This window comes from Macaca fascicularis, chromosome 7, assembly GCF_037993035.2.
Source record: "Macaca fascicularis isolate 582-1 chromosome 7, T2T-MFA8v1.1".
Taxonomy (NCBI): Eukaryota; Metazoa; Chordata; class Mammalia; order Primates; family Cercopithecidae; genus Macaca; species Macaca fascicularis.
In genome coordinates, this window is record NC_088381.1 from 117,896,193 (window position 1) to 117,957,140 (window position 60,948).

General features: G+C 45.6%; 1 protein-coding gene, 1 long non-coding RNA gene and 1 pseudogene across 2 annotated transcripts; all 3 read right to left on the reverse strand.

The window, feature by feature from the left end:
- Positions 1-34,333: 34,333 nt before the first annotated feature.
- LOC123574520 (uncharacterized) lies at positions 34,334-41,750 on the reverse strand. The gene is made up of 4 exons (XR_010588469.2): positions 41,536-41,750; positions 35,257-35,620; positions 35,005-35,073; positions 34,334-34,527 (listed from the first exon to the last, which is right to left on the reverse strand). It is a non-coding gene; the product is annotated as an uncharacterized lncRNA (long non-coding RNA).
- A 1,732-nt stretch (positions 41,751-43,482) lies between these two features.
- On the reverse strand, positions 43,483-48,584 carry LOC135971576 (uncharacterized; annotated as a pseudogene).
- LOC102132443 (uncharacterized protein encoded by LINC01588-like) lies at positions 46,042-50,878 on the reverse strand. The gene is given in 4 exon segments (XM_073998452.1): positions 46,042-46,121; positions 46,124-46,355; positions 49,180-49,457; positions 50,728-50,878. Coding segments are annotated over 4 exon segments (741 nt in total).
- Positions 50,879-60,948: the final 10,070 nt, after the last annotated feature.

The following is a 60,948-nucleotide window of genomic DNA, read 5'->3' on the forward strand; positions in this document are numbered from 1 at the left end:
TGAGACACAGTCTTGCTCTGCCGCCCAGGCTGGAGTGCAATGGAGTGATCTCGGCTCACTGCAACTTCCACCTCTTGGTTTCAAGCAATTCTCCTGCCTCGGCCTCCCAACTAGCTGGGATCACAGGCATGCACCACCACACCCGGCGAATTTTTGTATTTTGAGTAGAGATGGGGTTTCACCATGTTGGCTAGGCTGTTCTTGAACTCCTAACCTCAAGTGATCCGCCTGCCTCGGCCTCCTAAAATGCTGGGATTACAGGCATGAGCCACTGCGCCCGGCCGCCCAGTGTTTTCTTTTTAGTGAAACAGTTTTCAGAGATACATACCCTTTGGGAAGAAAACCTAGAAGTTTTAGTTCTGTAAGTGGACAGATCAGCGTAGTAAAGAGAAGGCAGAATGTTCATGGACATAATTATCAGGCCTTTGGTAACAACATGGGAGTTTTTGAAGCACAACGGTTCTGTGATTTATGCCTCCCTGCACCTGGAGCTCGGCTCCACTCCTCCCACACCCTGCTGCGAAATCCTCTTCACCTGTGGCTGTGCCGGCTCCGTGTAGTAACTTCACGCCTGGTTGATTATATTTTCTCCAGCACTGCTTCCGGGAATGACAGGAGGGGATGAATATTTTCTCTCTCCTGTCACTGAACTACTAGAAATGTGGCTTTTTAGGAGAGGAGGATTCATGATGAATGCAGCCATTTCTTTGGGGTGCATTGAGTAAAACACTTTGAGAACCCTCCTCAGAGTGGGAGCCTTTTTTTTTTTTTTTTTTTTTTTTTTTTTTTTTTACTGGAGAGACACAGCCTGCGGTGCAAAATGAAGACACATTCTCTGGGTGGGGTCTTGAAGACAAAGTAAAAGAAATGCATAGCACCAGGAAATATCCATACCTGGTGACTTCTGGAGGGCTCCTCCTGCGACCATTGTCATTGGGTCAGGTCGTGCACCCTTCCTGCCAATCCACTCTTGGGTTAGATTGAAAAATACAGAAATCACTTTGGGTTGTTTGGTTGTATGTTGAAATCCTCTGAGCAGGTTTAGTTTCTTTTGAGTTTTATTTCTTCTTCTTCCTTTTTTTTTTGAGACAGAGTCTCACTCTTTTGCCCAGTGATCTCAGCTCACTGCAACCTCTGCCTCCCCGGTTCAAGTGATTCTCCTGTCTCAGCCTCTTGAATAGCTGGGATTACAGGTGCATACCACCATGCCCAGTTAATTTTTGTAGAGATGGGGTTTCACCATGGACTACAGGCCAGACTCTTAAAAATGAGGTGGCAGAAAATTTAAAGTTTAACCAAGACTGAAGTCCATTTTAATTTCTATTTTAATAATCTGAGCAGAAAAAATAGATTAGTAGGTCATCTGAGATTAGAGTGAACTGGTGAGAGACTCAGTGTCCAAATATATGAAGGAGAGTAGCAAGAATTGGTAGAAAGTGAGAAAAGAAGTTGACAGTGGTAGACAGGGGCCAGGCCCAGTGCCCAGGTCCTGGTGCTGTATGTTCCCTTTCTGTATTTTCAGGGAAGGCAGGGACGTGTTCAACAGCTAGGACTCCGTTTGAGGTAAGCTGGACTCAGATGAGGGTAAAGCAGAAGTAAAAAAATCATCTTTTCTATCCTTCTGTATCAAGACTAAGTATAACAGCAGGGAGCTTGAAATGTAGAGACATGAGAGTTAAAGTTGATACCTAGTCTTAGATTTAGATATCAAAAGGTTAAGACTGTAAAAACTGGGGTGACCTGGAAGGATATGATTCAAAAGTCAAAGCTGAGGGCCCATTGTGGGGCCAGGTGCTGGCCCTGGGTCTGGAGACACAGACATGACTAGACGTAGTTCTGCCCTCCGGGAACTGTGATCTGTCTGGTATCATATATCTCACACTCCAGCCCACTACAGGTTTCCAGGATTAAGTGGTGTTAGATAAATTGCAAGTACACTTTCAGAACTACATGATAATACGTATGGAAATTTTAATTAGAAAGGTGAACAGTGACAGAACTCCCTCCCCCTGACTTTAGTGGGGTGGCCACACTTCAACATACCTTTGTATTACTCATCATCCATGCGGTGTTTCCCCAGTACCTGCCTTGACTTTTCTCTTGCTGAGCTCTATTCTACCACACACTTGCCTCCCCAGATAGCTAATTATAAGCCTCTATTTTAGTGCCTGCTTACAACAAAAGCTGTGTCAAAAGCAGCGCATACCCATATAGAAATTTAAAAGGGTACAATTCCTGAATGGTGATGAAGCAGTGCTCTGAGATGTGCTTCATCATCCAAGCGATGGTTCAGGGAAGTGGAAACAGATCTGGTCAGGTCAGCGCAGGCCAAGCGGGTGCCTAATAAGTGTTTACCAACAGTGACCTAGAATACGTTTATTAGGAACATTTTCTATTTATATAAAGAAGCAGAGACAGCTCCAGTGGTCATCAGGATCAGAGCTTGGGCTACTGCAGCCTTGCACATAAGTTCACAGCTTTGCAGGCCCAGAAGCGTTTTCACTAGCCCTTCTCAATCTTGAGAAATAATGTTTCTGATGTCACAGTGGTGTAGGCTATTTGAGCACTAGGTTTATGTGTAGTAGTTTTAAGTTTTGGATTTTTAGTCACAGGCTTTCTTGCTAATGCAATCATCTCTTTTAGGCCTTTGGTATCTGAGCCAGTTCTGTTTTGCTGGGATGCTATTATTGCCTCTTCTTATCCATTTCAGGAGTAAAGGGTAGAAGGCAGGAAAAAAGTAGAAATAGAAACAGCATGAATGTTTATCTACATCTTGGGTTTTGAAGAGGAAACTCATCATCTCTTCCAAATGGTCATCTATTCAAGGCCTGGAGTGCTAAAGAAATGCCCATCCTCTTAATATAAAACAAACAAAAACTATGTGGTCGGAGCTTCCATGTGCATTTGTGTTTACAGACGAAAATACCTGTGAGACTAAAAATCTTCACGCCTTATTGCAGATCCCTGGTTTCTGTGGGATTATATAAAACCTGTATTTCTGAAACCCCGCCTCCTGTCTTCCTTCCATCTTAAAGCAGGATTGAACCTTGTATTAAATTGACAGCCAGGAAATGTTTTACCTGCTTGACTTGTTCTCACTATTTTATACAGGTTTCAGTCAAATGTTTCTACACCCTGCTGGGTGTGGGAGGCCGTGACTCACCAAGAGAGAAGATATTCGGTTTGCATATCCAGGGTGTTGCAGGATGATTGAGGACTTCGCAATTCAGGCTTGGTGCCATTTTGTCCCTTCCCTTGTTCTCTCTTGGATATTTACTTGGCTACTTGCTCCCAAGGAGAACCAGTCGGCTGAGTATTCAAATATTAAATTAATTCCTCTTTCTACACAAGTGGCCAAGCAAGTTTTTACTAGAAACATAGACTGGTGCCTGAGGAAGACTGGGGGTAGGGAGAAGAGAGGCTGAGTTTATTTATTTATTTATTTTTAATTAAGTTTTTTTTTTTTTTTTTTTTAATAGAGACAGGGTCTTGCTGTGTTGCTCAGGCTGCTCTTGAACTCCTGGCTTCGAGGAATCCTTCTGCCTCGGCCTCCCAAAGTGGTGAGATTACAGGCATGAGCCACCATGCCTAGCTAGAGACTGAGTTTAAAGGGCAAAGGAAACTGGGAAATAGTTTCTCTAAATATAAGTTTCGTGATACTTTTCCATTGTCCAAGATCTTTGTGCCTTTGTGTATGAATAGGCCAAGAAAATGTTTTAGAATAATTTTGAATTAATTAATTTGTGTCAAGAAACCTCCTCTTTCCTGCTGCAGCAGGGTCTGCTGGGCCTGTGAAAGCTCAAGGAGGGGTCTTTTATGACTCAGAGACATTTCCTTAATTTAAAAAAAAAGTGGGGAGGCCGAGGCGGGCGGATCATGAGGTCAAGAGATCGATACCATCTTGGCCAACATGGTGAAACCCCATCTCTACTAAAAATACAAAAATTCGCTGGGCATGGTGGGAGGTGCCTGTAGTCCCAGCTACTTGGGAGGCTGAGGCGGGAAAATTGCTTGAACCTGGGAGGTGGAGGTTGCAGTGAGCCAAGATTGCACCACTGCACTCCAGCCTGGTGACGCAGCGAGACTCTGTCTCAAAAAAAAAAAAAAAAAAAAAAGAGGGAAAGGGGCCTTTGACTCCTGGCCACTCTTGTGAATCACATTTTGCACACAACACTTTCTCCTGTCATCCTCTTTCAGACTAAGGACTTGCCCTGAGCTCTGGTGGTTATAGACCAAGTACTACGGTTGGAGGAGCTAGCCCACCAGAGGCAGCTGCCATCAGGTGAAGGGTGGAAGCAGCACACCAGGGCACCCGTGCTGCTACAAGGCTGTCAACGATCTTCTTCTCAGAGACCCGCTAGCCCCTGTGTCCTTTAATTCCTTCCTGCAGGCACTTCTGGAGCGGGGTAGCTTGCTGACATTTCTTACTCAAAATTTGCTACAAAGCTACAGTAGACCAAGTAGTGTGGTACTAACATAAGAACAGACATACAGATCAGTGGAATAAAATAGAGAGCCTGGAACCAAACCCTTGCCTTCAACAAACAGTGCTGGGAAAACTGGATATCCACTTACAAAAGAATAAAGTTGGACCCTTACCTTATACCGTGTGCAAAAATTAACTCAAGATAGATCAAGGACCTAAACTAAATCTTCATAATATTGGATTTGGCAAGATTTCTTGGATGCAACACTAAAAGCACAGGCAGTCAAAGAAAAAATAGACAAATTTGGCTTCATCAAAATAAAAAACTTCAGTGTATCAAAGGTCACTATGAAGGGAATGAAAAGATAGCCTATGGAATGGGAGAAAATACTTGCAAATCACACATCTGATAAGGGACTACTATCCAGAACATGTTAAAAGCCCCTACAACTCAACTACAACAAACCAAACAACCTAATATTAAAATAGGCAAAGGAATTCAATAGACATTTCTCCAAAGAAGATATACAGATGGCCAATAGGCACAGGAAAAGATGTTTAAAATCATTAATCATTAGGGAAATATAAATCAAAACCACAATGAGATACCACTTCATGTCTATGAGGATGGCTGGTATAAAGACAAAAACAGAAACCAACACATGTTGGTGTGTGGCGAACTTGGGACACTTGCACATTGCTGGAGGGAGTGTAAAATGGTGCAGCCACTGTGGAAAACAGCCTGGTTGTTCCTTGGTAGTAATACAGAATTTCCATATGATCCAGCATATTCCACTCCTAGGTATATACTCAAAGTAATAGAAAGCAGGAACTCAAACAGATGCGTGTACAACAACCTCCATAGCAGCACCATTTATAATAGCCAAAAGGTAGAAACAACAGAACCGTCCACCGCAGATGAATAGATAAACAAAATGTGGCAAATGCATACAACGGAGAAGGATTCAGCCACGAAAAGGAGTGGGATTCTGATACCTGCTATGACACGGATGAGCACCAAAGACATTATGCTAAGTGAAATAACCCAGACGTGAAAGGAAAAATATTGTGTGATTCTACTTCTTTGAGGGACCTAGAATAGGCAAATTAACAGAGACAGAAAGTAGAATAGGGGTTTGGCAGGAGCTGGGGGAAGGGGAAATGCGGAGTGATTGCTCAACAGGTACAGAGTTTCTGTTTGGGATGATGAAAAGTTACATACAACATTGTAAATGTCCCTAATGCCACTGAATTGTATACTTAAAATGGCTAAAGTGGTAAATTTTATATTGTGTATATTTCACCACGGTAAATTTTTAAAAAAGTTCTAAATACACATTCCAGGGCCCCACCCTTAGAAAGCCTCAGAGGCGGCTGGGCACGGTGGCTCATGCCTGTAATCACAGCACTTTGGGAGGCTGAGGCAGGCGGATCACCTGAGGTCAGGTTCAAGACCAGCCTGCCCAACATGGTAAAACCCCTTCTCTACAAAAATACAAAAATTAGCCTGGCATGATGGTAGGTGCCTGTAATCCCAGCTACTCTGGAGGCTGAGGCAGAAGAATTGCTTGAACCTGGGAGGCAGAGGTTGCAGTGAGCTGAGATTGTGCCATTGCACTCCAGCCTGGGCGACAGAGCAAAACTCCATCTCAAGAAATCCTCAGAAGGTGATACAGTAAATATGGATGGGGTGGGAATCCAGAATCTGTATACATGTATTTTTAAATGCCTTCCTATCTTTCTCAGGCATAGCCAGGTTTGGAAACTTATGATTTAGTCTCTGCCAGTTCTTTCCAAGGGGCTGGTGCTTCTGTAAGGAAATGTTCATTAGTCTACATGAAATACGTGTGTATTTTTCATGAATCTGAGTGTGTTAAATTTGAAGTGCTGTTTTAACATCTGACATTGTCACGATTACATTGTTTTGGGGTTAAGGGGTCCAATCATCACCCACCATAAAATGATGGTGATAATAGTTCAGGGTGTTTTTTAAGTGTCTGTGCTTGGCAAAATAAAAGTGAGCAGTCCTATGTTGGTCTCTCAAAAGGTTTTAAAAATTTTAATGGTTTGTTAAATTCCAAAGACTGGGAACCATTGCTCCAGACACCATCCATTTGAAAATATTGAAATAGAAACTGCTTCTGCTATTTATTTTATTTGTGCCGGAAAGAAAAAAAGGAAAGGACCTATGCATTTTTCTGTGGTTCATAGGACCTGGAGCAACAAAGAGCAGTGTTGAAACTGACAGCATTGAGATGTAATTTGTCCTGCTGCCTGTTGGAACGTTCTTTTTCTGATGGGGGAGGAGCATGACAGAGGAGAGGTGGAGGTAGGCAAGAGTAATATAACTTCTCCAGGAGAACATCTGAGAGGGGAAGTTGCTTTCCTGCCCTGGCCCTTTCATCCTCCTGAGTTTGGGGGCTGTGGCGGGGCAGGGATTGACCAACAGCCATTCCTAGGGGATGCCTTTGCATTGCAGAGGGCAGCTGGCTGAAGGGAGTGCTGAGTCTGTGGGAGCCATAGCCCGCCCCACCCTTTAGGCGGATTAGTTAATTATTGAAAAGTGCCTCAGAAGCACAAAGGTCTGGAGAGACTCCATGTGCTATTGCTCAGGCCTGTGTGGGAGCTGGCATTTCTGAGGAGCCACTGAGACTCTTCTAGGAGGCTGTGGAACAAGAAACAGTTCCTTCCCATTGTGGTGCACTCCTTTCAGGTTTGGTGTAGAGATACAGCTCCAGAGAATTCTTGTATAGTGCATAGAAGTTATCTTAGGATTTGTAAAGTATTAAGATAAATGAACCACATCAGATATTTTCCCTTGTTTTAATTTTTTTTCGTGTGGTTTTAATGTTTTAAGGACATTCAGGTGTTTTTTTTTTTTAATGGAGTCTTGCTCTGTCACCCAGGTTGGAGTGCAGTGGTGCAATCTCAGCTCACTGCAACCTCTGCCTCATGGGTTCAAGCAATTATCCTGCCTCAGCCTCCAGAGTAGCTGGGACTACAGGTGTGCACCACCACACTGAGTTAATTTTTGTGTTTTTAGTAGAGACTGGGTTTCACCATTTTGGCCAGGATGGACTTGATCTATTGACCTCGTGATCTGCTCGCCTCGGCCTCCCAAAGTGCTGGGATTACAGGTGTAAGCCACCATGCCCAGCCCACTCAGGTCATTTATACATAAACGATCACACGACATGTTCTGTTCTCTGACTTACTTTTTTCTTTTACTTAATAACATTTCCTGCAGCTCCTTCTGTGTTAGTGTATATAGGCATCCCCCATTTTAACTGCTGCATTCCTTCCAGATGCATCATAGTTTCTTTATCACTATTTTAGCAAAGGATCACATAGGTGGTTTTCCATTTTTCACCATTACATACAATGCCGCAACAAACGTTCTTGTATACAAATGGGTGTGTGTATGTATGAGTGTTTCTGAAGGATATCTTTCTAGAAGTGGAATTTCTGGATAAAAGGGCATGCACATTTAAAATTTTTGTAAATAATAGAGTTTCTCCTCCAAAATTCTGTTCTGGTTTTTATAGCCACCATTATACTCATCAGCCCTGTACATTATCATTTTTTTAAAACTGCCAGCATCATGTCCAGAAAAAACAGTGTCATTTTAAATTGCATTTCTTGGATTTGCCAGTTAGATTGTCCATTTTATCATATGCCTATAGACCATTTCAATTTTTGGAACTTTTAAAAATAAAAATACAGAAAAGGTGTATAGGCTGGGTGTGGTGGCTCACACCTGTAATCCTAGTACTTTGGGAGACCAAGGCGGGTGGATCACCTGAGGTCAGGAGTTTGAGAGCAGTCTGGCCAACATGGCGAAACACTGTCTCTACTAAAAATACAAAAATTAGCTGGGCATGGTGACAGGTGCCTGTAATTCCAGCTGCTTGGGAGGCAGAGGCAAGAGAATCACTGGAACCTGGGAGGCAGAGGTTGCAGTGAGCTGAGATTGTGCCACTATACTCCAGCCTGGGCAAGAGAGCGAGACTCCATCTCAAAAAAAAAAAAAAAAAAAAAAAGAAAGAAAGAAAAAGAAAAGGTGTATAAATTAAAGGTGTACTGATCAATGCATTAACACAAAGTGAACTCTTCCTTATAACCACGTCCCAAGTCAACAAATAGAATATTATAAGACCTTCTCCCGAAAAGAAGACTCTCCCCTGAAAAAGATCAATCTCCTCCAAAGTAATTCCTACCCTAACATCTAAGTCCTATAGATTAGTCGTGCCTGTTTCCTACTGTCATATAAACAGACTCATACAAGCATGCACTCTTCTGCGTTTGGCTTCCTTCATTCAACATTACGTTTATGAGTCTTTCACGTGTAGACTCATGTGTAGCTGTAGTATGCTCATTTACGTTGCTTATTGTATTGCATTATGTGAATATATCACAATTTATCGATTGATGGACCTCTGGGTTATGTCTGTTGCCAACTTTTAGTTATTAATGAATAATGTTGCTGTGAGCATTCTTGTGCATGCTCTTTAGTATACCTGTACATCATTTCTGTTGGGTATATATCTAGGAATGAGATTTTGGGGTCATCAGCATTGTTCTGTTCAACTTGACCAATTGCATTTGTGAATTTCTTATGAATTTTTTTCACACTTATTATTGGGTGGTTTGTGTTTTATTATTGACTTGCATCTGTCCTGTTTACTCTGGATGTTAATTCTGTTGTAAATATTGTCTCTTAGTCTGTATGTAGACCCTTTTATTTTACAAAGTTTAAAGTTCTTACACAGTCAAATCTGTAATTCTTTTTCTTTATGGTTTCTGGTTTTGTATCTTGCTTAGAAAGTCCTTCTCTATCTCAAGATTGTAAAATACTCTCTTATGTCTTGTCTCCTTTTTTTTTTAGACAGGATCTCACTCTGTTTCCAGGCTGGAGTACAGAATGTGATCATGGCTAACTGTAGCCTCAACCTCCTAGGCCCAAGCAATCCTCCCCGCTCAGCCTCCTGAGTAGCTGGGACTACAGGCATGCACCGCCACACCTGGCTAATTTTTTTATTTTTTGTAGAGACAGGGTCTTGCTATGATGCCCTGTGCAAGATGGTCTCGAACTCCTGTGCTCAAGCGATCCTCCCACCTCAGCCGCCCAAAGTGCTGGGATTACAGGTGTGAGCCACTGCACAGGGCCATGTTTCCTTCTAACACTCATTTTGATTTTTTACTTTAGGCTTTTTAGTCAGTATGGAATTTATTTGTGAGGGTTAGAAATAGATGCTAATTTATTATCTAAATTAGGGGATGAGTAAAATGATGCCATTTGCTGCCTAGGTTTTAAAAATATTTATTTTATTTTATTTTTATTTTTGAGATTGAATCTGGCTCTGTCACCCAGGCTAGAGTGCAGTGGCGCGATCTCGGCTCAATGCAACCTCCACCTCCCGGGCTCAAGGGATTTTCCTGCCTTAGCCTCCCGGATATCTGGGATTATAGGCGCGCACTACCACGCCTGGCTAATTTTCATATTTTTAGTAGAGACAGGGTTTCCCCATGTTGGCAAGGCTGGTCTGGAACTCCTGACCTCAGGTAATCCACCCGCCTCGGCCTCCCAAAGTGCTGGGATTACAGACGTGAGCCACCACCTCTGGCCTAAAATATTTATTTTTAAAATCTCAAAATAAATTCTAACATCAAAGAGCAAAAAAACTATCAGGAAAAAAAATTTTTACTTCAGAGTAGTCTCCTCTAAGTTAAGCCTGAGTTAGCTTCTAAATAGGGCAAATGTTCTAAGTCAGCGGTTGCCACCCAAAAAGCTCTGCATATAAATGGTCAGTGACTTATTTATTCACCTACTATGTATTTATGGAATTTGAAGTGCAGTTCCCTTGGACTTGAGTGTCTAACGAGGAAGAAGGGCTTCATTCTGGGACCTTCAGCATAGCCTGACTTGCACACTGGATCTAGGTTCACGGGTCATGAAAACTACAGTGACTTTCTTCCCTCCCAAGTCTCCAGCTCCTCCCAATCTGAGCAAATGGCCCCCAAATGGATTCTATGTCCTGTGTCCATCCCCAGGACAGAGCGAGGTCCAGTTTGAGCTTTATTACAAATCCTGTAGGTCAGCTTTTGGTTATAGACGTGGCTTCCTCAGGCAAGGCTGCCCACTTGAGGGAAACAATTTTGTTGGCTGGCTGGGTGGTTGGTGTAGGGCTCACATTTGGGAGTTCACTCCTTTCTCTCCCTTTGTCTGAAACGATCAGCACCTTGTTGTGCCTGTTCACTAGCAGTGCTCGGCACGCAATTGTTTGTTGTGCTGACTCTCCAGTTGCTGACAGTGTGAGGTGGTTTTGTTCTGCTTCTTCCTTGTGTATTGTTGGTGAAGGCCGAGAACTTGCTACTTAGTTAACCGACATGTTATAGGACTGGAGCCTGAGCTAGGGTCAGGAGAAGAAACATCCCACTTAGCTTGACAAAGAGCTCGGTTTAAGGCTGGAGAGCTGACTGTGCAATTGTCTGAGCTGCTTTTCTTGGAAATGGCTCTCTTGGCTGAGCTCCAGAAATATAATCAAAAGTGGCCTGAAATCACAAGTTTTGCTGCTTGCATTCTTGGTTTCACAATTTAAGGATTTGGCTGGTGCCTGTCCTGAAAGCATGGAATTGTCTACTGTTTGTTACACATGACGCTGAGTGTGCGTGTGTATGTGTGTGCACAGACATGCATGTGCAGGACACAGGGATTGTCTGCGTGGGCATGTTTTATAGTCCAGCTGTTTGTACCTTCAGGGAGCCAGTGATTAAAGAGCAGTGTATGGCAGATTTTCTTTGATTTCAAGAATCACATTTTGGTTTTGTAGGTTAGTGTCTTTGGAGAAGAGTGATGGAGAATCTTGCATAGAAGTACAACTGATTGCTTAGGCACAGTGGTTTTTGCCTTTCTTAAGGACTCTCCCTCAAAAATATGGAGATAATTTACTTAGAAGAAGGCAACGTGCCACTTTTTTTTAGGAGCAGGTGTACTTGACCATGCCGTGGGGGAAGTGAAGACCTGAGTTTGAGGAAGTCAAGCTTGAGGCTGTCAGAAGCAGTTATTTATATCTGAGTGATGTGTATGAAAGCCAAGGCCTTTCATTCCACCACCGTCACGGAACTAGTTTAGAGAAGAGGAAGGGCGTCGTTTTTGCCTTGTTAAATATCTACTGCACTAAGAACTTCTGGTGTGGTTCAGATTTCTGGTAATCTGTACCCAGGCTCTATTATCTAAAAAAGAATGCTTACACACTCTTCTTTCAACCTACTTTGTGGATAAAACAGCTCACTTCCAGTTGATTAATAGACTGTCAACTGATTGTTGTTTCCTTTCCCCAGATGCCCCTCGCGTGGGCAGCCTTGTGTGTGTGTGGCGGTGGGGGTTGTGGTAGGGACCTTGCGTTATCTCTAAGCTCAAAATAAGGATATTGGACTCTAACAACTACCAAAAACCATACATCGGAAACTCTTGGGTTCATTATGATCATAAATGAAGTCTCACATAATTAGCTTTCATTTTCATACCTCTTGAGTTCTCAAGTTTCCCCGCCCCCCTCAGGCTCTTTTGGTTATGGGAAATGAGTGTGTTTTGGGACAAACGTGTCAGGATTATGAGGGAGAAACTTGGCAGGGGAGCAAACTGTGCAATAGGCTTGACAAGACTTGAGAAACAATACATCTCAGATTTTTTCAGATAGTCCTCAATTTCTGGTTCAGAAATATGGCCCAGAAGCTACAGAAAGGGAAGCACCACTGCAGCTCCGCGAAGGAGGGTCACTGTCACTTAGACTTTACTAAGGAGCCAACAGAGGCCATTTCTGCCCAGAAAGCTGAGGTGTCTGCAGGAGGGGAACTTAGTCCTGCTTCTACCAGGAGTACATGGAAATTGAAAAGAGAGGATTTATGGTTTTTTGCCTTAAGTGAGAAGAACAGGAGGTGGATCTCCCAAGGCAGAATATCCATAATGATAGAGCAGTGAGGAATACGAGGAGGGAAACATAAGCATGTTTGCATCAACATTTAGATTTTTCTGGGCTTGCCCAATCCCAGTCATTTGGAGTTTGTCTTTTACAAGGTTCAACCATGGTTGAGCAAATATTAGTTAACGTAATTAAAACCTGTTGAATTGAACAGGAAACATTCACGGGAAATCTGCAGGTGTCTGCAAGCAAGAGTGACACTAGAAAGATCTTGGTATGCCGGCTCCCTCTTCCTCAAGGGGAGTGTCCCTGGAATGAAGCCACCAGCAACAGGAGAGGAAACAGATGGGGTTGTAGAAAGTAGGAGCAGCAAAAGGTTCTGAACTTAGAAATAAGCTGCTCGCCCCGGGGTGAGTGTAAAAGGCATCTGGGGTATTTGCTTTTTTGTTTGTTGGAGGAAGGAGGGTGTCTCACAACACTTTCTCTCTCTTCTTTCTCTCTCTCCCCTTCCTCTCTCTCTCAAATTCATTTAGGACATGGAATTTCTAAGACTACTGCCATCTTAGGGTTTGAATCTCTTCTTAGCTTCATTCATGCATATTAAAGAAAGACAGCTCTCCAGTATGACTTCAGAAAGAAAAGCCAGGCTGATTTCCCAGATGCAGTGTTGCGCCACGGCTGAGTTTTCTTCCTGGAGTGAGCTATTTGAGTTTCGTCTTCCTTACCATCTTGTATTCTCTTCATTCCAAGGCTTGGACACTTGAGGCAGAGAAGCCCTCATCCTGGGTGTCGGGGTGAGGGGTGTTCTCATCATGAATGGGAGGCGTGCCCAGCTCCAGCTCTGCCTTTTTTTTTTTTTTAACCAAACCAGAGTAGAAACAAATGGGTGTGTGACTTACCGTGATCGACATAGCAAGATATGATACATGCCAGGAGAGAAAAAGAAAGTGCTGATGGAAAAATTAATCTCATTAGGGAGATTTGTTTGTGGTGACTTTTTTTTTTTTTTTTTTTTTTTGAGACGGAGTATAACTCTGTCCCCCAGGCTGGAGTGCAGTAGTGCGATCTCAGCTCACTGCAACCTCCGCCTCCAAGGTTCAAGTGATTCTCCAGCCTCTGCCTCCCAAGTAGCTGGGATTACAGGAGCCCACCAACACGCCCGGCCAATTTTTGTATTCTTAGTAGAGATGAGGGTCTCATCATGTTGGACAGGCTGGTCTCAAACTCCTGACCTCAAGCCATCTGCCTGCCTTGACCTCCCAAAGTGCTGGGATTACAGGGGTGAGCCACCACGCCTGGTCTGTGGTGACATTTGAAATGAATCTGAAAAATGTGTAGAACATTAACAGATGGAAAAGACCGTCACTGTATTATTATGGTATTAATGCTCAGCAATATCTGTATCTAATAATATCATGCAGCTTTTGCAGGGTCTGCTCTTAGAATATGCTTTTGCTGGCAGAAGCACCTCAGCTATACTTTGGAGAAGCACCTTACTCTTTGTTTTATGTTTATTTTTTAATTTGTTTTTTGTTTATTTTTTGTGTTTTTGTTTTGATTTGTTTTGTTTTGAGATGAAGCCTCACTCTTGTTGCCCAGGCTGGAGTGCAATGGCGTGGTCTTGGCTCACTGCAACCTCCGCATCCCGGGTTCAAGTGATTCTCCTGCCTCAGCCTCCCAAGTAGTTGGGATTACAGGCGCCCACCATCGTGCCCGGTTAATATTTTTTATTTTTAGTAGAGATGGGGTTTCACTATGTTGGCCAGGCTGGAACCTTACTCCTACTCTCCACCTAGGAAGTGTGAGTGAGGCTGGCTCCACCCCGGGCTCCTGGTAAGGCATGCGACCCAGACTGGCCAATAAAAGAACCACATGCCTTTGGCATAGTGAATTGACTCAGGGAGGGAGAGTGACCCAAGTTGGGCTAGTCCTGGAGCTTTTGCTGGAAAAATTAGGGAAAAGGATTCCTCTTTCTGCTGGGGTTCCTAAGCTGGTGGGTTCCTGTTTGAGAGCTTTAAGGGGCCAGTTTTGTTACCAAGGAGGGAGAACCTGAGAGATGAAAGGGAGATTCCTGAATCCTTCATTTGAGCACCTGGAGACAGTCATGCCTGAAACTCTATGCCTGGACATTTTAGTCACTCAAACCAATAGTTTGCTTTTTTTTTTTTTTTTTTTTTTTTTTGAGACGGAGTCTCGCTCTGTCGCCCAGGCTGGAGTGCAGTGGCGCGATCTCGGCTCACTGCAAGCTCCGCCTCCTGGGTTTACGCCATTCTCCTGCCTCAGCCTCCTGAGTAGCTGGGACTACAGGCGCCCGCCACCGCGCCCGCCTAATTTTTTGTATTTTTAGTAGAGACGGGGTTTCACCGTGGTCTCGATCTCTTGACCTTGTGATCCACCCGCCTCGGCCTCCCAAAGTGCTGGGATTACAGGCGTGAGCCACCGCGCCCGGCCTTTTTTTTTTTTTTTTTTTTTAAGAGACAGTATCTCACTCTGTTGCCCAGGCTGAAATGCAGTGGTACAATCATAGCCCACTGTTACCTTGAACTTCTGGGTTCAAGCAATCCTTTCGCCTGGATTTTTTTTTTTTTTTTTTGGAGACAGTGTCTCCCTCTGTCACCAGGCTGGAGTGCAGTGGCACGATCTCGGCTCACTGCAATCTCCACCTCCCGGGTTCAAGCGATTCTTCTGCCTCAGCCTCCTGAGTAGCTGGGATTACAGGCGTGCGCCACCACACCCAGCTAATTTTTGTATTTTTAGTAGAGACTAGGTTTCACCATGTTGGCTAGGCTGGTCTTGAATTCCTGACCTCAGGTGATCCGCCTGCCTCGGCCTCCCAAAGTGCTGGGATTGCAGGTGTGAGCCATAGCGCCCGGCCTCACCTGGCTAATTTTTTAAGTTTTTGGTAGAGATTGGTTCTCACTATGTTGCCCAGGCTGGTCTTGAACTCCTGGCCTCAAGAACTCCTGCTGCCTTGGCCTCCCAAGGCATTGGGATTATATAAATTTACTTTTTAAATATGCTGTCTTGTGCTGTGTTTGTGCTTTTCCCCTTGCAAACAAATAAACAAAAATGTTCTAGTCAATACAGAAATCTTTAGTGATCTGCTTCAACAAAGCTGTGGGAGCAAGAGGGTAGCAGATTCACAGAGCAGGTTCCTAGCAAAAAAAAAAGTCTTTCTGCTGCTAACATCTTCCAGGTCAGCTTCCTAGGCCCCAGTGACTAAGACATTGGGACTTTATTCTTAACCTCCCTGGTCCAAGGCCTTTCACAGATCTAGCTGACTTCTGTGTGCTGGATATTTTTCTATGAATCAGAAATGAAATATGCAACATTGTAGCCACAAAGCAATGAAAACAGCTCATTTGTCTTTTGTGTCCCTCCAAGCTTTGTTTTTTCTGGGTCACACCTTATAAGTGAAGAGTCATAATGCTAATCCAGTCTGGATTTATTAACAGTTGAATAGACTATTGAGAAAAAACTTGTTAATCATCAGAAACAAATTCACTGCAGAAGAATTACAGACAGAGTGGGACAAATGCCTTGAGCCAACTAATTTTCTGCCCCTTCAGGGAAAACTCTTGGATATTGGAATTAAGTGTCACATCTGGAAATGCAAGAACGTAATTGCTTTTATTGAGTGCTTACTATGTCCTTGATACTAAGGACAGTATTTGCCTACATTCTCTCTTAATTTCATCAACTCTGTGAAGTAGGTCCTAAACCCCGTTTTATAGGGGGTGAATGACGCGGACATTACCAGTTGCTACCCAATGTCCATTCTCTCCTTGTTCCTTACAGAGAGACAACCCCAATTAGTGACTGCTTCTAGCTCAAAGTTCAGGCTCTCTGGTGATTTCTGTGGCTGCTACTGCAGCTGTGGACAGCCATGTGATCTGGTTCTGGCCGGTGAGACCTGAGTGGAAGTCTTCTGCAGATTTCTGGAAAAATGTTGTCTCTGGGATATGGGCATTGCCCCCTCTTCCTTGTTCCTTCCTTCTCTCTTTCTGGAATGTGGGTGTGAGGCTGGTGGCAGAGTAGCCATGCTGTGACCTTGAGGCAACTATGAGGAGGAAATCCACATTCTGAGGGTGGAGGGGAAGGAAGGTGGAAAGAACCTGGGATATTGCTGACATTGTAAAGTCACTATTCCTCCCTGGAAGGCCTACCTTCAGACTTGTTATATGAAAGAAATAAACCATTGTTTGGTTAACCTGGTGAGGTTGGGTTTCTGTTACAGACAACTGAATGCAATCCCTGACTGATACAGGGAAACTGAGCTGAAGGAGTTCAGGTGAAGGGACGTGCTTGCATTTCCATATAAAGCGATGTCTCAAAACTGGGTAAGACATGATTCCTATGCTTAAGGAGTTTATAGCCTAGTTTGGGATCCACTGCATAAAGAAACAATTATAATATAACATATTTAGTATAATGGTAGTGATTTGCATAGGGTATCATGGGTGCCTAGTAGAAAAAAAGGAAACAAGACAAGAGCAAAATGAAAGTTAGCGAGGCAAAGAAGAGAGGTCAAAAAAGAGATCATAGCTTGAACAAAAGGATGGAAGTGAGAAACAGCATGGCATACACAGAGGGCCACAAGCTGGTCTGAGTTGTTGGAGCATAAAGTATAAAGCAGGCATTGGTGAGAAATGCAGCTGGAGAGGTGTTTCATTTAACTATTGCTAAATAGTAAGCCACTTCCAAAACGTAGTGACTTAGAACTATTTTTAACATTTCTCATAGTTCTGTAATCTGAGTTGAGCTCAGCTTAGTGGTTCTTGTGTTCATGGAGTATCTGTTGGGGTTGGAATACCCAAGAAAACTTCTTAAGTCCCACGTTTGATGCCTCCAGCAGGGATAGCTGAAATAGCTGGCTGGCTGGCATCTTTCTCTCTCTGTCTCTTTTCATATTGCCTCTACATATGCATAGCTTGGGCTTCTTCACAGCATGATGATCTCAGGGTAGCTGGACTTCTTACATGGTAGATGGCTTCCAATTGAAAAGAAAGGAAGTTACCAGTGCATTTAAGGTCTGGGCTGAGAACTATCAGAACATCACTCCCACTGCACTCTGTTGATCAAAGCAAGTCACAAAGTCTGCCCTGAGTCAAGGGAGAGGAAATAGCTTCTATTTCTCAATAGGAGGACCAATATGCACATATAGGGAGAGATGAATCAAAAGTGGACATCTTTGGAGACTATCGACCACCGATTTTATAAGGGCGCCGATGAAGGAGACTCTCTTCTGCTTCAGGTAGGCTGATATGAACACCAGACCTAGGGCATCTACCTTGCTTCATATTTCGAATCTGAAAGGAGAATGCCCCTCAGGCTGCCGTGACTCATCAGAGTAAAACAGTAGTGTGATTAGGCAGAGGTAGGGCTGCGGTGTGGCTTCTCTGCTGAACCCCCTCCAGTTTTCATGTGGCATGAACTGGACTCAGAGGCTCCCATATGTCACGAGAGATGGTTGAGATAAGAGTTAGAGAGGCTACCTGGGGCCCTCAGTGGTGAAGGGAAGGCAAGCTCATAGTAATGACTCGGGGGACCTCTCAGGCCAGATGCTGGATGGTATATTGGCAGAAACCCTTCAGAGCCAGGGCCAAGGGAAGCTGAGCTATGGCTGAGTCTACCTGGGGAAATTTCTGAACCCTGGCAAAGCTGAGAGATCAGACAAGAAGTTACCAGCCACCCTGCAGCAGAGATTAGTGAGGATCTAGAGAACATAGTATGAACTCCAGCGCCTCATGGCGGACTCCAGTGCACTGGCGGACTCTGGTGCTGCCTTTTGTCACCCATAAGGCGACAAAAGACAATACCCCTCCTACTCAAGGAATTACCCTGCCGCCATCTTGGAGCACAGCAAGAGGAAGATGCAACGCCCTGAGAGGCTGGGAATGCACCTGAAGTGATGGCTGCTTTTACTGTCTTCATAGCATTTCCTGGACTGCAGGAAAATTTACCCAGCAAGAGAGTCTCATAAGGAAGAATAGATACATTATAACGAAATAAAGAAGCCATGTTACATAAAATTACAAAGAAAGAATAGGAGTAATGACAAATTCAGGACTGCAGTTACTCTATGGGAAAGGAAAGGGATGGGGGAGTCCGCAGGGAGCTTCAACTGTTTTGCTAAGGCTTTATTTATAAAGTTAGGAAATGGGTACATGTATGTTGTTACATTCTGTATGCCTTTTTGTGAGTTTTAAATAGCTCAAAATGTAACTTTTTAAAGGGCTACACTTCTGAACAGATCTGTGAGCCCCAATGCCAAGTTGAGGTCTTGAACAGATTGTATGGGAGTGGGGACATAGAAAGAAGCTTGAAACAGGACTCAGACCTACTTGTTAGAAAAATCAACCTGGCTGGACTTGAGGAGGACAAAATAGAGTCAAGGGAGGCAGTGAGGAGGTTGTCACACCAATGCAGTGAGAGGGGACGGTAGCCTGATCTCCCCAGAGGTGGTTGGGGTGGCTTAGAAAGTCAAATTGGTGGACTTAGTGATTAACAAAATGTGGGGTGGTGTGGGCAAGGTTTGTGGTTGACTGGATGGATGAGTCCCCTACCCCAAATTAACTAAGGTAAGAGAATACACCCAAGTGGAGGGTATATTTTGGTGCAGACATGAAGAGTTCAGTTAGGACAGATTGGTTTGGAGGTATCTGTGGGACACGCTGGTAGAGATGCCTGGACAGAGGGTGGATGCATGGGTCTGAACTCCAGGGAAGAGATCTTGGAGATCCCAGCACTGATGCAAATTGAAGTTGTAGAAGTGGGTGAGATGCTCCAAGGGAGAGCAAGTAGGGGGCCAGAAATGAAGATTCAGGGAAGTCTGGGGCACAGCACCCCCGTTGGCCTGAGCAAGGGTAGCCTACAGCCATTCCGGCTCTGCAGACACCCCCTTGCCATCCTATCTGGAGCCCCAACCTTGGTAAGCAGAAGAACTACCACCCACCATCATTCCCTCTGGCCTGCCTCTGTGGGGAGCAATGCATTCTCTGGACTCCTCCCTCCCTGCCCTTGTGCATTTTGCTCTCTATTTGCTGTCCAGGTTTGCCTGCCTGTGGGCTTGCTTTCCTTTCCCTTCAGAAACACTAAAAGGGGCAGAAAGACCACCTACCATTCCCCACCACCCACCATAGGAGGATGAAACGATGGGAGCTGCTGAGGTGCAGCCTGGAGACCCCTTGGGTGCCTTGGCGTCTGTCTGCTCCCTCAGCTGCTGGGTACTCAGCCCCCTGCTAGACCCAGGCCTTTCAGAGCTGATGGCCTTGTTCCGCTTGTTCTCCAGACATGGTTTAGGTAATGCACATTCTTGTGAGACCCTGCCACAGTGCCTTAGACTTGAACTTCTGAACACTGGGCTCTGTGGAAACCTCTCAGCCCTGAGTAGCTGGCACTTTATTGGTGTTTCTCTCCCCTCTTTTGAAGAAGGGATTTAATGCTTTTCTTTTTTCAGGATGGGTTTGTTGCCAATAACGGGAACATGCAGAAGCTGCTCAGAGCAGTTTTGGTTGGTAGTGAGGTTTGAGGATGTGGAGGTGAGGGGGGCTGCAACCTGGCCAGCCCGTTTGCATGAGTCCTCACCTTCTTTTTGTTGTTATTGTTGTTGTAATAAATGCAAGACAGCCTTAGCCTTTGTTTGTCCCTATTGACAACTTGGGTATCCTCTCTTCCACCCAGACTCTGTCTCCTTGAACTGGAAATCTCTCTTTTTCTTAAAATTTGGATTCTCATGTGAAGTTTAGAATCTGAATTAGACAGAGGCTGCTCTGAGCTCTAGGACAAAAAAAAGGGGGAGGTTTCCTGCCCTAATTTGTAATTAAGGGAATTTGGGAAAAGCCAAAGCAACAATGTTGTTTCAGAAATATCAATCTCTCAAGACATTTCTCCAGAATTGAAATAGATTTCAATTATGGAGTGAAAATGTATCCATGGGAATGACAGAGAGTTTGGTTTGCCTAAAAATAACTCTGTAGTCAAGGGTAATATAGCTATGTAATAAGTTAATCAAGAAAGGAAAGTTTTCATATAGAAAGCACTTTAAGGAATCACTCCAAATTGTCACAGCATCTACTCTGAGATCTTCCAGTTGCTTTCAGGGTGATTTACTTACCAGGACTTTGGAACTTACTAGTATAAACTGTAGCCTTCTGGTATAAAATTTATACCAAAAAGAATAGGTGTATACAAAGAGGCAATCTGCATTCTCATGATGTATCATTCCACCTGATAACTGGGCTTTCATAAAACTGTGCAGGAGATACAAACAGGTCCACTGGTTCATTCCTCTGCCTCCAGCCCTTGAACTCGAGCCAACTCAGACAGCAGGGCAGCCATTCCCTTCCCAGGACTCCTCTGGAAACCTGCTCACTGCTTCAGTTTTGGTTGCCTTATCTTGAGCATCTGATATTTACTGATGTACCTTTAGCTCTGATAACCACTCCTATGGTCCCCCCATGGCCACCATGCGTACTCTGGGATTGCCCTTCTGGGATGGTAACCCTGCCCAAGGCCCTCCTTCTGTCCTTATTCTGGGCCAGATGTTAACAGCTAGCCAATGGGATCAATACACTGGGGAAGGAGAGTGTTTTGGGAGTCTGGGAGTTGCATTTTCTAGTTAACATATTTGCATTTTAGTAGGGGTCTCCTGGGGCAGGGAATGTTAATTTAAAGAAAATTCCAGGCATTGAAACAAGCTGGTGTGTGTGTGTGGTGTGATGGAAGAAGAACAGAATAAGAAGGAGGCCAACAAAGAGGAAGAGGAGGAGAAGGAAGAAGAGAAGGAGGATGGAGAAGGGGAAAGGGAAGAGGAAGAACACCGTGGCCACCATCTATCAATTCAGAAAAAGAGCATAGAGAACACCCATTGTTCCTTCCATTCAGAGATGACCACTGCTAATACCTTGTATATATCCTCCCAAGCACCTAGTGTCATAGATATAAATGAACTTTCTTATCTCTAGCAGTCAAATTGAGACAATTTTATAAACTTAAAAGAAAATTGTGCACAATTTCTGTATGTACCATTTAGTAACACGTACGTTCCTTGTTCCAGTAGCTCCACTTCCAGGAATCTATCCTAAGGAGAAATCTAGATTAATAAAAACAACCTTAGCCATCATGTACTGAAGGTTGATTGTGTACCAAGGGTCTTACACACATTGGCTCATTTAATTCTTACACCAACTCTACCAAGCAGATAACATCATCTCTCACCTGAGACTGGAGAAGTTAAGGACCTTGTCCAGGGACCTTAGCAGGGACCTCTGCTAGCAGGTTAGTCTGGAACTGGAACTCAGTGTGCAGCAGGTACTCCAGGATAAGGCACCATCCATCTGGACCCTCTTAGAAGTCAGTGAACCCCCTTGTCCCGTTTCCTGTCCTCTACATATGCTCCAAAGGCCCTGGGGTAGGGGAGGAATGTGACCCAAAGTCTTGCCCTCACATCCAGTGCTGAGCAGCAGCAGGTAGCAGTGCCTGCTGGGCCTCCCACCTGCTTAATTTCCCCTTCCATGGAGCCTTCCAACATCTGTTAGACCAAACTTGTCTTTCTTTTATTTGTATTTATTTATTTAGAGACAGAGTCTCACTCTATCATCCAGGCTGGAGGGCAGTGGTCAGATCTCGGCTCACTGCAACCTCTACCTCCCGGGTTCAGCGATTCTTCTGCCTCAGCCTCCAGAGTAGCCAGGATTACAGGTGTGCACCACCATGTCTAGCTAATTTTTATATTTTTAGTAGAGAGGAGGTTTCACCATGTTGGCCAAGCAGGTCTCGAACTCCTGTCCTCAAGTGATCCGTAGCCTCCCGAAGATTCCAGGCATGAGCCACCGTGCCTGGCCCAATCTCGTCTCTCTTTTCTTTTCTTTCTTTTTCTTTTTTTTTTTTTTTTTTGAGACGGAGTCTCGCTCTGCCGCCCAGGCTGGAGTGCCTTGGCCGCATCTCGGCTCACTGCAAGCTCCGCCTCCCGGGTTTATGCCATTCTCCTGCCTCAGCCTCCCGAGTAGCTGGGAATACAGGCGCTCACCACCTCACCCGGCTAGTTTTTTGTATTTTTTAGTAGAGACGGGGTTTCACCGTGTTAGCCAGGATGGTCTCGATCTCCTGACCTTGTGATCCGCCCGTCTCGACCTCCCAAAGCGCTGGGTTTACAGGCTTGAGCCACCGCGCCCGGCCTCGTCTCTCTTTTCCATGTGCTCGTGCAGTGCTTCAGGGCTGCCTCCCTCTAGCACAGAAAACACTCTACTGCCTCCCCACTAGTCACAGGCTTGACAGTCTTAATCACAGTTATCTGGGGAAGTGGGGAAAGTGCAGACCTACTGAATCAGATTCTCAGGTTCAGATTTTGTTGTAGCACACTCACACGGGAGAGAAACTTCGCTGGCACACATCTCCTCAGAGCAGGGACCTGGTCTCATTGCTCTTCCTGTTTTCCATAGCTCTTAGCACCGTGACGCCCAGCAGCCAGTGTCTGGTGAGTGTCCAGAGATATTTCCTAGGAAGAAAATTAAAGTAAGGAGAGTGTAAAGGTGGGGTTAAGAGTGCGGAACAACTGAAGAGGATGTAATTTGAGAGAAGAGCGGTGAGATGGGAAACCTCAGGGCTGATCCACGGTGCCCACCCTTGGGGTTCCTTTGAGTGCTGGGATACTCAGTCAATATCTCTTCTCCTCTTTTTCTCTATAGACACATACTTTAGTCCCAGAATTTTTTTTTGAAATCTAAACTTTTGGTGCCAAAATGAGTAATTGTGCATAAAGTGGGTCACAAGGAAGTGATAACGAATGCACAGACTATTTTAACTGCTGAATCAGAAATCGCTCTGCTACGTTATGAAATATGCAGGAAGGAAAATAAGCAGATGATAGAAGTGGAAGGAATCCTAAAATAATATTTTCACAAACAAATTCTGACCCAACACAGGCTTTGGCGGGGGCGGAGGGGTGGCGGGAGCTTCCATGCTACACATTCCTGAGAGTTGAAGAATAGGAATAAAATTGCCAAAGTAGAAATCTTTCCAAATGACGTAGGATCTCCTGAGGCACAAAGCCACCCAAACCCGCAGCCCGAAAGGCTTCTGCCATTTCATGGGGGGGTCTTAGTCACCCCGCTACACAGCATGGGCAGGTCGGGATTAAAGAAAGCAAAGACAAAACAAAACCCACAAACAAAACTTAAAAACCGTTCTATTTTTTCTTCCTAACACAAACAAAACCCACTTTTTCGGTTTCATTTGTTTCATGGATTTTTAAAAATTGTGCTAAAACATATGTAATATAAGTTACCATTTTAGCTTTTTTTTTTTTTTTTTTTTGAGGCAGAGTCTCACTCTGTCGCTCAGGCTGGAGTGTAGTGGTGCGATCTCGGCTCACTGCAACCTCTGTCTCCGGGGTTCAAGAGATTCTTGTGCCTCAGCCTTCCAAGTAGCTGGGGTTGCAGGCACCCGCCACCACACCCAGCTAATTTTTGTATTTTCAGTAGAGATGGGGTTTCACCATGTTGGCCAGGCTGGTCTTGAACTCCCAACCTCAGGTGATCTGCCCGCCTCACTGCCACTGTGTCTGGCCCATTTTAGCTTTTTTTTTTTTTTTTGGAGAAGAAGTCTTGCTCTGTAGCCCAGGCTGGAGTGCAGTGGCACAACCTCACCTCACTGCAACCCCTGCTTCCTGGGTTCAAGAGATTCTCCTGCCTCAGCCTCCTTAGCAGCTGGGACTACAGGCACCTGCCACCACAGCCAGCTAATTTTTGTATTTTTAGTAGAGACAGAGTTTCACCATATTGGCCAGGCTGGTCTCGAATTCCTGTCCTCGTGATCTGCCCGCCTTGGCCTCCCAAAGTACTGGGATTACAGGCATGAGCCACCATGCCCAGCCAGCCATTTTTAAGTGTACAATTCAGTGGCCTTAAGTACATTCACAATTCACTTAATATTGTGCAACTGTCACCATTATCTATTTCCAGGACTTTTTGCATCATCTCAAACAGAAACTCTGTACCCAATAAGCAATAATTCCATATTCTCTCATGCCCCAGCTCCTGGTAACCACCATTCTACTTTCTGCCTCTATGAATTTGTCTGCTCTAGATACCTCATATAAATTGAATTACACAATATTTGTCCTTTTGTACCAGCTCACTCCTTCCCTCCCTCGCTCCCGCCCTTCCTTCCTTCCCTTTTCCTCTCTTTCTCTTTTTCTTTCCTTCTTTTGATGGAGTCTCACTCTGTCGCCCAGGCTGGAGTGCAATGGCGCGATCTTGGCTCACTGCAATCTCTGCCTTCCAGGTTCAAGCAATTCTCCTGCCTCAGCCTCCTGCATAGCTGGGATTACAGGCACACGCCACCACACCAGGCTAATTTTATGTATTTTTAGTAGATATGGGGTTTCACTGTGTTAGCCAGGATGGTCTTGATCCCTGGACCTTGTGATCCGCCTGCCTCGACCTCCTGAAGTGTTGGGATTACAGGCGTGAGCCACCGCACCTGGGCTTTTTTTTTTTTTTTCCAGACCTATTTAGTATCCAAGTACCACACTTATTTCACTCAGCATGACGTTTTCAAGGTTCATTTATGTTGTAGCATGTATCAGAATTTATTCCTCTTTATGGTTGAATCATATCCCGCTGTATGTACATGCTACATTTTGTGTGTCCACTCATCTGTTGGTGGGTAAATTGTTTCCATCTTTGGCTATTGGGAATAATTCTGCTATGAACACCCGTGTGCCAGTATCTGCTTGAGTCCCTGTTTTCAATTCTTTTGAGTATACATTTAGGAGTGGAATTGCTGAATCATATGGTAACTTTATGTTTATGTTCTGAGAAGCCACAGGCTGTTTTCCATAGCGTCTGCACCATTTCACATTCCCACCATCAATGCACAAGTATTCCAATACTTCCACATCCTCACTCACACTTGCTATTTTTCTTAAAAAAAAAAAAATAATAACAGACATCCTATTGGATGGGAAATGATATCTCATTGTGGTTTTGATAGACTTGTAAGCAGAAATCATACCAAGGATACATATTACAGGTAATTCACATAGCTTAGGTTTTTCAACAAAAACTAGGAATCAACATGTACTGAAGATATACTAAGGATGTTTATAATTTATCTTATTTTGCACACTATCTTCTTGTTTATCTTATTTTTGATGTGAAGATCTAAACTGACCTCTTATATTCTCATTTTATGTATTAATTTTTCTTCTAGATATATGTTACAGTTTATCCAATGTTCTAAAAATGGTGTATAAGACATTAAAAAAATTTTAATCTGTGATAACAATTGTCATTACTTCTGTTATCCTATTGAAACAGCCTCTGGAGATGAGTCAGTTCTTTTAATTTCTTTTCTTTTCTTTTTTTTTTTTGAGACAGAGTCTCACTCTGTCACCCAGACTGGAGTACAGTGGCATGATCTTGGCTCACTACAATCTCTGCCTCCTGGGTTCAAGCGATTCTCCTGCCTTAGTCTCCCATGTTGCTGGGATCACAGGCGTGTGCCACTATGCCTGGCTAATTTTTTGTACATTTAGTAGAGATAGGGTTTCACCATGTTGGCCAGGCTTGTCTCGAATTCCTGACCTCAAGTGATCCACCTGCTTCGGTCTCCCAAAGTGCTGGGGTTACAGGCGTGAGCCACCGCGCCTGGTCCCTTTTAATTTCATTATTAAGTTATGTAGTATTTTCCAGTTAACAGAACAAAAATGAGAAGAGAAGTTATTTCCTTGAGGTTGAGCTGTGGTCTTTTCTTAAGACAATTATTATAGTCAAGTGACAGGCCTGATGTATTGAAATATTTTCTGTTAAATGTTACCTTTCTTTGAATGCAACCAACACATTTGAAAAGAGAGACCTTTTGTGAACACTTGGTCAACAAATACTTGAGGGCCAACTATGAGTCAGTTATTGTTCTGGGTACTGGACACACACTGGTGACTAAACAAGCCTCATGGCATGTGGTAGAAGTTTCCAGAAATGGGATAGTCCTATTCTTATTGCCTTTTTTACGAACATCCTAAGGGTTAACTTTGAAGAATTCTCAGATAAATTTTGCTCAAGATTAAATTATACTTATTGAACTGATTTTTACCCCCCACCACATTTTTCCCAAAAGGATGTGAATTAGCTTACAAGGCATACATATAGCAATGTTAATACACAAGTAAAATCAGGATCAAAAAGAAAGGAAGGTAGCAATATATTAGACCTAAGTTGTATACGTTTAACACAATTACTATTATGTAGTTACTATGATACCATTTGATACACACTCTAGGGATGCATTTGATTGGGGAAAAAAAAAATTAACATTGATTTAAACAAGTAGGGGCTCATTTATATCCTATGACAAGAATCCTGAAATTGTGCAATTCAGGGCTGGTACAGTAACTCTCTATCAGGAACCCAGGTACTGTTTCCTTTTGCTCTGCCCTTCTTAGCAGGCAGGCAGGCCTTTGTCCTCATGCTGTCACCTCATGGTTCCACAATGGTTGCCGCACTTTGAGGCAGGAAGGAAGGAGAAGGGCAAAGCAGCGAAGGCTTTCTCCTGCCTTACCTTTTTTTTTTTTTCAGACAGAGTCTCTGTCATTCATGCTGGAGTGCAGTGGTGGTATCATGTCTCATTGCCGCCTCAACCTCCCAGGCTCAAGTGAGCCTCCCACTTCAGCCTCCTGAGTAGCTGGAACTACAGGAGCATGCCACCATGCCTGACTAATTTTTAAATATGTTGTGGAGATAGGGTCTCACTATGTTGCCCACATAGGTCTTGAACTTCTAGGCTCAAGCCATCCTCCCACCTCAGTCTCCTCAAGTACTGGGATTACAGGAGTGAGTCACCACACCTGGCCTTTACTTTTTTTTAATCTGGAAGAATATCCTGTCAAGAACTATGAAGGATCTGAGACTTTTTTATTTTAATTCGACTGTTTGCATTGCTATAAAAAGCCCCTCCTCCCTTTTTTGTTATTTTTTTTGTAGAGATGGGGTTTCCTCATGTTGCCCAGGCTGGTCTCAAACTCCTGAGCTCAAGTGATCCCTACCTTGGCCTCCCCAAGTGCTAGGATTACAGGCGTGAGCCACTGCGCCTGGCCTGGGTCTGAGTTGTTTTTTTTGTTGTTGTTTGTTTGTTTGATATGGAGTCTCGCTCTGTCGCCAGGCTGGAGTGCAGTGGCACGATCTTGGCTCACTGCAACCTCTGCCCCCTGGGTTCAAGCGATTTTCATGACTCAGCCTCCCGAATAGCTGGGATTACAGGCATGCGCCACCACACCCAGCTAATTTTTGTATTTTTAGTAGAGACGGGGTTTCACTATGTTGGCCAGGATGATCTTGATCTCCTGACCTCGTGATCCGCCTGCCTCAGCCTCCCAAAGAGCTGGGATTACAGGCTTGAGCCACTGCACCTGGCCTAGGGTCTGAGATTTTATCCTACTTATAACTAAGTTAGCCTGTTATGATTTCACGGATGCGGGCAAAAGACATGAGACTCTGGGGTCAGACACAATGAACTTTATTATGCACAACACAGCAGGCAGTATAAGCAGTATAAGCATCAGCATAGTAGCAGTGTCCTCAAGTCCCCCAGGGGCAATACAGGAAGTCCCACGCGAATGCCAGCACATGCAGTGAGTTCTTTATATAGGAGTGGAACCCTGAGCTTAAGGACCCCAAATTTTATATAATGGGCAGTAGGCAGGCCTGCCCTTTGCTCTGGAGGGAAACATTATCTATGTTTTCTAAGGTTCTAAGCAAGCTCCCCTTTTCTCTGGAGAAACAGCTTCTCTATTTTCCAAGCATACATGCTATACCAACATCCTTGGAAAATATGATCAAATAAAAGGCAGCCAGTGTGTCTGCTTGCAAGATATACAGAAATGTGGCCGGGCGCAGTGGCTCAGGCCTGTAATTCCAGCACTTTGGGAGGCCGAGGTGGGTGGATCACGAGGTCAGAAGATCGATACCATCCTGGCTAACACGGTGAAACCCCGTCTCTACTAAAAATACAAAAAATTAGCCCCGTGTGGTGGCATGCGCCTGTAGTCCCAGCTACTCCGGAGGCTGAGGCAGGAGAATGGCGTGAACCCGGGAGGTGGAGCTTGCAGTGAGCTGAGATCACGCTACTGCATTCCAACCTGGGTGACAAAGTGAGACTCTGTCTCAAAAACAAAACAAAACAAAACAAATACAGAAATGTGTGAGAACATGGAGAAATGTCTCCCAACAATATCCTTCTCAGGGATTTCTGTCTATGTATTACTGGCTGGGACTATAGCATATGGCCACCTCTCACTGCAAGGGAGGTTATGAAATGGAGTATTTTTGCTTGGGCACATTGCTGCTCTAAATAAAACTGTGGTTCTCTTAGTAAGGAGGGACAAGCAAAGGATGGAGTTTCGCGAGAGCAAGGCAAAAACCTTTCCCAAGGGGTTTTGTCTAATGTGTGGCCAACATCTTTTTCTCATGGTACAATGAATATTATGGCACCTTATTTACTGAGCCTTATAGAAATAATCTGTACAACTTAGACAGAAGAAAATTTGAGCTTTTAGTCCCAATCAAGTATTGTTTTACCAATTGCAAATAAGCGATTGGCAGTTTAGTGCAGAATTTTAACGTCATGGCTGCATAATATCTAAGTGTACAAGCCCATAATTCCTTAGAAACTATTTTCATTTTTAAAAAATTCATATCAGTTATTTTTACAGACCATATTTTGGGGGTGAAAAATTGTTAACAATTCTCTTAATTCAAGAAAAATTCTGTGTCATGAATTTCCCCCAGTCTTTGAGTATGTATAGCTTAAAGAACATGTTCTACTTTGTGAACAGATAGGTGTTTGGTAAGAGGTTTATAAATATACTTTTTCTGGTTTCATTTATTTTAAGAGAATTTTTTTTCACCTCATGACAGTCATTTGGGGCTGACAATGTTACCATGGTAACCATGTTCCAAAATCCTGGTTGCTAGTGAATATTGATCCTTAGCACTTCAACACCCTTCACTACAATGTTCACCTCTCCACGTGAAGGAGGCTCTGCTCAGAGAGCACACTGAGGTCAAGGAGTCCTGGCTAGGTACTCCAGAATAAATCTGCAGAATTTTCCTCCCAGGAACCCCACCATCTAAAGATCCCATTGAGAATCTGACTCAACCCACAACATTCTGGCTTACGTTTTCACTGAAACAGATAGGAGCAAAACTTCTTTGTTTCCTTTTCAGCTGCATCGCGAGAGCTCAGAAGCTCAGTCAATGCAACACAGAAGGCACTGAGGGAAAATTTCAGATGAGAATGGATGTATCCTCTCCAGAGGCAAAGAAGTTTGCAAATTACTTTTTGAAGGCCTCACTATATAATTTTGAGGTTAAAAATGCTTTCCTCCTGGGAAGGAGAGATTTTAATCTGGGTTGTATGCTGGAACTTAATGATTGATCCAAATCAGAGTCCAGAAGCCTCCTGGGAATGATGATTGTCAGGGCTACAGTGGGGCAACTGCAGATGGAGCTTGCCCCTCTTCTCCATAAATGGAGAAGAGCCTCTCACCTTCAGTGAGGTTTTGTGCATAAGAAAGGGGAGGCTTGTTAGAGATAGCAGCTTTGAAAACTTAATTCTCCTAGCCAAGAACTAATGGACTGTCTTCAATGTGCATGAAAATGCGTCTGCACAGTGACCAGAGAAGCCAAAATGAGGCCTCTACAGACCTAATTTGGCATCAATGTATCTCCATATGAGAAAGTCTGGATGTACTTATTTTACTCTCTGCTGTAACCAAGAAAAAAACAAACAAAAACTCGGCAAAGGTTCATTGAGACAACAGTCGGTCACAAAAAAGGAATTTGAACCAAGATAACGTAGTTACATTTTATCCACATGTTCCTGAACCCAGTGTGCTAACAGTTAACAAATGCTATTTAGCCTTCACCATTAGATTAACATTTAACCAAATCAGCATAGACTTTGTGTGACTAAAAGAATCTACACACACACACACACACACACACACACACACACACACCTTTTTTTTTTTTTTTTTTTTTTTTTGAGACGGAATCTCGCTCTGTTGCTCAGGCTGCAGTGCAGTGGCACAATCTCGGCTCACTGCAACCTCCATCTCCCAGGTTCAAGTAATTCTACTGCCACAGCCTTCTGAGTAACTAGGATTACAGGTGTGTGCCACCATGCCCGGTTAATTTTTCTATTTTTAGTAGAGACAGGGTTTCACCAAGTTGGCCAGGCTGGTCTCAGAATTCCTGACCTCAAGTGATCTGCCCACCTAGGCCTCCCAAAGTTCTGGGATTACAGGCATAAGCCACCACACCAGGCCACAGATTTTGATATCTCAAGAACTATGGACAGAATTAAAGAATTCCAAGACCAATTAAAGAATTCCAAGTGAGACAATTCATTTTTAGGATCTTGGTCCTGTGTTTGGAGAGGCAAATGTGTGTTTTAGTGAAATGTAAATCCAGGGAGAAAGTACAGTAGAAGAAACTGCTCACCTGTCCTTGTAGTCATAGCTAACTTTTATGCAGCTCTATCAGCTAGGCAGTATTTACTCATCAGTTCCGGGAGGTGAGTGCTGTTATAATCTCCATTTTCCAATTGTGACAACAGAGACACAGAGAAGTTAAGTGACTTGCCCAACATCACCCAGCTAGTTTTACAGGACCATGCTCTTTGTATAAGTTGTTACACATGGTCCCCCTAGCTTTGTGGCTCACGATCCTCTGTGCAGAATGCTATTGTGGAAAGCAGGGAGAAAATCAAACTGTGGCATACTGGGAGGGAAAAAACAAAGGAAAGCTCTTAAGGCAACAACAAGGACAATGTCTCCAAGGACAGTGAGGTACTAGTCAGGCTCCCCAGCCTCAGAGGCCCATCAAGGGTTTCTTCGCTGCCAGAGTCATGCTGTTCAACTGCTCGTAGGGGTGCTTCAGCCCTGGAAAGGAGCCCAGGCAGTAGGGCTGCCAGAGACCTGGCTGGTCTACCCAAAGACAAAGGAGGATGCCATTCCTCTGTAAGTTCTCTTTCAAATGACCTGTCTGAGATAGATCCTGTCTGCTTTAGGGTCTGCCCTCCTCAGTATATCCTCTCCAGCTCCAAAAAGACACATCCCTTGATATCCATCCAGTTCTCCCAATGGCCTTGGATGCTTGTGACTGTGCTTTCCAGGGGAATGGAGTCATTCCTAGTTTCTTGAAGGATCTTATCAGAGTGAATGTGGTGTGACATTTGGGTACAGATTGGCTTATCAGCAAAATGCACCTTTTAAAATTCATGCTGCCTGTTTTCCCTGGAAAATAAGGCTCTGTTTAATCCAAATAATATATGGAGAATGTTCAGAACTATGATGTTACTGTCTGTTGTTGGAGATTGAAAAGCAGAGAGGAAATACGCTAATACCTCCCTTTGGAATTTCTTCACCTGCCCTCTCAATACAGTAAAGGTCTCTTAGGTCTCAAACCTTTGTACCATTTATCATTAGGCCATTAAGATAATGAATGCCTGTGACCCTAAAATGTGCATTATCACAATCATTTGGTTTAAAAATATATGAATATCTCTAATAAAAGGGATGATTATATCAATTTTTAAAAACTTTAAAAATCCAATGGCAAGCCCTCTTGGTTAAGCCCATAATATCAGGTCTCATAATTTTATGTTTTATTTATTTATTTATTTGAGATGGAGTCTTGCTCTGTCACCCAGGCTGAAGTGCAGTGGTGTGATTTCGGCTCACTGCTACCTCCACCTCCTGGGTTCAAGTGATTCTCCTGCCTCAGCCTCGTGATTAGCTGGGATTACAGGTGTGTGCCACCATACTGGGCTAATTTTTTGTATTTTTAGTAGAGACAGCATTTCACCATGTTGGCCAGGCTGGCCTTGAACTCCTGACCTCAAGTGATCTGCCTGCCTTGGCCTCCCAAAATGCTGTGATTACAGGCATGAGCCCCTGTGCCTGGCGAGGTTTAGTTTTAAACCAGTGATTTAAAGTATAATTTAGTTGTTCCTCTGAAGATTATAACTTAAAAAAAAATAACATTTGGAGATAATTGTTCACGTTTGCCTAAGGATGTTTCCATTTGAAAATGCATAATAGAATGTAAAATTATGATTTATAATAGCTCTCAGTTTATAATTAAAATAAAAACGGGAACATTCAAGTAAATGAAACAACTAGATATTTCTAAAAGGTATTCTTTATACGAAGAGTCGAGGTAACATGTTTTGTTAGCATTCTTCGACATTGATTTAATTTTTTTTTCTGCTTTTGTGCAAGTGAGGTGGGGAGGGGCAGATGTTTTGCCTCTAGTGAGACAATAATTTGCTTCATTACTATTGTTTGATTTTGCCTTGTTTGTGCCTGTGAATTACTATTAGAGGCTTGCAGCACTCTCTATGGGGCCTGAAATGTACAATAAGGGGCCAGAAGGCCTTGAGAGAGCTGAAAAAGAAATCATCACCCTAGCCTCACCCAGTCACCTGTCTCCAGGCAAAATAATTCCCTGTCCTTCATGATTCAGAGAAGACCAGCCCCACTCAGCTGCTGTTGCCAACCAACCACAGTTCTTGTTACCCTGGGCCACAAGTGCCTTATCCACCAGATTGAGAAAGTTAATGCCAGAGGGAAGTGAGAAACTAACTATGGAAGAGTGGACCCATGTTGCACAAAACATAGTTTTAGGGAAAGACTTGTGAACAAAGATGGGTGAGTATGAATGGGGTCTGGCTGGAATATGGCAGAGAAGAAATTCAACTATGCAATAAGATAAATCAAAGCAAAGATGCTAATGAAAGACTGATGTGGTCATTAAAAAAACATAAAAACAAAAACAAACAAACAAAACAAAACAACAGGCTCTTAGTGAATACTTCTAACTGAAAAAAATCCGAAGATGCTGGTCAAAGGATCCTCAGGAGGGAAAAAATCCGGCTTTCCTTGTTAAGGGCCTGTGGAGAGAGTAATTGCAGCTTGAATCATGGGGTCTCCTTGGAGACACAGGCACCAAGCATCAGATCTGAACACAGAAGCTGGACCAGTTTGTTAAGTAGGGTGGGGCAGAGGCTGCTAGTTGCCTATCCAGTATCCAGTCTCCTCTTTTTCCTTAGTCACATAACCCAGATTTTAATCTGGGTGGCAGTATGCTCAGCTGAAAGACTACACTTGGAAGCCACATTTGCAGCCTGAAGGCCAGTGAGACATAAGCAGAAGTTGTTGGGTAGTCTTCTGTGGACTCCTAAAGAGGTATAGACTACTGACACACTCCTTTTTCTCCTTCTCCTTTCCTCCCATGCCTTTCTGGAACAAGGAGATTAACGTGATGATTGGAGCTCTAGCTGCCACATTGGACCATGAAGTTATCTGCTTTTTGTTTTTGTTTTTGTTTTTAAATTAATTTTTAGTTTTATTTCAATAGTTTTTGGGTATAGGTGGTTTTTGATTACATGGATAGGTTCTTTAGTGGTGATTTCTGAGATTTTAGTGCACCTGTCAACCGAGCAGTGTACACTGTACCCGATATGTAGTCTCTTATCCCTCACCCCCTCTCACCTTCCCCCACACTGAGTCCTCAAAGTTCATATGTCATTCTTATACCTTTGCATCCTCATAGCTTATGACATGATCTTGAAGATGAAAACCGTATACTAAGGATGGCAGGACGAAAAGATAGAACTTTGATGACGCTGTAGCTCCCACACCAGCCAGACTCCAGCCTTCTTTTATATGAGAGAGAAATAAGCTTCTATTTTGTTGAAAACTCTCTTACTTCTTCATTCACCCAGGACATCACAAGCTTAGGAATCTTGGAAAGGCTTTGACAGAGGAGTGAAAAACTGGCGTGTTTTGGTTTGTTTATTTGTTTCAGTTAAATAAACTGTAAGATAAAGGTGATTTAAAATGACAAAATACAGTCTCTGAGCTCAGTCATAAAAAGGAATCAAGGGATTATGTAATTGCATTATGTGTTTATTTGGTCTAAACAAAAAAGAGCTTTATTCTGTCATGTAAGTGAGAAGTGCAGAGGTCACGTGGGCTTCAGGTAAGGCCTCATGTGCAGCTGGTCGAGTCAATGAAGACCCAGTGTCTCCCTGTGTCTTCTTAGTCTACCATGGTGGCGGCTTTATTCTTGGGCTGTCTTGCCAGATGATCACAAGATGGCTGCCAGACACCACCTGCGTTATGGATGTTCTCATTCACGTTTCCTCAGAGAAAGGAAACTTCTTTCCCAGAAGCCCCTGGCAAAGTCACCTTGCATTGGCCTGCTTTGGGTCACTATCCCTAAGCCAATCTCTGGGGCTAGGATGATGGGGGTCACTGGTTGGCTTAAACCTCCCAAGGTCTACCCAGAGAATTGTGACTATGTGAATCCCTGCCAACAGCATGGCTGGGAAGTATGGGACCCTGCTAGGAAAGAGAAAAGAAGAAAAATGCCTGTGGGGAGGCCGCCCTATGCCCTATGTTTTTCCTGGTCATCCTCACCAGGTAATGTTATTTAAAGGACTTTAATTTTTTAAAAGGCAAATTGCTCCCAAAAGGTCTATTGCTCTCAAATGTCATTTTCAGTAGCCTGAAACCCAGTATTAGGCTTACTGGTTTGCAGTAAGGCGCGGGATTTCCTGAAAAACCTTTGCTTCACTCATTCAACTTACCTCATTCATTAATTCCTCGGTAGACATTTCTTGGGTGCTGGTATGTGTCGCACACTCTGCAGGTCTTGCCTGAGAGGATAAACACATCATAAGCCATTAGGATCGGTGGCACTAGCACATGCGGCACTCGTACTCTTCGTGAAGGTCAGGAAGCAAGTAGGAGGGCACGGGAAATAGGACAGGTAAGTTTTGATCGTGAGGAGGGAACAGGCCTAGGAGTTGGGCATAGGGTGACGCCCAGAGAGACTGCACCTGCATGAGTCCCTCAGCGAGGACCTGGGGTGGGCTCTTGGTTCTCCGAACCTCAGAAAGGGAGACTGCTGTGAGGGCTGCATTTGGGGACTTGAAGCGGTGCCTGTTTTGCCGTCTTACAGGGCAGGCTTTGTAATTGGGGTTTCCGGTCCCCCAGTTAGGAAGTCTCTGGGGGAAAGATGACTAGAGTCTGTGGTTCTTGATTTGGGCTTTGAGAGGATTTGGGGGTCAGATGCTAGGAAATGAGAGTGACATCTCCGAAACTTCCAGGAAGAATCTTCCCCAGTCCAGCTTGTCTGCTGCTCTCCTGACGCTGGAACAGCTTCTCGGGAGTTTTCCATTTTTCATGGCACAATTCTTTCTCCTGCAAGCATAAGAGAATAAGAGCTTCATAACCCAAATAGTTCACAGCGTGGTATTCGCCTCTATTTAAAATCATCTCCCACTGGGTTCAATTAACAATGTACATGTCAAATTATGTCACACCCATTACTTGCTCTAATTTGGTCAGGCTGGGTCAGGCAGTCCCTGAACTGATGGAGCTGTTAACCTCCCAGCAGAGAGTCACGGCTGCTGTGCCTACACTGCCCTTGGCCTTGGCTGTGTCGGGGCAGAACACTGTACTGGGAAAGTACCAGGCAGTGCTGCAGGAAAGGTCAGGTTCGTGACGACGGTGACCAGTCATCAATCCCTTTACTGGAACTTTGCTTCCAGAGATGACTCTGTGGGTTGAATTGTGGCTCTGTCATTTAGCAGCTGTGTGATCTTGGGCACGTTAACTTTTCTGAGCCTCATTTTCCACATCTGTAAAATGAGACTATTATAACACTTCACTTATATTTATACTTTTAATTATATTGATATTTATTTCACTAGGGTTGTGGTGAGGATTAAATGCCATAATGCATGTAAAGTGTTTCGCATAATGCCTGGCACTTAGCAATAACTCAATACCAGCTATTTAATAGTAGTATTTAATTTTTTAAAAATCTTGGCCAGGCACGGTGGCTCACGCCTGTAATCCCAGCACTTTGGGAGGCCAAAGTGGGCGAATCACAAGGTCAGGAGATCGAGACCGTCCTGGCTAACACGGTGAAAACCCATCTCTACTAAAAATAGAAAAATTAGCCAGGCGTGATGGCGGGCGCCTGTAGTCCCAGGTACTGGGGAGGCTGAGGCAGGAGAATGGCGTGAACCCGGGAGGCGGAGCTTGCAGTGAGCCGAGATCGCGCCACTGCATTCCAGCCTGGGCGACAGAGCCAGACTCCATCTCAAAAAAAAAAAAAAAAGGGAAAAAAAAAGAAAAATCTTGTTTGGTCCCTCAAAACTGGGATTCCATCTGAGATCACATTCAGGAAATATTTCATCAGCCCTCAAGAAACTAGGAGAAGACAGGCAGTCTTTCCTGGAATGGGTAGAGGGGAGCCAAAGGATCTGCAACGGTACCTAGACATCAGGATTATTGATATGTGTGCCAAGAGCAACCCTGACTTTAAGAATACCTCTGTGGCCGGGCGCGGTGGCTCACGCCTGTAATCCCAGCACTTTGGGAGGCCAAGGCAGGTGGATCACGAGGTCAGGAGATCGAGACCATCCTGGTTAACACAGTGAAACCCCGTCTCTACTAAAAATACAAAAAATTAGCTGGCCATGTTGGTGGGCGCCTGTAGTCCCAGCTACTCAAGAGGCTGAGGCAGGAGAATGGCGTCAACCCGGGAGGCGGAGCTTGCAGTGAGCCGAGACAGCGCCACTGCACTCCAGCCTGGGCAAAAGAGCGAGACTCCGTCTCAAAAAAAAAAAAAAAAAAAAAAAAAAAGAACACCTGTGTGGGCACAGAAAGTTTCTTTTCCTGCCTTGGGGTTTCACAGGTCAATCAATCTGTGTGGTCAATCTCTTTGTGGTCAATCTGCAGAGCCCCAAGGAAGAAGGTAGAAGGGTGTTGGTCACTCTCTCCATTTTAGAGGTAAACTGAGGCACATAGAAGTCTCCACACACATGTACAGTACTTTTCATCTCCTCTCAAAAAACAAGGGAAACTGCAGTAATTGTAGAGCTAGAGGCAGAATCTCTTGCCCAGAGAGACTTGAGACTGAGGCCAATATTGGGGAAAATGACCTTGGTTTACAAGCACAAAGACTATGCTTCTTACCCTCTCTCCACATCCAGAAATCCCTGGGGCACATCAGCAGCCTCCTTTATGATACATCCAGGAGACACATAGCATGTAGTAGAAAAAGCCCTGGGTTGTAGTCAAGAAACTTGTACTGTAATCCCAGTCCCACGAAACCAGCGATGTGGCCTTGGAAATGTCACTGAACCTAGTACTGTACTTGAGAAACTGAATGGAAAGGTTTGGACTATATCAGTGGTTCCCAAACCTGGATGCTCATGAGAATCCATGTGTGTGCATATGTGCATATGTGTGTGTGTGTTGGGGCAGGGGTAGCTGGAACCTAGGAATCTATATTTTGTTTTTTGTTTGTTTTTTGAGACAGAGTCTCACTCTGTCACCCAGGCTGGAGTGCAGTGGCACAATCTCGGCTCACTGCAACCTCCGCCTCCCAGGTTCAAGCAATTCTCCCACCTCAGCCTCCCAAGTAGCTGGGATTACAGGCGTGAGCCACCACGCCTGGCCGGAATCTGTACTTTGGAAGTGTTTAGAAGATTCTCAAGAGCAGTCACTGTTGGGGACCCTGGAACAGATGCTTTCTAGAGTGCCTTGCTGGGCTCTAACATTTTCTGACTCCAAAGCCTCTTTTAGCACATCCCATACAATTCAGTCCAAAGGCAATGTCAGCCCTCACAGTCAGCTCCCATGAGCGAATCAGTGTGTGATCCCACGTGCGTGGGGCTGTCTGTGTGCTCAGGCCCTGGGTCCTGTCTGTTTCTCGGCTAATTTGACACTGAAGCCTGCATCTTGGGCTCACCTGGGGCCAGTGGTGGCTGGACCCTGACTTGCTCCAGAGGGTCTCGGGCCTTCTTGCCATTGTGCTGTGGTCTAGAACACCAGCTGCACCTGCCCTGAGTCCAAGAGCACATTAGGAATCCTGACCAGCCTCCCCCGCACCCTTGAGGCCAGCGTCCTTCACAGGAGTTTTGAATTCACAAAAACGTGTCTCCAGCTGTCTCAGAGTTATGAAAAGTCTCTGTGTTAATAAGGAGCTGTGGAATGCCAGGGCTAAAGCTGTCTTTAACTCTTCTTTCAAAACATTCAATCCTGACATTCTTTGGCTTAGTAAATGGGGAGTAGGCTTTTGCGTTTGTGTAGGGGCGAAGGAAGGAATAAACTGTGGCTCCCAGGGCTAACTTCTGTCCAGGAAACACGGGTCAAGACGTCCTCTGAGTCGCAGAGAGAACAGGAGAGTGGGGCTCTGTGGTGGGAGTGACACAGTGGCCCCTCGCCTGCAGGACACTCCAAGCAAGTGGGGTGGGGCTGCATGGGTGAGTGTTGGGGTGCAGTGAGCAGAGGAGGGGGTGCTGTGTGCTCACCCACCGTGTGCTCTTACCCGCTGCTGTTGTGTAGGAACACAGTCTAGTGTTGCCAAACACGGTGAAACTTGTGATTCTTGGAAGAAATCAGGAATCTCAATTTTACCTGAATTTTCCTAATTTTAAAATGATGGCACTTAATTTTTACAATTCCTTAGGCCGGGCATGGTGGCTCATGCCTGTAATCCCAATACTGGGAGGCTGAGATGAGAGGATCACTTGAGACCAGGAGTTCAAGACCAGGCTGGGCAACATAGCAAAACCCCAACTCTATTTTTAAAAAACAAAAACATAAAAAAAAAATTCCTTAGACCAAGCAAATTGAACCTTCAGGCTATAGTCTGGGTAGAGTCCTGGCCGCAGGACTGGTCTGGGTGTGCTCTAATATTCTGCCCCCAAATAGGAAGAACCCAAAGGAGGTCCTTATATCTTAAAAGCCTCAATCCACTTGGTGGATTTAGGATAAATTATACTTGGTGACGTCCGTTGTTGGAGGGAGAAGGAAGGCTCTGGCTCTCTAAAGCCTTAGAATCCACTTTCTCTGCCGCTGTGTAACAGCCTACTACAGCACCATGGATCGGCAGTCCTCACCTTCCTTCTCCCTCTGTCTGTCCACTGCTCCCAATAAGCCCTGATGACAGCGGGCTCAGATGGTGCCAGCAGAGCACTCTCCCTGGCTCTCCTCAGGAGTGTAGCCAGGCTACAAGCTCTCACACTGTCTCCTTTCCCATTCTAGAAACAAATTTAAACCCAAGTAACAGAGAGGTACCCTGTAACACCAATCACTTTGAGCTATAATTTAGTTTTTAAAGGTAAATAATTTTTTTGAGACATGGTCTTACTGTGTTGCCCAGGCTGGAGCGAAGTGGTGCGATCATGGCTCACCATAGTCTCTACTTCCCGGGTTCAAGGGATCTTCTCACCTCAGCCTCCAGAGCAGGTGGGACTATTGGCATGAGCCACCATGTCCAGTTAATTTTTGTATTTTTTGTAGAGACAGGGTTTTACTATGTTGCCCATGCTGCTCTTGAACTCCTGGGTTCAGACGATCCACCCTCCTTAGCCTCCCAAAGTGCTGAGATTACAGGCATGAGCCACTGTGCCTGCCAGGCCAAAGGTAAATAATGTATGTACTCTGATACTATATCAGAAACTATTTGTGACACGTGTCACAGCAGATGAGTGGTGACAATAGAATTTCTATATAGGAAACTCTTGCGAGTGGCATTTTGTTTGGGAGCAAGGAATGGCTAAAGGACTTTATGTAAAGCTACATCGGTATTTGTTGTATATTAAACTCTTTTGATTTAAATTGCACTTTTTTTTTTTTTTTTTTTTTGTGACACAGAGTCTCACTCTATCACCCAGGCTGGAGTTCAGTGGCTCAATCTCGGCTCACTGCAACCTCTGTCTCCTGGGTTCAATCAATTATCCTGCCTCAGCCTCCTGACTAGCTGGGACTATAGGCCTGCACCTCCACACCTGGCTAATTTTTGTATTTTTAGTAGAGATGGGTTTTCACCACGTTGGCCAAGCTGATCTCGAACCCCTGAGCTCAGGTGATCCGCCTGCTTCAGCCTCCCAAAGTGCTGGGATTATAGGTGTGAACACTAAGCCCAGCCTAAATTGCACTTCTATTTTAAAAACAAAGTTGTGATGGTTAATTGTATGTGTCAACCTGACTGGCCTGAGGTGCCCAGGTAACACCTTGTTTCTGGGTGTGTCTTGGAGGATGTTTCCAGATGGAATCAGCATTTGTATGGGTGGACACAGTCAGGTTGCTTGCCTTCCCCAATGTGAGTGGGCATCACCCAATCCTTTGAGGGCCTAAATAAAACAAAAGGTAGAGGAAGGAGGAATTTACCCCTTTTTTCTGGCCTCACTGCTTGACCTGGGACATTTTATGTGGTGAGCCATGATCGCAGCACTGAACTCCAGTCCTCCACTGAGATCTCATCCATCCGCTCTCCTGGTTCCCAGGCTTTCCAACTTGGGTTGTATTATAATATCACTAGTTTTCCTGGGTCTCCAGCTGGCAGATGGCAGATCACAGGACTTCTCGACCTCTATGACCCCAGAAGCCAATTCCTCATAATAAATTTCCTTTTATTTACATACACACCACACACACACAAACACACACACACACACACACCTCCTACTAGTTCTGTTTCTCCGAAGAACCCCAATAAACAAAGAAAACCTCCAGGAGCCACGCCTTGACACTGCCCCTGTGACTGGTCAGGACACATGGAAGGATATGAAGGTATGTAGAGACCCGCTTTGTTCCAGATGGGGAGGAAAATGGTCAGAATGAAGTCCCAGAACAACCCAGGGAAAGTGTAGACCCTACTGCTAAGGCAAAAATTCAATGTTGAGGGTGAGAATTTTCAGTCTGGTTCCTGAAAGTGTCCTGGACCAGGAAGATGCATTCTCACCACCACGCTGGGCCATTCTGGATAAAACCAAACCTGCTTCTTGGCAAAGGTCGGTGGTAATGTCAGTAGCGTCTCAGACACCTGCCCGTGGATGCCTTCTGCCAGGCAGCCAGATGGCTCATTACGACCCACATGTAGCCCTCTAGGCCGGGTGCCCTGGCTTGGTGACAGCAGATGGCCTGGGGGGCAGGGCCTTGGTCTCATTGCTCAGAGTGTTCCCAGAGACCGTCTTGGGATTAGCAAACTAAGACACTAAGGAAGATTTCCTTAGACCTGGGTGGACCGAACTTAGAGTTTACTTCTAAGTAACTTCTAAACTTGAGAAAATTAGAATAAAATGAAGTATACTTACTACTTGCCAGGAAGTGGTTGAATTCTTGCCATTACCATAATGCTGCTATTTGGTATTATTTCAAGTAAGTAATCAGAGGGTTTCAATATTCAAAAATAAATAAATAATGGCTAGGTGTGGTGGTTCATGCCTGTAATCCCACCATTTTGGGAGGCCAAGGCGGGCGGATCACGAGGTCAGGAGATCGAGACTATCCTGGCTAACACAGTGAAACCCTGTCTCTACTAAAAATGCAAAAAACTAGCTGGGCGTGGTAGCACGTGCCTGTTATCGCAGCTACTCAGGAGGCTGAGGCAGAAGAATCACTTGAACCCGGGAAGCAGAGGTTGCAGTGAGCTGAGATCACGCCACTGCACTCTAGCCTGGGCGACAGAGCAAGACTCTGTCTCAAAAATAAAATGAAATGAAATAAAATAAAATAAAATAAAAATAAATAAATATACAAGAAAACCACTGACCCTTCACTAAATTGGTAGTTGTCATCACACTTAATCACTGCCTTGCCGGCATAGCATTCCCTTCTGGAAAACCCATCAGCAGCAGCTGGCAGGAACTCACACCGTTCTTAAATTTATCTGTTAATAGATGGTTTGACTGCAACTTTTCTTAACTTTTAAGCAGCAGCAAAGGAATGTGATGTTTATTGCTGTTTTCCCCCAGGAACAAAGAAATCTGGTAGGACACACACAGGTACAGCATAGAGCTGCTTTCAGAGTTATGCATAATGATTTTTTAAGTTGGAGTGTGTTTGGATGAGGAGGGATAAGAAAGCTCCTTCTGCAGGGGAGGTGGTCGCCACTGCAGCTTCATCTGTCCCTAGGCCACCTCCCTGCAGCCACCTCAGGCGGTTGTGCTGGGCGTCATGTCCTGGCTGCTTTCCTCTGAGTCACAGGACTCACCACAGCACTTCTTCCTCCACCTCCTTCAGGTCTGGCCAGCCAGGAAGTCACAACCACAGATAAGAGGTTCTGTGCTGAGCATCTTCATTGGCCCCCAAGTGAGGCCAGAGGTAGATGGTGATGGGTCTGAGGCTTGGGGCCACTTCACAGGACAATCATCTTTATACTTTTCATTTTGGTTTTAGAACTCTGTGGGATTTCTTTATCTCAAATGCCCTTCTCAGTCTACAGACCTCCTGAAGGCTCATGTGGTTTGCTAGGTATTAGTCTGCTCAATACAGATGATAAGATAGCGGGCGAAACAAGTGGTCTGGTAACGTAAGTTCCTGATGACATGAGATGTACACGGTGTATGTGCAATTTCTCAACACATGTTTGACCTAAACACTTGCAAATACACCATTCTGAGCTGAGAGAGTGACTTTGTTTTTGTTTTTGTTATTTTTTTAAGCAATGACATTAATCCAACAATCATTGGAGAATGCCTACTATTTTCCAGGTATTTTCACAAGACCACAAGATTCAATGCGAGATCCCCTGCCCTCTAGAGTTTTACAGGTTAATGGAAAGGGGTTTTTACCAAGAAGCGCAAATCCAAATTACTCTTGCTTCTTATGTTAGCAACCTCACAGTCAGGAGTAAGCAGCAGGCTGGGCGCGGTGGCTCACGCCTGTAATCCTAGCACTTTGGGAGGCTGAGGCGGGCAGATCACAAGGTCAGGAGATCGAGACCATCCTGGCTAACACCGTGAAACCCCGTCTCTACTAAAAAAATACAAAAAACTAGCCGGGCGTGGTGGTGGGCGCTTGTAGTCCCAGCTACTTGGGAGGCTGAGGCAGGAGAATGGCGTGAACCCGGGGGGCGGAGCTTGCAGTGACCCGAGATCGCACCACTGCACTCCAGCCTGGGACACAGAGCAAGACTCCGTCTCAAAAAAAAAAAAAAAAAAAAAAAAAAAAAAAAGGAGTAAGCAGCAGCAGCCAAGGGGCACACAGAGCCACAGGCTAAACACAGTCCACAGCTTCCTGTAATCAAAGGGCTTCAAAGATTTGGAAGACACATTTCTTTTTATTTTTAAAGCAACCACACACCTATTCTGGAATAGTGTACAAAAATCACATAGACCATCCTGGCTCCTAACCGAATCCCCTCGTCCACCATGAGAGGACGAGGGCACTTTTTGGCATGATGGAGAGAAGGGAGGGGGCAGGGGTGGCCAGAGAGGCGGCTGGAGTGGAGGCGGAGGCACCATGGGAATGTAAACTGCAGGATGCATCCTGAGGCAGTCAGGGTTCAGGGCATTCTTGTGGGTGGTCACTTGGGCCCTAGATTAAAGGCAGAAACACAGAAATGCCTTGGGGAATATTGTAAACTTCAGCAGCTCTATCTGTTGTTCCAGAAATGAGGGAGAAACATTCACCAGAAGCTTCAGACTGGGAAGAGACAGTCTTTGAAGCAACCCAGGGGCTTCTTAGCTGCAGCGGTGTCTGCTTTGAAGTTCAGTCCACTCTCCCCAGGAAGCCGGGAGGCTCTCAAGTGCTTGCAGCAAAGAAGTTTCATAAAACAGATAGAGCAGAGAGAGGCATGCTGCGCCCTCCAGCATGGCTGCCTGGCAGGAAGCTTTGCTGAGTAACTTTGGTTTTAGTTGGAAACCTTCTGTCATGTTCCTGTCGGGGCAGGGTGGGGAGTGTGGGCTGCACTGTGGCCGGTGGGTTAGATTTCCTCCTTCCATGCAGTGGACAGGGATGCAGGGTGGGGGCATGAAGCCATGGACAAGTGGAGAACTGACCTTGAGAAGACGGAGAGGTCACCACAGAGGGTTTCCAACTCACAAAAGCATTTGTGCTATGGGGAGGACAACGGACGCTGGCCTATAGAACAGGCCACCGGAGATTCCAGAGCAGAGCCCTGCCCAGGCCTCCAGACTTGTGGCTTTAATTATCCAGTTAGTCATAGGTTTACTGTCATCCAAGTTTAAGAAGCTTGACTGTGACCCATGTGCAAAAAAAAGTTGTTCAGGCTTTTTTTTTTTTTTCTTAAAGCCACTCTGGGCTGCTCAGCAGGCTAAGGCAGGATCCTCAGAGCCCGCCAGCCCTGGAGAAGTGGGGACTGCCTACTTGCACTTTTTTTTCCTTTCTTAGGCACTTTTATCTTGAACGCAGAGCCTCAGGCATTGGCCAGTCTGGTTAATCTGGAAAAACTTAAGAGCCAACAGTTTATTTCTGCTCAGAGGGCAGTTTCACTAGCACAGAGCACGTGGTGAGCAGAGCCCAAATTACAAGGCTGGGGGGTGCAGGTGAGGTGCTTCGACCCTGATGGGCGCTGGGCTGCTCACTCAGTTTTACACAGGAAGTGGTAGGGCCCTGTCTCCCCTGGCCCCTGCCCATGCCCCAGGAGAAATGGGTATGTTTGGGTGGTACCCTCCTGCATGGGCAGAGGCAGGTGATTGTATCGCCAGCCCTGGAGCTCAGTGTGCACAGCTTGGGCTTCCATTTGGAGGAACCTGATCCTTGGACTTGAACACTCTGCTCTTTGTGTTTTGCACAACAGGAGTCCTGCTCCTCGCTTAGCTCAGCACAGCGAGTCCCCTGGTTTCAGCTTCCCTCCTGAGCACCTGATGGTTGTTGGTTTACTGTGACTCACTGCCATTATATCTGCCTGGGCTTATGTTTCCAGCATCTCACCAGAGCTGCTGTGACCCATCTCCTGGGCAAAGCCTTCCACACAGAGGCTGCCAGGCCAGCAGGACAGGAGACCCAATCCATCCATCAGCATTTGAGTAATTCCATCCACACATACTTCTCTTCCAAACACCCGGGCTATTTTCCTTTCCCTGAGCCATGCAAGCCCAAGGCGCCAGCAGGGCTGCGTGCTCTCAGGAGCAGGACACGTCACATCACCTTGAGTGCGCCAGGGGCCCTGCCACAATGATTTCTTTGTGAGGTCATCTTTGCAGCGGTTTCCTGAAGCTCTGGCCTCCTTCCTGGTATCTTCACACATTCTAGGTGTTTCAATTCAGTAAAAACATAAGGGCCTTTTGACTGCTCACTCCTGCACTTCACACTGGGGAGGATACAGAAGTCCCCAGAGAGTGCCCTGGATGACAGAATGTAGTTCAGAGGTATCTAAGGTAGGCTGCACCTAAAAGGGTCCTACAAAGAAAGAATTCCGGGGCCAATTAAATTTGGGGATCCGCATAGTCCATCTCTCTCTTGGTGATTCAAAACATGTATTTATACATATTAAAGGTTCTGAGAAGTCCTGTAAGTAAATCCTGCTCCACTTTTTAACCCACCATTTCCCAAACTCAGCATGATACTGATATTAGCATGCTACTCTTTTCATATAACACCTACTTATATCTTAAGGAACTAATTGATCTTTTGAGATATATTTTAGGAAATGATCTAACAGTGGTTTTCAACCTAAGGAAACACCTCATTAGAGAGTGCTTGGGCATAGGAGGTGGCATTTTGGGTTGTCACAACGATGGGGAGGTGCTGCTTGCATTTCATACACAGGGGTTGTGAGGGCGGGGGCGGCTAGTGGTTACAGTGATGATGCAATGCAGCCCGGTCCCAAGCCGGGGGCGGGGCACTGTCCTGCCCTAAATGCCCACAACTCTCCCCACGCCACTCTCCCACCCCACTGAGAAGCAGTGGTTGGGCCCACGCTCAGCATTGTGTTCCAGGCCCTCTCTGCGGGTTCAAACGCCTCTTGATGTCCTCTTGGTCTCTGCCTCCTTGCTTCTTCTAGTTGGGATGCCTGCACGCTGGAGAGAGTTAGGTCTTTTGTGGCTCTGGTCCCAGTAGGAGATGACAGACACAACCAGAGGGCAGGGTTCCATGGTTCCACGGTTCCATCTACTCTAGAGGTGAAAAAGGACTGTGTGAAGTGGCCCCTGGGAATAAAGAGAAAGCGCTCACCTTTCTGAAAAACTTTTCACCTCTCAGGGAAAGGGGACCTGAGACAAGCCAAAGAGAAAACTCTGGGTGCTCAGCCAACTCTTTGAGAAGGAAAGTGAGGATGGAGGCTAAAGCCCCTTCCATCCTTCCTGGTAACTCAGCGGAGACGCCAACACCCACGATCTGCAACTCAAAGTCAAGGGATTCCGAGTCCCTGCTTGTGTCAACACTGAAAACGCCCATGGCAACGGGCAAGTGCGGCCTGAAACGGCAAAGTGTGTGTTTCACAAAACGGGGGTGGCTCACGGCTGCAGCAGCCCGGGGAGGTGCTGGCCCTGCCTTCGAGGGGCTGGTCCTCAGGGGTGGGTGCAGCTTCGCGGGGCTGGCTCGGCATCGCGCCGCGGCGGTTTGGGCGGGGAAGCAGCTCTGCAGGGAGGCGCCGCGGGGTGGGCTGCAGAGAAAGCGGCAGGGCGGGGCCCCCGGGGGCGCGGGGACGCCCAGCGGCCGGATATCAGCCGCCACGCCCGCGTGGGCGGAGAAAAGAGCAATTTGACTTTGGACGCAGAGGAGGGATGCGGGGAGGGAATCCACCACCGGTTCTCCGGCGACTCCCGTCCTGCGCGCAGCAGAGGCAGCGCCGCCCGTGAACACCCCGGAGCCCGGTGCACGCCGAGCCCCGCAGCAGTTCTCCGCACCTCCGGTAAAGGTCTCTGCAGCAGTCCGAAGGCTCCTTTCCCAACCCAGAAACGTCTGCAATAAATTGCTTCCATGTGCTGGCTTCCCGCTTCCTCTTTGTCTCTCAGGGTTAATGTAGGAAAAGGGAAGTGGCATATATATATATTTTTTATTTTGAAAATGACCTTTGGGGCAAAGTCCTGCCAAGTGTGTAGTTCAATAGCTCATTTTATAGATGAGGACACCGAGCTCCAGTGAAATCAGATTCCAGGTCACCCGCTGGTGTGCCGCCAAACCAGGTGGAGAACCCTGGTGCCTCCGCTCCTTGGGCATTTTGACTCTAGCATTCATGTCTGTTTTCCCTTCTTTAATACCCACTACAGCAAAAATTTTGTTGCTATTTCCCTCTGTTAAGAATTATTAAAACTAGGAGGAGGGGAAGCAAAAAGTTCTTTCAATATTAAATTAAAGCAATGTCTAACAAGCCCATTTGAGAGTCATTTGGCTATCTAGGGGAAGGTAACTTTGACTTACTTTTTACTATAAAATAGAGTCCAAACATTTTTAACTCTTAGTTAGGCCAGGAGCCCCGGCTCAGGCCTGTAACCCTAGTACTTTGGGAGGCCAAGACAGAAGGATTGCTTAAGGCCAGGAGTTCAAGACTGGTGTCAGCAACATAGCAAGATTCCCATATCGATTTTAAAAAATAAACAAAATAAAATAACATGAGATAGTACTGTGTAGAAACTGTTAAAATGTAAGTGCTGTCTGGGTATGGTAGCTCACGCCTGTAATCCCAGCACTTTGGGAGGCTGAGGTGGGCTTGAGCTCAAGAGTTTGAGACCTGCCTGGGCAACATGGTGGTGTGTGCCTGTAGTCCCAGCTACTCTGGAGGCTGAGGTGGGAGGATGGTTTGAGCCTAGGCGGTGGAGGTTGCAGTAAACCAAGATCATGCTACTGCACTCCAGCCTGGGGGACAGAGCCAGATACTGTCTCAAAAAAAAAAAAAAAAAAAAAAAGGTAAATGTTTTTCTGTTCTGCAGAGATGCAAATGATTCCTATCTGGTCAGATAAATTACCCCAAAAGTTACAGTTTTGCTGCCCTGTAGCACGCACGTTAACCAGTTTTGTATCTAACTTTGTGATCTTTTTTTCTTTTTTTTTTCTTTTTTTTTTTGAGACGGAGTCTCGCTCTGTCGCCCAGGCTGGAGTGCAGTGGCCGGATCTCAGCTCACTGCAAGCTCCGCCTCCGGGGTTCCCGCCATTCTCCTGCCTCAGCCTCCCAAGTAGCTGGGACTACAGGCGCCCGCCACTGCGCCCGGCTAGTTTTTTGTATTTTTTAGTAGAGACGGGGTTTCACCGCGTTAGCTAGGATGGTCTCGATCTCCTGACCTCGTGATCCGCCCGTCTCGGCCTCCCAAAGTGCTGGGATTACAGGCTTGCGTCAGCATTCCTTTTCGTTCTGAGTTCACAGAATCTTTATTCTCGTAATCTTTTTGAATCAGTGTTGCCACCTTGCAAAGTCCCTTATTAATGAGTTACCTACCTCACTGATACATACTCACCACATCTTGTCAAGGCTTCATATTCCTCTCCCTGTATAGTCCCCACAAATATACACTATCAGCTTTCAGTGCACACCAAGCGCCCTGTTGATTCTCTGTCCCAAGTGGCTCCTCTGGAGCGTATGCATGACATCAGGGGGACATAGGGCTTTTAATTGTCAAAAGTGTACAAACTCAGCACATTATTCCAAATAATCTCTGCCCCTGACCCCTCATATTTTGATCATGCTGTATCTGTGATCTGGGGCTGGGGACTCTGGCCCTCAAGATGCCTACAGTGCTCTCGGCCCCTGCTAAGAGCCTCTGCCCACACACGGGGTCACGTGCATAACCCTAGAACTCTGCGCATGGCTGGATGAACTGTGGCGTGCACCTGATCCAGGCAGCAGCCCACTTCCCGGTCGGTCAGCCAGTGAAGGAAGGCTCAGCCCCACAAGGCCAGTGAGATTCTCTGTCTTGGCAAATTGCTTAGAGTGAAGACTTGGTGGTAAAGGAGAAGGAGATAAAGCAGCCACTTGAGGCCCTGAAGCAGCAGACACTTAAGCAGCAGGAAGAAGATCCCGGCAGAGACAGAACACCTGAGTTTTCCACATGGCCCACGGAGCTTGGAGGCACAGAGGGATGGGCCCCTCTGCTAAGTGGCAAGAAGACGAAATGTCTGTGTTGTAGAACTGTGTGTGATCTTGGAAGGCCTCTCGGTTCCTGAACGGCATCTTGGGTTCTGTCAGGCTCCACGCAGGTTCTACTGCTCCTCTTCCTCCAACAGGCCAAGGTGTGTGGCTTTTCCAGGGTTGCCATCCAACCTGTCACTTGGTCTGTGGCCCTTAGTTTCTTCTCCACATGTGGCTGTAAAAGAAACTCCACAATCCCAGAGGGAACTCAGTGGGCCCCTTCTTCTTCCAATCCAAAAACCTTGATTCACTCTTTTACTTTTTCTACCAACTTAATACGTTAAATAATAATAAAAAAAAAATTGTTACCTTTGTTCAGCCAACTCTCTCCAGGCTCATCAATGATTTTCTAGGAAATAATAAGTTTCCTTGGTTAGGCCTGCCCTTCCTCTCTGTCTGTCTCCATTCATGTTTGAGCATTCATTCATTCTCTCCACAAGCACATCATGGATTCTAAAATGAAGAAGGCAATATTTGCACTTTGAAGATTCTCACAATCTTGCATGTGCAGTGTTACAAGAGTGGGGCTGGTGCAGGAGTGAAATGGGAGGACGTGTCCTGAGATTTGGGCACCAGAACCTTGAGTGACAAGGTGGGGGTGGGGAGAGGAGCTTTTCCTCCTGGCTTTTCCACAAACACTGACTTTCATGCCTCTGGCCTGGAACCACAGGTAACCAAAGCCATATGTTCAACTTGCATTAACTAAATGGTGGCCTCAGCAACATTTCTGGTGCTGCTTCTGTTGCTTTGGCATTACGATGTCTTCAATATTTGTTACTGTGTGTCATTTGTCATGTTTAACCCAGTGGCTCAGGTTCTATTCGTCTGTAAAACTTAAATGTTGAGAGACTTCTGTTCTTGGTTTATTCCATGAGAACATATCTTCTATAGGTTGAACCTCCAACGGTCTTCCTTCTTGATTTTTCTGGGAGATGACTGTAATTTTTTTCTTTCTTTCTTTTTTTGAGACAGTGTTTCGTTCTTGTTGCCCAGGCTGCTGGAGTGCAATGGTACGATCTTGGCTCACTGCAACCTCGGCCTCCCGAGTTCAATTCTCCTGCTTTAGCCTACCCAGTAGCTGGGATTACAGACATGTGCCACCATGCCTGGCTAATTTTGTATTTTTAGTAGAGACGGGGTTTCTCCGTGTTGGTCAAGCTGGTCTTGAACTCCCAGGCTCAGGTGATCCACCCACCTCAGCCTCCCAAAGCGCTGAGATTACAGGCGTGGGCCACCGTGCCCGGTGTAGTCTTAATTGCTTTTAGGAAATGGCTGTGCTATAAACTCAAAATCCTACTAATACCCAGTTCTCAGCCCCAAACGGAAGAAAGATTACATTTCCAGTCTAGTTTCTAATCCCAAGTATCCAGGCACCCAGGATGGCAGGAGAAGGGAAAAGGTGGTGCCTTAAATGAGGGAAGGACATCTCAGGCTTGGCCAGTTCTTACTCTTCCCAGGGGCCACCCTCCAGCCCCACCCTGAGCAGGTAAGTGAGGCAGGCAGGCAGTCTGGGAACATGCGTGGGAGGGAATCCAATGGTGTTCTCCGGGCTGGGAAGACACAATGGTGCTGCAGCCCTGGACTGTGTTTTTCTCTCCCACAAAGACCAACACTGGTGCTGCTGACATCATGACAGGTTTGATCATTTTTATTATGGGGCGAGGGAGGTGTTATGGTGATGAAGAGTCCTGTGAGCTTGCGCAGGTCCCCTCAACTGCAGGCCATCCAGGCTTCCTTCTCTACAGTAAAGACAAGGAGAATGGCTGCTTCCTAAGGTGATGGCGAGGTAGGATGAGGAGTGCAGATGGCCCACCCTGCTCCCGGTGGTAGCTATGTGTATGATTTCCTTTGGAGAGAAGACAGAGATTGCCCTTCTGATCCTCCCAGCTGTAAATGTGGGCTGGGGCAACTTTTAGACACAAACAGGGCACTCCTGGCTATGGGGCCTCAATGTTTTCCTTGAGGTGGAGCATCTAGGCATTTCCCTGAGGTTTCTGAGGCCTGAGCGGGGTGGGGTGGGATGTGGCTCGTGCTGACAGGTGTTCCCCACCCAACTTTGTGCCCTGGGGAGGGAGATCTACCTGCACCTCCCGCTGCACTGGATCTGCAGGGAACTGGGGCCGCCCTTGGACACCTCAGGCACAGGCCCTCATCCCCTGCCCAGCTGCTCTTTACACCCATCCCTGTGTCCAGGGAGATTTTGTCATGATTTCAAAAAAGAAATGATTATTCAGAAGGCATTCTATATATTTCCTTTTTTTTTTTTTTTTTTCAGACGAAGTCTCGCTCTGTCACAGGCTGGACTGCAGTGGTGCGATCGGCTCATTGCAACCTCCGCCTCTGGGTTCAAGCGATTCTCCTGCTTCAGCCTCCCGAGTAGCTGGGATTACAGGCACGTGCCACCACGCCTGGCTAATTTTTGTATTTTTAGTAGAGATGGGGTTTCACCATGTGGACCAGGATGGTCTTCATTTCTTGACCTCATGATCTGCCCACCTTGGCTTCCCAAAGTGCTGGGATTACAGGCGTGAGCCACTGCACCCGGCCAGCATTCTTCTATGTAGTTCTAAGGTCCCTGCTCCACTGTACAGCAAGTGGCCACACCCTTAGCATCTTCCTTGCCTATCCCAGACCCTTACAGCACTCAGCTTGGAAAAGACCCTTACAGCTGGGAGCCACGATTATGTTTGTAATCCTAGTACTTAGGGAGGTCAAGGCAGGTGGATCGCTTGAGCCTAGGAGTTTGAGACCAGACTTCGCACCATGGCAAAACGCTGTCTCTGTAAAAAAAAAAAAAAAAAAAAAAAAAATACAGAAATTAGCCAGGCATGGGGATGTACCTGCAGTCCCGGCTACTGGGGAGGCTGCTGCAGTGGCAGGATTGCCTGAACCCAGGGAGGTTGAGGCTGCAGTGGGCTGTGATTGTGTCACTGCACTCTGTCTTGGGCGACAAAGTGAGACCCTGTCTCAAATGAAAACAAAATTTCAAAAAAAAAAAAAAAATGCATTCTTGCCCTTAGAGGCTCCATCCTCCCCTCCCTCTTCTGATTTCGCTTCCTGTGTCTCTGCTATGTGTGTCTCTCTAATAAAGAACACTGAAATTAGTAAGCCAGGTTTGCCCCTGGGCAGGAACTATGAAATCCAGGTGGCCTTGGTTGTAATAGGGGGGAAAAAAAACCTTTATTTTGTCTGCTTAGCGTTGTCCTGGTTTTTCTTTACATATTCCGTCCCCCTACCCCCAAACTCGCTGTGCTGTTCTGATGAGGCTGACCCCACCCAGATTCAGGACTGACCCAGGCCTGGCCAGTCAACAAGGCCTTCAGGCACTGGTCAGTTAAATGAGTCAGTCCCAGGACTCTTTGTATATATATGTATGTAATATTTGCAACTATTGGGAAAGTGTCTAGCTTTCCACAGGGACATCTAATCTATTCCAGCATGACCCTAAGGATGCCGGTAGCCATCTTGCCACTCTTGGGAGAGAGAGAGCCACAGAGACAAGGCAACTCTGAGAGCTGAGTCCTGATGACCGGTTGAAGCACCCAAATTCAGCAGTGTGTGAAGCCCCGAACTTCCAGTTACATGTGCTGATGAATTATCTTTTTTTGCTGAAGTCCATTTGAATTGGAGTTTATATCATTTGCAATTTAAAGAGAACTGATCACCAGCTGGCTCAAGTCTGATGTATAAACTGGTTTCTAGCAATCAAAAGCAATGTGTGGTAGGTACAGTGGCTCCAGCTTGTAATCCCAGCACTTTGAGAGGCTGAGGCAGGAGGATCACTTGCGGCCAGGAATTTGAGACCAACCTGGGCAACATAACTGGACCCCTCTAAAAATACATAAATTAAATTTTTTTTTTTTTTTTTTTTTTTTTGAGACGGAGTTTCACCCTTGTCGCCCAAGCTGGAGTGCAATAGCACGTTCTCGGCTCACTGCAACCTCCGCCTCTCAGGTTCAAGCGATTCTCCTGCCTCAGCCTCCCGAGTAGCTGGGATTACAGGCATGTGCCACCATGCCTGGCTAATTATTTTGTATTTTTAGTAGAGACAGAGTTTCACCATGTCGGCCAGGCTAGTCTTGAACTCCTGACCTCAGGTGATCCACCTGCCTTGGCCTCCCAAAGTGCTGGGATTACAAGCATGAGCCACCACCCCTGGCCTAAAAATAAAATTTTTAAAAAACAAGGTATTTCTTCAGGTAAAAGAGAAAAGTGAGGCAGGAAGAAAGAACAGAAAAACCTACGAGGGGAGGCTTAGTCTGTAAAACACTGCCTTCCGGCTGGGCACGGTGGCTCACGCCTGTAATCCCAGCACTTTGGGAGGCCAAGGCGGATGAATCACAAGGTCAGGAGATTGAGACCATCCAGGCTAACACAGTGAAACCCCGTCTCTACTAAAAATACTAAATAATTAGCCGAGCGTGGTGGCGGGTGCCTGTAGTCCCAGCTACTCGGGAGGCTGAGGCAGGAGAATGGCGTGAACCCAGGAGGTGGAGCTTGCAGTGAGTGGAGATTGTGCCACTGCACTCCAGCCTGGGCGACAAAGCGAGACACCGTCTCAAAAAAAAAAAAAAAAAAAGTAAGGAAAAAAAAGAAAAAACACAGCCTTCCACTTTTCCCCTCTTTATTAAAACCATTCCCCTCCCTTCATCATAGCCAGGTGATCTGTCTCCACTGTGCTTTTAGCAACATAGCCTTGAAAAAGAGACTCTGAGAGATTCACTCAAGTCATGCAGAATTTTGGGACAATGTGAGGTTTTCTCCCCAGGGATCCCTTCCGTGTTTGAATCCCCACACTCCAAGAGTCGTTCAGCAGTGGCCATGGGGACTGGCGTCCGGATCCCGACCCATACTTGGAGTAAGTTTTCCACTTTCAGAAGTCTCTCAGTCTTCAGGCTGAAGTTGACTCCAGTGGGGGGGGGGGCAACCTCATGCCCTACCTAGGTGCCAGTGAGAATTGGATTCAGCTTTTAAAGGCCCCACTCTCTGCTTCCAAATGGTTTAAACGAAGACAGAAGTGTATTTCCTTCTCAGGTGAATGAAGTCTGGACTTAGTCTTCCTGAGGTTATCATGAACCAGGATCTCTTTATCCTGCTTTCTCCCCATCCTTGACATTTGGCATAAACTTTCCACGACTCCCTTGCCTCCCCTCTTCTCGCCCCATGCTGCACATGCCACTCTCACTTACTTCATTGGCTGGAACATGGAGACTCCGACAGCGAGGGAGGCTGGAAAAGGCATTCTTCATTCCGAGTGCCGTTTCATGTTGGGGGCCCATCACTAAGGAAGAAGAGCAGAATGGATATTTGGGGGATACTAGGAGTCTCTGACCTCTCATGCCACTCCATGATGTGCCACAGCAAAAAATCCTCACTGGAATAACTCCACTGCTGGCGATGCCAATGAAGGCCACTGCGGGAAAGAATAATTAATTCCAGACACATCAGTAAAGACACCCTCCTGTTATAAGTGCTGAGAGAATGGCTTGGGACCCCCTGGGGAAAGCTTCCCTATCATTCTCCATCCTGACCATTTACAGATCACTACCCTCAGGGAGTAAGGTCTCAAATCCCATGTCAATGCCTCATGGACAGCTGGACTTACAAGGATTCAGGCCCGCAGACACAGTTTAGGAAACTTCCAGGGAGCCAGAGATCAGGCAAGGGAGCTGCGTCCCTACGTGACCCCATCTCAGCTGAGATGAGACAAGAGCAGCTTTCTTTGTGAAAAACTAAAGTGGGAAGTGTTTCTTGATGTTTCACTACAAGTCTGTATAGAGGGTCCGTTTATGAATAAGAGAATTGTGGAATTCCACACAAGGTTGTTGGATCTCAGAGAGCTCCTTCTGCAGCTCGGGAGCACTGTAACTGGATTCTCCAAATACCACTTTGGCAGGTCATTGACAACCATGTGACAAACTATCTTTAGAGAAGGAATCCAACCTCAACACCTCAACATTCACTAGTTAACACTTGCAGAGTGCTTAAAGTGCTGGTTGGAGCATGGTAGGGGCTCAGCAAATATTAGTGAAACATGTGCCTGGACATTCTGGATAAGAGAAGCCATTATTATTATTAGATATTTATGATGCATTTACTATGTATAAGGGATATAAGCACTCTGAAGGATCACAGAGATAAAAAAGACATTGTTCCTGTCCTCAAGGAGTTTACAATCTAATAAAGAAAATAAGAGGCTGGGCGCGGTGGCTCACACCTGTAATCCCAGCACTTTGGGAGGCCGAGGTGGGCGAATCACAAAGTCAGGAGATCAAGACCATCCCAGCTAACACGGTGAAACCCCGTCTCTGCTAAAAATGCAAAAAATTAGCCGGGTGTAGTGGCAGGCACCTGTAGTCCCAGCTACTCAGGAGGCTGAGGCAGGAGAATGGTGTGAACCCGGGAGGCGGAGCTTGCAATGAGCCGAGGTCGTGCCACTGCACTCCAGCCTGGGCGACAGAGGGAGACTTCGTCTCAAAAAAAAAAAAAAAAAAAAAAAAAAGAAAGAAAGAAAGAAAGAAAATAAGAATTATTTCAAAAGGTTGTTTATTTCATGTCAGTTTCTAAAAACCAAAGCAAAAAATAATCAAGGTAAGAATCTGGGTTCCTGCCTCCCACATTTATAATTGTAAATGTCTTTTTTTTTTAAAGCAAGTTTAAGAAAGTAAAAGCATAAAGAATGGCTACTTCATAGGCAGAGCGCCTATAATTGTGTCTTTGAAGAGGCTGGTTTTAATTTTTTTCTTTTATTTGTTTATTTTTAGAGATGGGGGTCTTGCTATATTGCCCAGGCTGGTCTCAAACTCCTAGCCTCAATCAATCCTCCTGCCCTGGCCTTCTAAAGTGCTAGGATTACAGGCATGAGCCACTGCACTCAGTTAAGGCTGGTTTTAAAATCCTCTCATTTCTCCTAGAAGATGGAAAAGATGTGATGTGGGTCACATGGGCCAGGCTAGGGGGGTCATGGGCTGCACGCTGTCTTTGGAAACAACAGCAGTGGTGCCTCCTGTTCCTCTTGCTTCCTAGCTGAGCCTCTGCCTCAGTGTGCCCCTCTCCAAGATGAGACAACTGCACGTACGTCCTCCAGCTCCCTCCCTTCCTTGCACTTCTAGCTGCTGGAAGCCGTCATATCTGTGAATCACATAGAGCTTCCTGACAACTGGGCTTACATCAAATCTTTCTTGGCAATATAAGAATGAAACATCTGGTTTTTCAAACCGGCTGTTTTGAATTCATCTTCAGATGAGCTTTTCTCAGGAGAAATGAGGAGGGGAGGACAGAGAGCAGAATAAAATGCCCACAGGAGAGTAAAACAAGATGCCAGAAGACCAGGAGGAAGACCACAGATTTCCAGAGCCTGATCCTCTGCCACCGCACCCTGAGGGCAGCGCTTTGATTTCTGGGCACTCGTGTCCTCCATTCCATGCCTTCGGCAGCCACCACCCCAACCCTGGGGTCGTGCTCCTCCACACTGCACAACAAGTTTACTGCCTAGCAAAGTATGGCCCAGATCAACGGGGGCTTCAAAACCATCCACACTTACATTTCATTCATTCATTTGCTCATTTATTCATTCAACACTCATTGAGCACCAGTAGGTGTCATCTAGAAGTCTTGTCTCCATTTGCTATCAGCAAGGGTATCACCTTTTCTATACAATGAGTCTCATTTCCCAAGAGTGGTTTTGGATTTGAAAGCAGATGTTACTCAGAACCTTTTCTGAGGGCAGTGTCTCAGCTCCTCAGGGAGGCCCCCAGTTCTCCAAAGGATCCTTATACATCCTTGGCCCAGGTTAGCATCCATCTCCCTGCACATCCTCACAGATACTAAAAAGGATCAAAGCATCTTTGGACAGTCCTGGGTTGTCCCCAAGGAAATCAGAGGCACCTGGATGTAACTAACAAAGACTCTTTGTGTCAGTGGGGCTGAGTCACCTGACAGGTCTGAAATGTAACTTCTTCCTCTGGGGCCAGGAGGATGGAATCCGAAAGGCTAGAAGGATAGATCAAAATGAAGATAAAATTTTGAAGGAATGAAAGTAGAGTTTTGTACTTAGTGATTAAAAGAGGAAAAGAAATGATGAAGGAAAAAGGAATCTCATTTGACGGTGTTGTATGTGAAACTGACTTACAGATTTTGGTTGACTGCAAGCTTAAGGTGAACTAAGGCCTGATGTGGCAGCTGGAAACCTGAATGGACTTTGATTGTGTTCACAGAGTCAGGAGTGTCTAGTGAGGAGACAGTAGCCCCCTGGGTTTGTCACAGGTCAGGCCATTTGTAAAATATTAGGCTTAGTTCTGGGTCCATGTTTTAAGATACATTTTAACACACTGCAAGGACTCCCAGAGAAAGGTGGTATAAGTGTGGGAACCACACCACACAAGAAGCCACTGATGTTCATCTGTAAAAATGATTTATGGACATGACCACTTTCTTAAAATATCTGATTGTCGAGATGTAAAAGGGAGCCTGGAGAACTGAAGGCTGAGAAGGACTTCATTCTCAGATTGTGGGAGAGACCTTCTGATGTGGACTTCCACAACCTCTGGCCACTTTACCTCACAATTTGATCTGCATCTTCCTCTTTCCCTTCATGTCCTCCTGTCTTAGAGGAAGAATCATTCCTCTGCCTTCCAGAGGCTGACTTCATCCTCTCCCATCTCCTGCAGAACATGCCCTGCTAATTACTATCCCCTCTAGAATCCTTTATTTTTCTTTCTTCCCATAAGCCCACAAATACAAGGGAGATGATGAGTTGGGTACTTATTACATGGCAGGTGCATAGTAGTTAATCTGCCTTATCTTGATTAATCCTCAGACCAACCCAATGAAGTAGGTGATATCCTCTCCATTTACAGATGAAGAAACAGAGGTTAGCTGGGTGTGATGGCTCATGCCTATAATCCCAGCACTTTGAGAGGCCAAGGTGGACAGATCACTTGAGGCCAGGAGTTTAAGAGCAGCCTGGCCAACATGGTGAAACCCCCTTGCTACAAAAAAATACAAAAATTAGCCAGGTGTGGTTGTGCACACCTGTAATTCCAGCTACTCAGTAGGCTGAGGCATGAGAAATGCTTGAACCTGGGAGGTGGAGGCTGCAGTGAATCGAGACCCACCACTATATTCCAGCCTAGGCAACACAGAGAGACTCTGAAAAAGGGAAAGAAAGAGAGAAAGAGAGAAAGAGAAAGAAAGAAAGAAAGAAAGAAGGAAAGAAAGAAAGAAAGAAAGAAAGAGAAAGAAAGAAAGAAAGAGAAAAAAAGAAAGAAAGAAAGAAGAAAGGAAAGGAAGACAAAAAGGGAGGAAGGAAGGAAGGAGAAAGAAAGAGAAAGAAGGAAAGAAAGAAAGAAAGAAGAAAGAAAGAAGGAAGAAAGAGGAAGGAAGGGAAAGAAAGGAAAGGAAGACAGAAAGGGAGGAAGGGAGAGAGGAAGGAAAGAGAAACAAAGAGAAAGAGAAGAAGGAAGAAAGAGGAAGGAAGGGAAAGAAAGGAAAGGAAAGGAGACAGAAAGGGAGGAAGGGAGGGAGGAAGGAAAGAGAAACAAAGAGAAAGAGAAGAAGGAAAGAAGAAAGAAAAGAACGAAAAAGAAAAGAAATAGAAAGAAAAAAGAGAAAGAAGAAAGAAAAGAAAGAAAGAAAAAGAAAGAAAGAAAGAAAGAAAGAAAGAAAGAAAGAAAGAAAGAAAGAAAGAAAGAAAGAAAGAAAGAGAAAGAAGCCTCAAGGAATTCCGTGACATTTCCAAGCTCACCCAAGTGAGCTTGGCCAAGTATGGAACTTGCAGAGTGCTTAAAGTGCTGGATGGACTCGATTCCAGGTCCATCTACCATTAAAATCCCCAAGCTCACTTGCTTCCAGGCTTTAAGTGTGCTACTTCATTCCCAGCCAAGTGCCTTTAAAGAAGGCTTTCTCTGTGGATCTACTTTCTTACCTCTCATCCACTCAGCCTGCTGCAGCCTGCTTTCTGCCCTCACTCTCTGAAGAAACGGCCTGCAGAAGGTGACCTAGGTTAATCCCACCAGCCTCTCCACAGTTCTCACCCCACATGGCCCTTTGTGGCATTGACATTGCTAGCCATACTCACCTTCCCCTACCCTCCACCCTCTGCCACATCTGGCTGAGCCCCTTTCTCTCACCACTTCACCTCCCATCCTATAATCCCCACCTCAGGTCCCTTCTTCCAGGTGTCATTGGCCCTTTTAAAGGACCTGAGGACTCAGCTAAAGTTGGAAATCAGGAATCTGTGTGTGGGACTTCCCTGGTAGGTGTAGGGGTGCTATGGGTCTAAATGTGTCCCCCTGAAATTCTCATGTTGAAGCTTAAATGCCAATGGGATAGTATTAAGACGGGGGCCTTTTGAAGGTGATTAAATCATGATTCCTTATGAATGGGACTGATGACCTCATAAAAGAGGTCCAGTGGAGCCTCTTTTGCCCTTCCCTCTCTTCTACCATGTGAGGACACAGCAATCATCTCTGTCTTCCTCCTCTGCTATGTGATGACATAGCAAGAAGGTGCCATATGAGAGACAGGCCCTCACAGACACTGAATCAGCTAGTGCATTGACCTTGGACTTCCCAGCCTCTAGAGTTATGAAAAAACAACCCTCTGTTCTTTATAAATTACCTAGTCTATAGTATTTTGTTGTAACAGCCCAACAGACTAAGACAAGGAGTAAGATGTGGGGTGCAGTTCCAATGACCCAACTGTCCTCACACCTATATTGGGTGGAGTTATAAAGGGTGGGGAAGAGTTATAGGTCAGAAACAAAGGGGCCAGAGATGGGGATTGGTATTGTCTCAAAAAGCAGAGACAGCTAGCTGGGCAGAAGGCAGAGATGGTGAAGTTCAAGGAGAAAGCAGGCTGAGGCCCTGGGAGAGGGTGCCCATGATACAGAAAAGGAATTACAGATGTCATTGGAATTACAGATGTCAAGGAATTAAGACTAGATTGTTGGCCAGTTCATTGACTTAGACTCTGAAATCCCCTAAAATCATGACAGCAGGTGGATTTCACTTCCCTGACTTGTGTCCACAACTCATGTGAAGCTGTGTTCTCAGTAGCGATAAGATTTTTGCATTCCCTAGGGCTTATCTTCCATCTTCCAGTTTGCCCAGAGCTCAGCATCCCTACTCCAGTTAAGCAGAGCCACAGATGCAATGCTGTACTGAGTAGGGTAACTCTAGTGGTGCCCTTCCCACAGAATACCCATTGGGGATCCCGAGGCCACTCAGATAAGCACTTATTTAAAGAAGAGATGAATACATTTCCTGTGCGTGTGTGTGTGTGTGTGTGTGGTTTTTTTTGATGGAGTGTCGCTGTGTCGCCCAGGCTGCAGTGCAGTGGCATGATCTCAGCTCACTGCAAGCTCCGCCTTCCGGGTTCATGCCATTCTCTTGCCTCAGCCTCCCGAGTAGCTGGGACTACAGGCACCCGCCACCACATCCGGCTAATTTTTTTTTGTATTTTTAGTAGAGACGGGGTTTCACTGTGTTAGCCAGAATGGTCTCAATCTCCTGACCTCGTGATCTGCCCACCTCGGCCTCCCAAAGTGCTGGGATTACAGGCGTGAGCCACCACGCCCAGCATCCTGTGTGTCTTATTCTAATTCAATTCAGCAGCATTCTTTGAACCCCTACTGATACCAGGCTCTGTGTGATGGATTAAGACAACTCACAATGAGAAAAGGGGCAAAGGGATAGCC